At 34.5% G+C, this 72,089-nt stretch overlaps 1 protein-coding gene and 1 pseudogene across 3 annotated transcripts; one reads left to right on the plus strand and one right to left on the minus strand.

Annotated features, from left to right (window-relative positions):
* Positions 1-666: 666 nt before the first annotated feature.
* Positions 667-15,442, minus strand: LOC126720504 (putative disease resistance protein At3g14460). Of its 3 annotated transcripts, none has more exons than XM_050423012.1 (7): positions 11,648-15,442; positions 10,034-10,243; positions 9,581-9,927; positions 8,778-8,876; positions 7,175-7,261; positions 1,949-2,031; positions 667-1,672 (listed from the first exon to the last, which is right to left on the minus strand). In XM_050423012.1, the coding sequence occupies exon 1, from the start codon at positions 15,357-15,359 to the stop codon at positions 11,670-11,672; it is 3,690 nt and encodes a 1,229-aa protein (XP_050278969.1). In that variant the 5' UTR covers positions 15,360-15,442; the 3' UTR covers positions 667-1,672; positions 1,949-2,031; positions 7,175-7,261; positions 8,778-8,876; positions 9,581-9,927; positions 10,034-10,243; positions 11,648-11,669. The 3 variants fall into 3 exon arrangements, with proteins under 3 accessions (XP_050278969.1, XP_050278970.1, XP_050278971.1); XM_050423013.1 differs by having other exon boundaries at positions 9,535-9,927; XM_050423014.1 differs by lacking the exon at positions 7,175-7,261.
* Positions 15,443-53,676: 38,234 nt separating this feature from the next.
* On the plus strand, positions 53,677-63,978 carry LOC126721299 (proteasome subunit beta type-7-B-like; annotated as a pseudogene).
* The last annotated feature ends 8,111 nt before the right edge of the window (positions 63,979-72,089 follow it).

Raw genomic sequence — 72,089 nt, forward strand, 5'->3', positions numbered from 1 at the left:
CAACTTTTAAATATATATAAATGAGGTACTCAAATGTATATAAAATTTAACTTGAGATATGAAATGGTATATTTTTATATTTCTTTTTTCAATTGTTGTTATATTTTTAAGTTTCTTGACTTGTATTTTTATTTTTACAAATTAAAAATTATAAACCTTAAATATTTAATTTTCACCCTTTAAAAGTTCACCTTATAAAAAAAAAAAAAAAAAAAAAATACTCCTTAAAAAAAGATAATGAAATAATTAGAACGTCAAATGTAAGAACAGAATATACATGTGCCTAATAAAATAAAATAAAGAGTGGTGACATTTTTAGGGCCTAATTAATTATGATTACTTATGGATATACTGGATTTTAATTTTTTCTTCATTATTTAAGTGACGTATAACACATAATCAAAATTAATTTTCCAAACATTATAACAAATAAGTATTATAAAATAACTAATAACGAACATGCGCATCATGCGGGGCATCCACTAGTACTAGTTAATAATCTAATAATTTAATTACTATAAATCTATAAGAATTAGTCTACTATGTTTAACATCAACTAATAAGTAATTAAATAATTAACACATATTATATCATACTTTTTTCCCCCATGAATGAGCTAAAAGAATATCAAGACATAACAATACGGTAATTGGGACCAAGCATATATTCAAAAGGGAAAAAAATAGAATAATGAAGTTTTTTTTTTTTTTTTTGAAAAATAATTACAACATGCTGCTAATCCTGCAGTTCGAACATTTTCTCCCTTAGACCCCCAAACACTTTGTGCATGGAGATATGCCAATTAAATGAGAAAAAATAAAAATAAAAATAGAGAAGAACTAGGAGGTTGTGGGTTTCAGAACAAGTTACACTCAAATATATTATTTTGATAAGTTACACTAAAAATATGTCATAAAATTAGTTTATATCAATTATGTCAACATTCTATAGTTTTAACTCAATTTTGTTTCTTCTTTTTTTAAATATAAGGTCTGTTTGGGTAGTGCAGCTGAGTCCGCGTTTTGGGCTTTTTTTTTTAAGTCCAGCGCGTTATGCACTGTTCATTGGCCATGAACAGTGATTTTAGGCCAATGAACAGTGCTGAACAGTAAAAAAAATTATTTTTTTATTGTTTTCATTTTTCAGATTTCAATTTTCAGCAAAATAAGCTGTATCCAAACGCACACATAATAAAAAAAAAATCCAAAAATACACACTGAACTTTTTGAAAAAGCGCAAAAAGAGCACGCTTCTTTGAGTGCCACCTGCTTTAGAGGCAAAAAGCGTTGGACTTTGCGCGACTTTGTGCTTAAGCACGCTTTTACCAACACTAATATTTCAATGAAGATCTAATGGAAATCTTGGGCCAATTTTCCACCTCTGCCTCTGAAACCATTATCTCACCATAGAAGGGAGTTTGACAACCCCAACTAGAGAGGAAAGCAGGAGCAGTCATGTGCTGAATCTTTTAAGCTCTCTCAAATTAGGAAGAGAAGAAAGAACCAAAAGCAGTAACTTATCTTCTGGAGTGGACTTCACATCTTTTCCCGCTAACCACCAATTCCTAAATCTCAAAGAGTGATCATCTGAACAAGTTCCTCTCTGCAGTGAGTTTCAGTTGCTCTTAGAAGGAATTGAAGCAACACTCGTTATCAATTGCCCCAACGTTTACCTGAGATTATATAGCACGCCATATTGTCCAAGTCAAATCCCAATGTTACTTAAAATACTCTTAACTTAAAAAACAAATGTGTTAGTCATCAAACACATTTGCTGGAAAAACTGTACTACCATCATTACCTCAAAAGTCTTTATCTTGAATTGAAATACAAGGCAAAAGAAGCTCCAACAAGAATAATAGTAAAGATTTTTTTTCCGAAGGTTTAAAAAAAAAAAAGGATAAGCTTAATGTGACTTGAAAACATATCAGACGTTTAGGAGTTCATACATGATGCAAAAGGATCAGCAGCTAGCAGCGACCGGAAATTGGTGGTGGGTTTGTGAGGCACTTGTTAACATCTGAAAGTGACACTGTAAAGGAAAAGGAAAAGAAAAGAGCATAAATTACTACATTGAAAATCTCCCAGTTCATTAAAATTTATATTAACCTTTGCATGATTTAGTGCTTCCTTTTTTTTTTTTTGAGATCCAAAGATTTTAGTTGAAAAGCATTTAACAGCATCTCTAGGTGTGTCAAAACTATTTTTACTACTAGAAAGCTTTACTTTGATATTTATAATTAAAAATAAAAATAAAAATTTAAACCTCAATTTCGATGTTTTGGACTTTTCTTATGTTGGAGAGAGAACACCTTGGGGTGACCACATTTGAGAGATTAATATAACATATACAGATTACACTTAACCATAAAGCTTAAGCCAATGTGTTTGTGACCAATTATGTTATATTAATCGTTTATTCTTGTCATTCGTATCAAATTTAAGACTTTACTACTTAACTAACCACACTATTCATATGTAAATATTTCAACATTCTACTCGTATAATTTAAATTAAAAACAAACACTAGTATCATGAGACATGGTACGTAGAGGTAATAATTAAGCCAAAGCCATGTTGTACTGTTATTAACATAAAGGATGTACCAATTATTATAAAACCAAATTTAAATTGTTTTTACAACTAAATATTATTTTGAAACCTATAATATACAAAGGCTAAATTGCAAACCACACCCATAAAGTTTGGTGTCAGGAGGTATTTTCATTTTACTTTGAAGTTTCAAAATTTGGAATTTCACTCCCTAAAGTTACATACCATTTTGACAATTAGCCCCTCCGTTAGTGCTGTACTGATGTGTCTGTTAAGTGACAGATCTACTTGCCATGTGTGTATTGTTGATCCAATAAAATAATGTCAAGTGGATTTATTAAGCCACATCATTAAATAATGTAAAAAAATATTCTAAGAATTACAATAATTACTAAAATTTAATTAAAAAATTATTAATTTGATTTAAACTTTTCTTCCGCACTTTATTTCCTAAATGAAGAACAGGACCCAGGTATAAACCCTTGATTTTTTTTCTCAAATGAAAGAGTCTTTATTTAGATAGAATTATTATTATTTTTGAAAGAGACTTTGCAAATTCTCTCTCTTCTCCCAAAACAGATCCTACGATGGCCAATTCTCACTGATCAACCCACCCATCAACACTTACCACTCTTCACCACCGCCTCTTCGTGGCGAGTCTCTCATCAACCATCTCAAAGCGAATCGATCAGCTCTTTGATTTGTTCTCTCTCTAAACCCACAGTAGAACTCCAAATCACAACTCCGCCTCTCACATCTCTTCGCCACTGCCACCACCAACAGTGACTCATTTCTCACCGCAAATCCTTCCCTTTCTCACTCTCCTAACCAAACCCTAACCTCAAAGCCTTTCACTCTAACCAATTCTCTCTAAAATGCCAAACCCTAAGCTCTCACTTTCTCTTTAATATGAGCTTAACGAGACTCTAAAGGGCAAGTGGAATCAGGATTTATGAAGTGGAGGTCCTAATGATCATAGATCGGGGATGAGTCAAATTGGTATTGTGGCGTATGAAAGAGATGGTGGCTGGATTTGTTTGAAGTTTAGGTTTGATGGTTGTAACAATGGTTCATGTGGTTGGCTAGGTTTGTTGTGAACTTGTGCTATTCTTGTGACACAAATTGGATGTTTGATGATTATTCAAAGAAAATTTATGCGTTTGTTTAAAGGAAATTTTTGTGGTTGGTAGGGTTTGTTGTTTTGAGTAGAATTGGTTGGGTTTTTTTTTTTTTTGTGTGCTTGTTTCCAAAAAGATTTTTTGGGTTTGTTAGGTCTTAGGCATCCATTTGGGTGTGAAGAAAATTGGACAAGAAAGTGTGGAAGCAAAGTTTAAATTAAATTAATTTTTTTGACTAGGAAATTAAATTTTAGTATTTATTTTAATTTTTAGAATATTGTTTGGGGAAATTACATTTTACCACCCTAAACTATATTCCTGATTACACTTTACACCTTAAACCTTTTGAATGCACGTTTTGCACCCTAAACTATGATCTTTGTTATACTTTGCACCTCGACATCAAGTTTGTTGTTAATTTGAATGGAAAAATATGGTACCATGTGAAAAGACCTAATTACTTCTCTTCTCAATCCTTTAAAAACAAAAAATAAATTATACTCTATCATCTTAAATTATACTCATAATTACATTTTGCACCCTAAACTTTAAATTTTTGCCCAAGTTAACGGCAAACTTAACGTCGAAGTGCAAAGTGTAACAAGAAGTCATAGTTTAGGATGTAAAACGTACATTCAAAAAGTTTTTGGTGCAAAGTGTAATATAGGGTATAATTTATGGTGGTAAAGTGTAATTTTTCCATAATATTTAAGTTATTAAATGATGACATAATAAATCCATGTGGCATTATTTCATTGTACCAACAATACACGTCACAAGCTAATGAGCCACTTAATGGACACTTTAGCACAGCACTAAGTCACTAACTGATGGACTATAGATTAGAATGGTATGTAACTTTGGAAAACGTTTCTCTCCAAACTAATGATTACAACGATATGTAACTTTGGAAAAGGTTTCTCTCCAAACTCCTTTAAACTCCTCCTATGTCTTTTTATTGAATGTGAAATTTGAAAATTTAGTCGTTGGATTACATATTCTTTATTCTTTATGTTCTTAACACACATGTAAAGTTTCGTTCAAATCAGATGTTATTTACTATTCAATCAATAACTTATTTTTAATACATAATTTTATACCACAAAAATTGAAATTTAAATAATTAATTGATAATATAACTATTAATCTTTGATCTTTTTAAAATTTTGCAAGCATAGATAAATATATATATATATATATATATTTATTTATTTATAAAGCAAAGATCTCATGTGGAAGTGCAAAGATCTCATTAAGTTGTTTTTATTATTACCCAAAAAATCACATTGACTTCTTTTTACTAATATCTAAAAGATGGGCTATTGTTGAAAATTAAACCAAACCTTATGAAAAAGTCCAAGCTCACTTATTCCCTTACATAGTATGACCTAAACATGATCCTTTCCCATGTGTAGATGAAAGTTCAGATCCTAACCCACTTACAAACTCTTTTTCTACCACCCCATGCGTAGATGAAATTTGAAAGCCAAGACCCTAACTCACTTAGAAGCTCTCTTCCTCCATACAAGCTTCCCTTCATACTACACACACTCTTCAACTTCTTTACAAACAACAGTTTTTAGTTCGGATTCACTGATCCTATCTAACCAAACCAACATTCCTACTCATTTTTCAAGTCTTAATTCAGTCCTTCTGTGTAAACAAATGAAGATGTATAGTCAAGGAAGATATACAATCACCCTAAAAAATAAAAATAGAAAGGAAATGTATAGTCTAACCTCAACAGTCCCACCACTCTATTCTCTCTCTCTCTCTCTCTCTCTCTCTCTCTCTCTCTCTCATATTGAGAGCTATATTAGGATTTCCCAAATATAAGATAATATTCAATCTTACCAATGGGCTACACATTGGAAGGATTGTCTACTAAGATAACGAGTGCTTCTCTTGCTATGTTACATGAGTAATTCTTAGGTACTCCCGAAGCAAGGTGAATAATGCTCTCTTATCTCACATTTATGGTAGAGTCTACTCATTAAATTCATTGTGGGGTCTATCATAAATGTAAGAGGAAGAAGCATCATTTTACTATACTTCAAGAGTACCTAAAAATTTTCCGTATTAAAGAAAAAGTCAAGTGCTATGTGATATGGCATAGTCACCAATAGTCATATTGCATTCAACTATATTCATATTAAATTGAGTCGTCTGTGATATTATAACACTAGGTATGAAAACCAATTTGCTAACGACTTTTGATATGCTCCTACAAATGATTAAGAAATTCACAAAAAGTTGGATCAAACTGTTTGTGTGCCTTCGAATTATAGAATTTTTTTTTTTTTTTTTTTTACACAAATGCATGAAAGTGATAGGTCCATCATAAGCATAAAGATGATCATAAGTTCAGATAATGACAAATAATTGAGATACTGCGGTAATAGATTCTAATAGCATTTGTCCTTTTTGAAAATCTAAACAATTTATAGGATTTTAGCCACCAATATTTGGCATAAAATCGATGATGCAAAAATAATTTTGGTATCCCATAATAGAAACTAGAGAGGACTACAAAAACTTTTAGTTAGATGCACACCAAAATTCTTTTTTAAAAGTCTTTCCTGTAGTATTTATTGTTTCAGTTTGAGACCAATATAATTTAATTATACTTTTTATGCAAAGCTTGAGACCAACATACTTTTAAGCAAAGTTTTCCCGTGCATCGCTCAGATTTCCGACTACTTCAATAAAAAGATATAGAGGGAGTTTGAAGGGTTTCTCTCCAAACTACCTTGTCCTGTAAGTTTCAGAAAGTAAAATCAAAATACCCCAAATTTCAAGGGTGTGGTTTGCACTTTAGCCAATATACAAATGTATAGCTAATAGCCATTCATAATTCATCATTTTATCCTCCAAACCTTCTGTTAAATAAATAGAAAATTTTAAATTAAAAAAAAACCCTTTTTTTTCTCTATTGTTAAACAGTTTGATTGCTAGTTTGGGTTTTGTTCGTATGCCATTCTTTTTTCTTTTCTTTTCTTTTTCTTTCTTTTGATAGGTATGTTTGTTATGGGAAAATGAATTTTTCCCGGGTGGAGTCCAAATATTTTTACTTATACTTTTTGTAGCTATATACTTGTATTATCATATTTTTCAAGCTTCTCATAAAAAAATAAGATGATACAAAATGATTTTGGAAAAAGGATTTTAAATCATTGATGAAGCTGTTCTTATAGTATAGGAGATATCAAGCTTGAAGAATAGACAACTAATCTTTGGAAAAAATATTCAGTATTAGTTCATTAATGAAATTTCTTGTATCATGTTTAAATTTATGCTGCCCAAATCAAATAGAAGATTGATATTGATAGAGGGCGGAAATCTCCATAAAAAAAATAAAATAAAAATAAATAAAAAAACAATTTCTTTGAATAGGAATTCTTGGTAATAGCAAACAAAATTCCAATACTGGTTGTGATGGTGCATGTGAATAAACAAAATTGAGCAATAAATAGAAGAAAGTTAAAATTAGTTCAAATCAAGAACCTGAAAAAAAGTGCTTCTGGACTCATGGCCTAGGTAAAACCTCTATGTGGGGATGTGCGCAATTTTGGACCAATCATCATGATCTCTCTGCACACATTGGGTAATAATCAATATATATATATATATATCATATACTATATATATAGTGTTGGTTCTAGTTAACTCAACTAATAAAAATTCTTACCATTGAATAAGAGATCTGGATTCAATCCATAAAATTTATCGTGCTCTTTTTTCAGTTCTAATTTTTGTATATCATTGTTTTTTTAACGTGCAAATGTTAATGTTTTATTATTCATTGGCATTGTTTGAGGGACCCATGAAGTATCTTCAGCCTACAATTCAAATGCTATCAGTCAAGTACTAGATCTCTTTGAGATAGCAAAAGATATCACTTTCTTACCCTTTTGCATAACCATCACAACTCCAAAACCAAAACAGAGCAACATTTTCGCCAATTTTTAGTTTCAATCAGTGTAGGTACAAAATAAGAATTGGCTTTAAGGGATCTCTTTTTTTTTTTCTCCCCTTGCCTCAAGATATATTTTTTGTTCGACTTTGTATTCTTGGAATTAATTGTCCTCTTTGCAGTGTAAGTTGGGGAGTTACAGTAAGAATCCTATATATAATGGTGATGAGGGGTTTTGTATTTTCCTCATTATGTTTTCATTTGAATATATTTCATACATAAACACATATTAAGAGGGATTTTATAATAAAAAAATAACAGGGAAGTTTGTTTTCTTTTTGTCTTTTTCTTTTTTGACAAAAGTATTTAGTTTTCTATTAATCATCTATAGAGTTATCATAAGATTTTTATAATATCATATTTATGATTAGCTGGCTTATGGAGCTATCATGGAGTTTTTATGATATCATGTTTACATTATTAGAGAATGATATTGGTAGATTTAAACACTTAGTGAAAATAGCAATTTCCTAACAATAGAATTTTATTTGGTTATGTTTTTTAAATAAGAAAGTGAAAATCTCATGTGGGAGATCGTGAGATTCTGCCATGTAGCACAATTACACCATATAATAGACATCAATAATATGGAATGGAATAAAATGTTTTTATTATTATTTAAATTACAATATTCCTACGTTGTTCTTAATCCTTTAATTGCTCTTTACTTTAAGTGAAAGTTTTTAATGAACATGTGTGTGCAATTTTAAATTTTCACTTTTCATGATGAACTCATTACTTCAACTAATTTCTATGACATACTCTATTTCTTTATCTTCTTGGGATTTTTTTTTTTTTTTAAAAATATATATATATATATATATACACTATTTATCCCCTTCATTTCATATTACTTTAATTCAATAAAAACCTATTCATGTTTTCGTGACATTACTTCATGCTATTTCTTTAACATATTTTGAACATTTTATATAATCTTTCACATGGCAATTTAAAGCATTATCTGCGCATCACGCGGGCCCTATGCTAGTATATAGAAATGAAAGAAAGGCAGCGGAAAGCCCTCTTCTGGTAAGCATTGTTTAATCTTTTTAAGAAAAAAAGATTCAAAGGATTTGAAACTTGGAAGTGCATAAATGCAGGGGTAGCCTAGCGGAAACTAGGACGGAGTACCTGGTGAACTTTGGAATGCTGCCACCGCTAATACTCTTTTAACAATACTCTTTCTCCTGAATTACCCCCTCACTTGTGTCCTCGAGCAAATGACAAGTCCTACAATGTATAATTTGAGTTAAATAACGAAGTGTAATAGGAACAGAGCTATAATTCTTTAACATTACGCTGACAATCACATAATAATCAAGTATAGAAATTTCAAGATTATTGAGTAAATTCAGATGTAGAAAGTTCGGGATGGGGAATCTGATAAGAGTAGGGGGCAACAATGCCTCTTCTGAAAAGGAATCAACTTCTTTATTTTTGTAGGCAATATGGAATTCCCAAAGAAGGTGAAGACCCCACTCCATGCAACAGAGATCATTGAAGCACACACCAACCAAAAAAAAACCTGAAGAATTGCAGACCACCCTCTGATTTTGTATGGGCTTGTTCTAGTTTGAGGTGGTGACATGAGAGATAGATACTCAACAGTGATATCGATCATGACATCCAAGGAGATAAAGGAAACAAGCAGGAAAGCCTTATGATTCATTATAATTAACATCAATTTAATTTTATTATCTAATAAAATAAGGTATTAAATCAATTTTACGACTAGCTGGATTTTATAGAACACGTACATGACCATAACATTAAAATGCTGCCATGTGAGTAAAGAAAACAGCAGATGAGGACAATTCAACTGAACAAACCAAACAAACATAGAGCATATCTGGCTTTAAAATACTTATTAGTAAATGCTAGTAATTACATGAAAGTGCCTCCAGATTGACCTTGATCTGTCAGGCAAGAAGTACCTGAGCAATCATGGGCCAGTTTTCCCCCTCTGGCTCTGACACCATTATCCCACCATAGGACAAATTAAAATTTTTGTAGTAAGAAAGGAGTTTGACAGCCCCAACCAGTGAGGATAGCAGGAGCAGTCATGAGCTGAATCTTTTGAGCTCTCTCAAGTTAGGAAGGGAAGAAAGAACCAAAAGCAGTAACTTTTCCTCTGGAGAGGATTTCACATCTTCCCATTCACCACCAATTCCTAAATCTCAAAAAGAGATCATCTGAACAAGCGCCTCTCCCCACAAGAGCAGTGAGTTTCAGTTGCTCTTAGAAAGCACTGCGCAACACTAACAACTGCCCCAATATTTACCTGAGATTCATAATTGCCCAAGTCAAATCCCAATATTACTTAAAATACCCTAACTTCTAAACCAAAAGTGTTAATAAAAAAACACATGCTTGAAAAACTGTATTACCTTAGGTTCATCATTCACTCAAAAGTGATTGTCTTGAAGTAAAATGTAGTGAATGTATATATAGGCAAAAGCAGCTCCAACATGAATGAGAGTGAAGTGGTTTGTTTTTTCAACATTTAGGTGTTTGTACACAATGCAAAAGGATCAGCAGCTAGCAGTAGCATGAAATTGATGGCGTGTGTAAGGCACCTGTTATTTACAGCTAAAACACTGCAAAAGAAAAGGCAATCAAATGAGCACATATGGCCACCTTAAAAATCACCTAGTTCATAAATATTTATATTAAAGCATAGCATGATCTAGTGCTTCCTTTTTTCTTCTCTCTCTCTTTTTTTTTTTTTTTTGGATTTCTTGAGATCCAAAAACTCTGGTTGAGAAACATTTAACTGCATCTCTTACATATATGTAAAAGGACAAAGTTTAACTACAAAATTGGTTTAGTCTAAGGCTACATCCTTACTCAATAAAATAAACATTACTACATATTTTGAAAATCTAACAGTTGAATTGCATGTTTTTTACACTCTTAACAGACATGTCAAATTTTATGTCAATCGGATATATATATTATATGATCTATAAGCTTATATTTTAGGCATAATTTTAATCTACAAAAACTAGCAATTTAAACAATTTATTAATGGCATAACTATTGATCTTTAATTTTCTAGAAATTTTGCAAGCATGGAGAATATAAGAAGAAGATGTAATCCAATTGTGGAATTCTCAAAATTCACCTCCAATAAAAAGATATTGAGTAAGGTTGTAGCCTTAGGCTACAACTAATTTTGTAACTAAACTTTGTCCATAATATTTTTACTACTGGAAAGCTATACTTTGATATTTATACTAGTAAAAAAAAATCTAAACCTCATCCTGGATGTTTTGAAGTTATCCTATCATTTAAATTAAAAACTGAAAATTTGGCATCATGAGACATGGTGTGTATTGGTAATCATTAAGCCATATTGTGCCGTTATTAACATAAAGGATGCACCATAAATAAATTATTATAAAACAAATTTTCTATTTATTTTTACAATTACACATTTTCGTGAAATCTATAATATACTAATGTATAGGTAATAGCCATTGATTATTTTTCCTTTAAAACTTCAGTAAATAATTTGTTAATAGGAGTATTCTTTTTCTTTTATGAAAAGCATGTTTGTTATGGGAAAATGAATTTGCCCAAGTGCAGTCCAAACATTTTTATTTATGCTTTTTTTTTTTTTTTTGCTATATACTTGTATGATCATATTTTTCAAGCTTCTCATAACAAATTAAGATGAAACAAGAATATTTTGGACAAAAGATTTTAAAATATTAATAAAGCTGTTCTTATAGGAGATATCAAGGTTGAAGAATAGACAACTAATGTTTACAATATGAGTTCATTTAAGAAATTTCTGGTATGAGATTTAAATTTATGCTATCCAAATTAAAGAGGATTTTGATTTCGATAGAGGGCTCATTCTCCATCAAAAAACGATTTCTTTGAATAGGAAATCTTGGTAATAACAAACAAATTCAAACTCCGGTTGTGATGGTGCATGGGAAAAATAAAATTGAACAATAAATAGAAGAAATTTAAAATTAGTGCAGATTAAGAACCTGTACAAAAGCGCTTATGAACTCATGGCATAGGTGAAATCAATTTCTTTTCAATCTCTATGTGGGGGATGCGGGCAATTTTGGACCAGTCTTCATCATCTCTCTGACACCGCTGATTCAGCATTGGGCAATCCTCAATATATAGAAAAGAAAGGGAGGCAGGCAAGCCCTCTGGTAAGCACTGGAGCTTATCACACCACCTCATTGACAACTCTTCGAGCGAGTTCAGGTGTTGAAACCCCTTACCATTGAGTGATTTCAGATGTCGAAAAGTTATGATGGAGAAGCTGATAAGAGAATCGGGCAACAAAACCTCATCTGGAAAGGAATCCACTTTTGTGCCTTCATATCCAATTTTGAATTCTTTGAGAGAGTGAAGACCCCGTAAACCCCACTTCATGTAACTGGGAAAGAGTTCGTCGCAGTAGGAAATCTCAAGTCTTTGTAAATTGGAAGGAAAACCGCCATCAGCAATCGATTTGAGTTCTGGACACCTAAGCAATGTCAAAACCATAAGAGAGGGGAGGAGGGTGTGCATCCCTTCGGGCAGTGACGTTAATTTATTGCAATCAATGACTTCAATATTTGTTAAATTTAGGGCACAAAGTCCTCTGTTGGGAAAGGACACAAAATTGGGACAACCCCTGATTTCCAAACGAGTGAGAGAAGTGAGATTTTGATGACGTCCCTCTAATGCTGACAGAGATTCAAGATTTTTACAATTGCACAATTTGACAAATTTGAGCTTTGGCAGTAACTCTAATGGTAAAGACCAGAGTGAATTGGGACCCTTTTGTACCTTCAAGCTTTCAAGTGATGGATAGTAATGACCCCTTGGCAATGGCAATATCCCACAGATTTCAAGTGACTTTAATGAAGTGGGTAGACCACCTCCAGGGAGAGAGGTATGGCATCCTCCAATTGTGAGACTTCGGAGACTAGGTGGTAATTTGTTCAATTGCACCTCATCACAACCTTTCAAGTGCAGTTCATGAAGATCCAGAGACTTAGGAAGTGAAGCAACAAGCTGGTCACACTCTCTAATTTCAAGTACATTTAAACAGGGTAGTTTACTAGGCAGACTTCTGATTAGCTCGGGACATCTAATAATGCGAAGCTCTCGGAGAGTAGAGAATACTCTGCCTTCATATTTGCCTTCAAATGTATCCCATTCCTTCCACAGTGGCATCCCTGTAAATGTTAATGTTTCAAGGGATTTGAATGGCTTAGTTGCAAAAGAGCCATTCCCATAGAATTCACTGTCCACACTTAATATTCTTTCAAAGCCTTCAATTGAGAGTTCCTTAAGGGCAGGTAGCTTCCCAAGTGGAGGCAAGGAGAAACAATTCTTGCAATCATAAAGCTTTATGGACACAATATTAGAAAATGAACTATCTCCTAACCAATTTGGAAATCTTGTACCATAATAACATCGGATGGTTAGAGACTTTAAGTTTGTATGATGACGCAACTTCTCAAGCACATTTCTTTCTTTTTCTGAATTATCGCTGAAATGACCCAATCCCCATTGCAACTCCAACTCTGACAAGTACTTCTTTTCCTTCAAATTAACCTCCATGACATCTTTAGTGCAATGGACGTTTTCCAAGTTTGATATAGACAATGTTCCAGAAAGATGCCGAAGCTCCCCCAGCTCTCTAATGCTAGACTTTCTATGTTTTCCCACAAAAAAAGTACTTAGATTTTGGAGACTTCTCAATTTACCCATTTCTAATGGCATCTCTTTCAAATTGGTGCCTCTTATATCCAGGAAGCGTAGGTTTACTAGTCTTCCCATGTTGGTTGGCAACTCTTTAAGGGAATAACAATCCCGCAACAACAAGGTTTGCAAATTATACAAATTACACACAGAATCAGGTAAGCTTTCAATGCTAGTGCTACTAAGATTCAAATAACGTAAATGTTTCAAATTACCAATAGACTTAGGTACCCTTATGTTTTTATAGTTGGACAATGCTAACACTCGTAAACACTTAAAATTGTCCAGCAAATCAACTATCACCTTCATTGTTATCTTTTCAATTGTTGAAGACCATTCAAATGACGATTTTAATCCCAAGAAGGTTCGTAAACCCTTGGCTTTATAAGACATCCCAAATTTCCTAGAGGCATCAAATCCAGTTGTAAAAAATGAAAAATGGCGTGTCTTTATTGTGATTTCAGATGGATCGTCAATGTCGAGCCTAAAAGAAAATTCTCCTGATATAGATTTTGCCAAGTCATTAAAAAGGTCATGCATTATGAAAAACAACTTATTATTACTTGATTGTTGAAAAAATGACCTTGATACAAGATCATCAAAGTATTGTTCACCTATTTTTTTGACGTTTCCTTTGGATTGTTGCAATAAATCTTCTGCCATCCACAACAAGACTAATTGCTCCTTTGAAAATTCATAATCCTTTGGAAATATTGAACAATAAGTAAAACATCGCTTCAAACATGATGGAAGGTAATGGTAGCTCAATCTTAGAGCTGGAAAGATACCACTTTCACCTTCTGGTAGATCCCATATATCACTCTCCAAAATCCTCGTCCACTCACTTGGGTCTTGTTTTGAGCGTAACAAACCACCAAGTGTTTTTATGGCTAAAGGCAAGCCTTTACACTTATGGGAAATTTCTCTACCAATTACTTCTAGACCTAGATGTTCACTAGAATTTCCATTTTCAAATGCATGTTTTTCAAATAAAAACCAGCATTCTTCAAGTGACAATGGCTTTAGATGATGAGGTGGAAAAGGGCACACAATTGATGCAACTTTTTCACTACGAGTTGTAGCGATGATCTTAATCTTTTGTGCCCCACATCTAAAAACTCGAAGTAACTCATCCCAAGCAATATAGTTCTCATTCCAAACATCATCTAAAACGAGAAGAAATCTCTTCCCCGTTAATTTCTCTCTTATTCTAATTTGCAACAAATTCAAGTTTTGAATGTCACAATTAGAGAAAGTGATATCCTCAAGAACAGTTTTTGCTATTCTGAAACAATCAATATTTTCTGAAACACACACCCATGCTTTGAGATCAAAATTATCTTTTACTCGGTTGTCATTGTATACAAACCGAGCAAGGGTTGTTTTACCAACCCCACCCATGCCCACTATAGGAACAACACAGATCTCATTACCACTTGCACCATTTGATTGCAACTTCTTAAATATTTCCTCCCTATCAATATCCCTACCATACACACCATATTCTTCAGGGCAAGAAGTTGTAAATTGTCGTGGTGGTAGTGGTACTTCACCAGCAAAGGCTTTCAGACCAAGGACATCCTTTTGTTTCATTATATATTCCAATCTAGTCAGGATCTCTTCCAGCTCTGATGTTATCCTTTTGTCAAATGTATTTGAATAAGAAGAGAAGAGGTCACGTACCGAATTAGTGCCAGTTTGAAACTCAGATTCTGTGGCGATCTCATCAAGGAGGTCATCCGCAACATAAACAGCATCTTTGAGATCATCCAGCCACTTTTTCACGGCTGGGTTTGTGATTTGCTTCTCCTCTGCATCAATGAGCACGGCATCAGCAGAGTTCAGCACCACGATCAAATTCTTTCGCAGCCCATCATTGCTCCCGATGAAGTAGTTGACTACCGCAGGAGAAGCCAATCTGTCGAACGCCACCTGAAGGAATGCAGAGGCCACTGCAGGGACCATTGAATTAACAATGTAAGCGCCAGCCATGGTTTCTTCTTTGGAAGGAAGAAGGTTGATTGAGAAGTCAACGGAAGTAGTGAGCCAAAAACCTAGAAGAGATTGGTGGTTGTGTAAGCGTTTTTAAAAACTTAGATTAGGTTAGATTGTAAGGATCCGGTCGGTGGAGTTAAAAAAAAAAAAAAAGGTAGAGGGTAGAAAATTGTGGAAGATAGAAAAGTAAGTTTATATAAATTTAATTATAATAAAAAAGTGACAAATAATTATAAAAAGCAATTACTTAATTTATTAAAAAAAAAATTATGTTCCAAAAAAAAAAACCGTGTCTAGTTAAACCCAAAAAAAAAAAGAAAAAAAAAAAAAGCAATGTCCAGTTGTCCAGGAAATAAAAGAAAAATAAATAAATAAAAGAGGCAACTTGCCTTGCACAAAATTAAGTAAATAAATAAACAAGGAAAAAAATAAAAGAAGAGATGAACTGGGCATTTTTGTTCATTAAATAACCCTATTTTCTTTCTTCAGTTTTCTCTTCATTTTGGGAGGAAAACCTTTTGGTGAGCTTAGGAAGAAAACACCTAGGCTTCACCATTTATTTTCTTTCCTTCCCACCCAACTAAACACACTCAAAAAAGTTTTCCTTCACATTTTCTCTCTAAAGTTTTCCATCCACCCTATTTCATCTCCAAACAAACACACCCTTAGTGATTGAAGGGGTATGAGAAGGGTCTAATTTCAAGTATTCAGGAAGGAGTTTTACACATATACACTTAGGATATGTTTGTTTGGAGGTGAAATACGGTGGATGGAAAACTTTGGAGAGAAAATAGAAAGATATGCTTTTTGGAGTGTGTTTGGTTGAGTGAGGAGGAAGGGAAATAAATGGTGAGGCCTAGCTGTTTTCTTCTCGAACTCACAAAAAAGTTTTCTCTCCAAAATTGGAAGAAAATTGGGTGGAAGAAGCTTCTCAAATGAGCTTCCAACAATACCCCTCATGTTGGAATTCGCGTCCAAGTCTCCAACATGTTGGCCTCTTTTTTCTTTTTTTCCTCTCATTTTTTCTTTCTCTAATACGTGTTGGTTTCCTTCCTTTTTTTTTTTTTTTTCTTTCTCCTTTGATTTTTTTTCTCTGTTACTAACTAGATTAGAATTTCTATATTGTTAAAAAAAATAAATAATAAATAAAAAAACTTATAAAGTACTACACCAACAATGAGAAGATAGATTGTGGATCTCATATGCTATTTTGTAGCAAAATTTTGTCCTTAAATAAATAAATCATCTTGTATGTCCTTTGGAGCATTATTTTTTTATTTTTTTTTTATTTTTGAGAGGGATCCTTTGGAGCATTAGTAGTATTCGATACACCATACATTTCATATATTATTTTAGAACATAACTCATTAAAATAATTCCAACCATTGAGAGTGGTTTCTCGTTTTCTAGTCTAATTGAGATCAAACCAATGATATCATCAATAATTTAATTAATAATTTTAAATTTATAAAATAAGTAATAACTAATCTCTTTTTTTCTTACAAAATATGTTCAAAAAATATAAACAATTTCAAATAAATTTTCATACTTTATATTAAATGTATTAAATGGGGTAGGGAAAAAAAAGTATAACAATCAATCAAACCTTACAAAAATAATAATAATGCTATAAAAAATTTATTTATCAATTCTTTACATGAATAATGATTTAATTGTACTTCCCTCAACTTAAGTTGAGGATTGATAAGGTTTTTTTCTTTTTCTCTTTTTCTTTTAAGAGATCTATTCTAAAACAAAAAGGTTTTAAATTAGATGATAGCGACTTAAAGATTAAAATACAAACCATTATTTTACTTTTTACAATTATGTTATATATTTGTACTATTTGCCAATCGATATTAAAAAAAAAAAAAAAAAAAAAAAAAAAAAAGACACATGGCTGCCATGCGTGGGGTGCATCATCCAATGTCCCCAATTCCCATAGCGCCTTTCAAACTAATATATTATTATTATTAGATAGGGATAGGTTCAAGTTACACATGGTGTAATTCTAAGCAATTATTACACCACCCAATAACTTATTATAAAATTCATATTTTGAAAATCCCACCGTTGAATTCCATGATTTATATGTTTTTAACATTAATGCCAATTTTTATGTCAATTGGATGTTATTTACCGTTTGATCTATAAACTCTTTTTTATATTTTTTTATATTATTTTAAACTACAAAAACTTGAATTTAAATAATTGATTGATGACATGATTATTAGTCTTTGATTACCTCGAAATTTTGCAAGTTTGGAGAATATACGAAAAAGATGAACTAAGGCAGCTTCTTGAAGAAAACCCTACGGTGTATAAACGCAGTAGCTTCTTGAAGAAAAAGATGAACTAGGGTAGATTATCTCTGGTCACAATATGCTTGTGAAAAACCTTTTCATTGAGTTGCATCAACTGTGATGGCCCTTAAAACGATCCTTATATATGTTTAGGGTTATAAGAAAAGAAAGTCCAAACATGTATATACGGATTGGATGAAATTCAGAACTGAAAATCTAATTTCCATAAATCTCGATAGATAGGTTATCTGTCAAGAGCTATCGAGTATCGGACTGAAACAACTTTTTAAACCTTGATAGATACTAGCTGTCAAGCTTTAAAAACCAACACTTCTTCACTTGAATCTTAGACAGATTTGCATGACTTTAACACTTGAACTTGAAACCTTATTCCTTGAAGTATTAAACACATCCTAGATCTACCCAATTACAAGTAAAGTGCGTTTTGTCAAATGATTAGCCAATTCTACATTGACATATGTTCCTAAAAATATCAGTAACTTTTGTGAGGTTCCCAAGAGATATTAGTATCGATCCTGTCAAATTAAAATTAGTTGGTTATAAAATAAATAAACTTTGGTAAGTTTTGTGAGGGTGGTAAAAAAATCAAGAGTTCTACCTTGAAATCTGTTGTAGCTGAGGTCAATAAGATTGAGATCCTTTAGATGTGAAAGTGATGAAGGAATATGGTAGGTGAAGTAGTTATGGTCTAGGAAAATTTGAGTAACTTTGGTGAGGTTCCCAAACAACGCAGGTATTGGTCCTAAAAAATTGCAATTTGTGAGATTCAAAATATTTTTCAAGAATTGTGTATTCCTAATTGAAACTGAGGTTCGAAAGTGACAATGGGATCTTACTACTGAGATTGTTCCATTGCAGATCCAAGTAAGAGAGTTCCTTGAGGTTTGAAAGTGACAATGGGATCGTATCGTTGATATAGTTATATCCTAGACTTGGGGAAGAGACTGCCTTGAGGTTTGAAAATGACGATGGTATCTCACCATTCAAACTATTTTCTAATAGATACAAATAAACGAGTTGTATAAGATATTTAACAATTATAGAAATTATGCAATCTTGAATGATTTATTTGAAACTAGGTATTTAAAGAAAATTATTTGAATTTTAATTTTGAATTAGCCTATAACACCATGCGTAGGCATGAATGAATTTAGAACTTATCAATAATTAGATACAAATTAATATTCCTACCTAAGTTGAATACCACTAATAGTCATTTTTTATATTTTTGTCAACTCTTTAAGAAAAAAAAATCCCCTAGGGATTATTTGGTAGAGTACGTCGATTATTTATTATTTTATTTTAGAAAATAATAAAATATATTTTGTCACTTCTTAACATCATTTTTGTTATTGTGATACAATAAATTTATTTCATGTATACATTTTTCAAATAAGATATGAAAAACTAATATTTTAGAGCATGGTCAATTTTTTAACTGAAATTTGTATTTGAACTAATAATAATTTTTTATATGAAAATCTTGTTTAGTTTTAAGTAGATTGCAAGTAGTTTCAATTTTCAATTAGGTATGAAAATAGTTTTTAATATCTTAGAAAGAAGTATTACAAAATTGAAACTCATTTAAAATCTAGAGACATATGCTATCAAATTAGAAGACAATTGTAGAAAATTGGAATGCAATTAGAATCAAATTTGGATTCTTAATTGAATTTTCTCTCAACTTTTATTTTAATATAATATATATGATATATGATTTGAAATGAAATATGGTGTAAAATGTCATTTTTAACTCTTGTTTAAGAAAAATCTTTAAAACTCAAACCCACATGAATTGTTTAAATTAATATCAAAATGTCATCAGCATATATTTGGTGATGGAACTCCTTAATATTTTTCAATGAAAGTTTATTGTGGATTTAAAAAGAATTTTTTTTTTTCTCTAGTATGTGCTAGAAACTAAAAAATAAAAAGGTGCGAATTCTTACTTACATCGTAAATTGAGTTCGCGTAAGTTTTGTAAGCCGAAAATGTCATCTGGCAGACTTCCACTCAAATCAGAGTGATCGAGAATAAGGGATACCAAAGAAGAGAAATTCATGAAAGAAGTAAGTGAAATAGAGGACATGTTAACATAATCAAGATGAAGTTCCCTTAGCTTGGTCAGATTTTGAACAAGCCTCTTCACAACAAATGTTTCGAGATTAATGACATTGTAAGAGAGATCTAGTGAGGACAACTGGGAGAGGTGGGATAATTCAAGTGAGACTTCGCCACCAAACCCTGATAGACAAAGGTTAAGATATCTCGACTTGGCAAAATGACCAGACCCAGATGAAATTTGCAAGGATAAAATTCATTGAAAGCGAGGTTGAGGCATTGCAAGTGAGGGAGAAGAAAGAGGCTAGTTGTTAGGACATATGTGAATCATGTTAGGAACATATGTCATTTAGAATTGGCTAATCTTTTGACAAAACGTACTTTACTTGTAATTTGATAGATCTAGGATGTGTTTAATTCTTCAAGGAACAAGAGTTCAAGTCCAAGTGTTAAAGCCATACAAGTCTGTCCAAGAAACAAGTGAAGATGTGTTGGATTTTAAAACTCGACAGCTACCTCGACAGATGGCATATATCAAGATTTAAAAGACCGCTTTTGCCCGATGCTCAACAATTGCTCGATAGATAACCTATCTATCAAGATTTACGAAAATTAATTTTTCTGATCTGATTTCACGCGAATCCTTGTATACATGTTTAGGATTTCTTTTCTCACAACCCTAAACATATATAAGGATTATTTTAAGGGCCGTTACAGCTAATGCAACTTAATGCAAAAGTTTTTTACGAGCATATTGTGATTGGAGACATATGTCTTAATTCATCTTTCTCTTGAAAAAGTTGTTGCGTTTGTACACCATAGGGTTTTGTAACCAAGGAGTGGTGGTGCATGCTAGAGAAGGCCATTTTCTCTTGAGGTTCATTATTTACCACGCTGTAGTTTTTCTTTTGAGGTTCGTTATTTACCACTAGAGAAGGCCATTTTGGTAGTGGTGCATGCTACGTATAAGCTTCCTCACTACTTCTAATCCCACACAGTTGTTGTCTTAACCTAACTTCTGCTCAGATCTCTACTTCGAAGTACTAATTATACTGGAAGGATTGCCAAGTGGGGTGCGATCTTAGGGGCTTTTGATATCAAGTACATGCCTCGCACCTCTGTCAAGGGTCAGGTTTTCGTAGACTTGGTGGTCGAGTTTGCTGAATCCCTATTAGAAGAAAAAGTTGAAAAGCAGAACATGGATGAAAAATCAATTGGCATGGTCTCCATGCAAGAACCTTTATCCTGGAGGGCATACGTTGATGGTGCAGCAAATCAAAGAGGATCTGGAGTGGGGCTAGTTATAATTTCTCCTGAGAAGATTATTATTGAAAAATCCTTAAAGTTGGGCTTCTTGGCCACCAACAACGAGGCCGAGTATGAGACTCTATTGGTAGGGATGACTATGGTTCAAAAAATGGGAGGAAAGGCAGTAGAGATGTTTTCAAACTCGAGATTGGTTGTAGACTAGGTAAGGGGAAAGTTAGAGGCTAGGGATGTGAGAATGCAATAATATTTAAATTAGGTTAGGCACTTACAATCAGGGTTTAAGTCCTTTAGCTTTCTGCATGTCCCTAGGAGTGGAAACACACATGCTGACTTTCTTGCCATGCTCGCAACCTCCTCGGCAAAAAGCTTACCTCGGGTGATCCTTGTGGAAGACTTGTGTAAACCTACTGAAGTAGAGAGAAACGTGGTTCATATTCATCAAATTAGGGTGGGTCCTAGCTGGATGGACTCCATTGTGCTATTCCTTAAGGAAGACATCTTGCTCGAGGGTAAGTCCGAGGCTTACAAGATACAGAGAAAGGCTCTTCGGTTTTGGTTGTCTGAGGATTAAAAGTTGTACAAACGCTCTTTTTCTAGACCATATTTGCTATGCATACACCTTAAGGCAGTGGAGCTACTCTTAGAAGAGCTACATGAAGGGATTTGTGGAAACCATACTGGAGGCAGATCCTTATCTCACAGAGCCCTCACCCAGGGATATTGGTGGCAAAATATGCAGAGGGAAGCACAAGAGTATGTGAAGAAATGCAACCAATGCCAAAAATTTGCCCCAAACATTCACCAACCAGGAGGTGTCCTTAACTCTCTGTCCAGCCCTTGGCCTTTTGCTTAATGGGGCTTGGATATTGTAGGGCCCTTCCCTAAGGCAGCAGGGAATAAGAGATGGTTGCTGGTCGGCACAAATTACTTCACCAAATGGGTTGAAGTTGAACTACTAGCAAATATCAGGAATATGGATGCCAAGAGATTTATCTGAAAAAATATTGTCGCTCGGTTTGGAATCCCTTGTACACTCATCTTGGACAATGGTCTTCAGTTTGATAGCAAAGTTTTCAGGAGGTATTGCTGTGACCTGGGCATAACAAATAGATATTCCACCTCCGCATATCCACAAGGAAATGGATAGGCTGAGGCTGTCAATAAGGTCATAGTGAGTGGGCTTAAAAAGAGGTTGGATGACACAAAGGGAAAATGGATGGAAGAGTTGCGACACGTCCTTTGGACATATCAGACTACACCTCATAGGTCCACTAGGGAGACACCCTTTTTAATGACTTATGGGGCCGAGGCTATGATTCCTCTAGAGATAGGATTTTCGATGCTGAGGACAAGCTTTTTTACTCCGAGCAGCAATGATGGGCTATTGGAGAAGAGTTTAGATTTAATTGAAGAACAAAGAGAAAATGCTATGGTTCAGCTGGCGTACTATCAACATAAGCTCAAGCAGGGGTACAACTCAAATATAAGGTCAAGGCCACTAGCGCCTGGAGACCTTGTATTAAGAAAAGTTTTGGGTACTGCCAAGAACCCAGCCTGGGGAAAGTTAGGGCCTAATTGGGAAAGACCATATCGCATCACATCAGTGGCTGGAATAAGTGCATATTATTTTGAAAATCTAGATGAAAATGTTATATCACATCCCTAGAATATAAACAACCTAAGAAGGTATTATTATTAATGAAAGCTTTTTTTACCATATTTTGGTTTATTACATTATGCGTCATGCATCCTACTATTTGTTTGAATATCAAGCAAAACCTTGGTTATGCTTGGTTCCTCGAACCACATACCATGGGTAAATTGATATTTTAAGTTATCTATCTAGGTATTAAACAAAACCTTAACTATGCCTGGTTCCTCAGACCACATGTTTAGGTAAATTAATACTTTATGACATCTTTCTAAGTGTTAAACAAAACCTTAGCTATGCCTGGTTCCTCAGACCACATGTTTTGGGTAAATTAATACTTTATGACATCTTTCTAAGTGTTAAATAGAATCTTAGCTATGCCTGGTTCCTCAGACCACATGTTTTGGGTAAATTAATATTTTATGACATCTTTCTAAGTGTTAAACAGAACCTTAACTATGCCTGGTTCCTCGGATCATATGCTTTGGGTAAATTAATACTTTATGACATCTTCCTAAGTGTTAAACAGAACCTTAGCTATGCCTGGTTCCTCGGACCACATGCTTTGGGTAAATTAATACTTTATGACATCTTTCTAAGTATCAAATAAAACCTTGGTCATGTCTGGTTCCTCGGACCACATACCTTAGGTAAATTGATATCTTTTAATCATTTTTCTAAGTGTTAAACAAAACCTTAGTTATGTCTGGTTCCTCGAACCATCTACTTTAGGTAAATTAATACTTCATGACAGTTTTCTAAGTATCAAACAGAACCTTGGTCATGCCTGGTTCCTCGGGCCACATGCCTTGGGTAACTTAATATTGTAAGACATTTTTCTAAGTATCAAATGGACCCTTGATCATATCTGGTCCTCGGACCACATGCCTTGGGCAAATTCATACTTTTTGTTATTTCTTTGAGTATCAAGTAGAACCAGCAATGCTAGATAGCAGAGATCTTCATGGTGGTAACTTGAGCAAATGGACATTCATGAGCATCACTTAAAGCATTTAACACTATATCTATGATTAGTTTAAGAGCTGATTATCATCTCCAGTTCCTTAAACTTACTGATAGGTGGAGAATTGGGTAGAGCTTGACATGACTGAGTGCTCTACCATTATGTATGTTTTAAAGGTTAAGGTTACATTTTGTTGAAATCGTGGACTTAATAAGTTTAACCTGCTCTGTTGCTGTTCATGTGGGGGTGGTAAGTATGCTACCACTTATGCAGGTTAATAAGTAGAATTATACCTCATTATCACATTTATTAAGTGTTAAATGAAACAGAGATTATGTTTGGATCAATATAAATATCACAAGTATAAAAGAAAGACTTGCAATTTTCATTAACATTAAGCCTTTGAAAAAGGCCATCAAATTACAAAAGGTTGAATATATTACAGAGCTTAAAAAAAAAAACAACCTAAGGCTTCATTTTTATTACAAGCTTATCCTTTTGAGTTTTGGGAGGTTGGGCGGAGGCCGCCGTGGTGGATGTAGGTCCCTTGCCTTTGAGGTCTTCCTTGGAAGGTATGGGGAGAGTTGCCAGCATGATCTCCATGCTTTGGGAAGCCTCTTTCTTCTTGGGGGGCTCTTTAGGGGCGTCTTGAGGGAAGGGGGCATCCTGGGCCACTTCCTTGGTGAGGTTTGCTACCTTCTTAGCATCCTCGGATTGCTCTGCCACCTTGGAGGAGATGTTGGCTGTGGGAAGAGCTTTAGTTGGGCTTTCCTTGCCTTCATCTGCCTTATTGGAGACCGAGTCAGCCTTGGGGCCCGAGGAGCCGGGGGCGTGGATGGTTGGAGGGTAGAACACATTCTCTGCTCTCTTAAGGGTAGAGGTCGCCTCAACCCCAGCTTGGTTGAGGGCCTTGTTCCATACTTGGAGGCAGTAGAATCTACACACCTTTGAGACCTTAGCCCTGAGGGCTTCCTCAGTCTCTGCCATGCCCACGTCGTAGCCATCCTACACGGCCTGCTCCTTGGCCTTCTCGGCTTGCTCCTTGGGCTTCTCGGCCTCCTCTAGATTTTTTGTTAGGTCTTTGATCTAGCTTCTAGCGGCAGAAAGATCATCCTCAGCCTGGCAAAGCTGCTTATGCTGAGCCTCAGTCTGCCTTTCCACTACGTCCAGAGTGGCGTCAACGCTTTTCTTGTTCTGATCGGCTTCAACTAGCTTGGCATTAAGGTCTTCAGACTTCTTCTCTGCTAGCTCGAAAGCTTTCACAGCGGCAACACGCCTGCCCTCCTTTTCCTTCATCGCCCTATGAAAGTTGATGACTATTTCCTCAGCTTTGTGAGTAGCCTGGACAGCCTTTAAAAAAAAAAAAAAGTCAGCAAAGTGTAAGTACAAGTAAAAAAGAAAAAAGGAAGGTAGATAGTAGACTTACCAGAGTGAGGTCTCTCTTTAAACTGAGGAAGACCTTGTGCTTCCTCATTGACTGCCAATTGGCCATATCATCAGGCAGGAGTAAAGCCTGCTCTACGGCATCGGCCACGTAGCTGGCCTTCCCTTCTTGGAAGTTTCTAATTGAAGCATCAGCAAGTAAAGGCGCCCCATCCAATACTATGGCAATGGCCAGGCAGGGGTCCTAACTTGGGAATCACCCCTCCTACCAGCCAAGGTCTATGTTACCCTGGCCTATTTGGCTCCCTTCTAGGGCTCGGTCTCCTTGGCCAAAGGGCCTCTCCCTCCTTCTGCCACATCCTGGCTTTTCTAATCCCTCTTCCTTTTATGATCAACAGGATTAGCCCGAAGTAGTTGGGTGGGCAGAGGAGGGGGAAGCTTGGTTTGAGTGGCCTTCTCAAGCGCTTTATCCCCAGCTTGGGACTCTATTACTGCAAGAATACCCACCCCGAGCTTGCGCTATATCCCCATATCATATGGTATGGAAGTAACTTCTTGGTGGTGACTGGATTGGGCTGGAAGAGGTTGGCCGAGGTCACCAATAGGGGTCCTTGGGGACTGAGGCTGGTTGAAAACCTCGTAATCATCCTCTAAGTTCGAGACGTTTACTATCTCTTCTTCTTTTTCTTCTTCTTTCTCTTTGATGGCAGGATGAGAAGAAGTGGCCTCTTCGATTTTGTATTGAGGTGGCAAGGGTACTTTTGGTATGCCTTCTAGGATAGGATCGGTGGAGAGAATGCCCTCTGGGATAGGACCGGTGGTTAGAAAACCCGGAGCGGCAACACTTATCTGATGTAGGTGAAGGTCTTTTGCTTTAATCACGCACTTCGGCACCTGGTAGCTCTTGGAGATGGGGGTGTAGCCAAGAATGAGGTGTGCTGCTGTGAGCTGACCATCACTGTGGACGAATACCCCGGCCTTCAATATCTTGTCTAGGCTCGGCTGGTTGACAAGGCCAAAGTTGGGTATAGCAGCGTTCTTATCTGCAAAACCATTAGGGAAAAAAAAAAAACACTGTCAACAAAAAACAGGGCCAGTCAAAGAAAAATTCATATATAAATGCAAACAAGAGAAACAGGGAAGGGGATGACTTTGAAGTAATCAACCTAGACCTAAAGCCCCACCTGGTGTCCCCTCTCTCGTTGGGCAGGGGAGGCCATTGTGCTACTCCCCTAAAACGATCAAGAAATCCTTATTTAGGTCTTTGTTGGAATCAGGGAGGCATTGGATGAGCCTAACTTTAGGGTACCTAGACTTTAGGTAATACCCCTACTCCTTTATGTGGTGGAGGTTGTAAACCCAGTTGACGTCATGATGGGTAAGCCCTAAGCCCATTTTCTCGTTAAGGGCATTGATGCTACCTAAAATCCTAAACATATATGGGGCACACTGGGTGAGAGCTAATCTATGAGCCCTAAGGTAACCCCTAATGACGATGCCCATGGGGATTCTCATCCCTCCCTCTATAAAGGCAATCATTGGGATTACCACTTCTCCCTCTTGCCTTTTTTCGTGCCATTCCCCTTCCTTATAGTACCTTATGGCGACTCCTAGCAGAATCCCATACTGAGCTTTAAAGCTTTCTAAACCCTCCTCGGAGTCTACCAAACAGGCGAATCTACCCATTCCTAAGAAAGATTTGGAGGTACTAAGAAGACTGAGAAAAGTAAGAGGAGCTAAGGAGAAAGGCACAAAGAAAAGAAAAGAAAAGTAGATGGAAAAAATAATTGAAAAGATTTATGAAGACTTACACAAAGAAGAAAACTCTCCTCGGATTGGCTCTTGGTAGGTGTAAGGGCACGAGTAAATTGGGTAAGTTTGCAGGTTCAATGTATGAGTGCTAAAGTGAGATGAATGATTGAATTGGGCAGTATTTATATCAAAAAGAGAGTTACAAGCGGGAAAATTCCCGCCCGGGTTCTAGCAAAATCCTTAGCCGTTGGATCCGCATCGCGCCGTAGAACGTGGGGAACATGGAGCCGTAAAAATTTAATGAAGGTGCGCCTTGTATGCCGAAGCGTCAAGAGCATGCCTTGGGCAGTCAAAAAGGCATCTGTGCTTAGCCTCTGAATATGCGCCCATACACGTGCTTAGAGACTCTTTTATGTTTTGAGTAAGGATTAATTTAGAGCATTTGTTATAATTTGAGATTACTACATTTTTCAATCACAAAAAAACCTACGGGGTGTGATGAGTATTATGTGTGATGAAATAATTTTTCATCACACCTCTAGATTTTTTTGTGATTGGAAAATATAGTAATCCCAAATTATAATAAATGCTCTAAATTAACTTTTATCCAAAAAATAGAAGAGCCTATAAGCATGTGCGCGCGTGCTCAGAGGCTAGATAGAGATAACCCATTCGATTATTTATGGAATAAAAGCCTCCAAAACAATTGTAAGCATAAGACCAATGTATTTATAAGTATTCGATATCAAAAGCCAACAATACATAATCCATAAGATCATATAAAATTAATATGTGACAGATTAAGAACCAAGGTTCTCTAAAAAAAAAAAAAAAAAAAAGATTAAGAACCAAGGAAAACCAAAAAAGAGGACTACCAAAAAAAAAAAAAATCGTAGTATAAATCCAAGTTATTAAATAAATACATGCATAAAATATTAGGATTTAAAGCATAATTTGTGAATATGGTATTCTTCAATGATCTCAATAGAATTTAGAAATTTAAAATTGATCCTAAATGAAACCTTGGAAATAATTTGGAGTAGAAGTTTCATGCTTTCAGCTACTTAATGAATATTTTGTATGAGGCTAGCACTAATATGTGATTGTATGTATGGCAGATTGGCCGTATAGTAGTGAAGCTGCAATCACATTTATAATTAGCTTGCACAGTTGCACCTATTAGAAGAGGTTCATGGTTTTTGAGGTTGGACCGAGATCGAACCGTGATGACGTCATAATTAATTTAATAATTATTTAAAAAATAAACAAATATATTAAATGAGTAAAAATGAAATTTTAACTAAAATAAAGATAAATAATTATATATATATAAAAATATATATATATATAAATATAAATATATATATATATTTATATATATGTATGTATGTAGGTATATACACACACTTAACATTTTTGTTGGAGCTCTTAAGTCATGACAAATCTCATTTGAGTACCCAATAATTTTTATTTTTAATTTTGAGACCCAGAAAATGGTTAAGAGAGAAATTGGTCTGTCTACCCATGGCCAAGCCTATTTGTCAAACCAATCAAAAAAAAAATTTATGCCCAAGCCCATTTGAATAGTCCACCATTTATGAATTAAAAAGAAAAAAAAAAAAACTATAGGAATCCTGTAGGATGCCCGCCTATTTAAAAATGGGTTAAATACAAAAAGCTAGAGGTGCTTGACAGTAAAGCATTGGTGGTTGACAGTAAAGCAAATATTAGTGGCTGAGTTGAAGCAGCAAAGGACACTCCATTTACCAAAAAAGAAGAAGACTCAAGCAGGAAAAATGCAGAAACAGTATCATAAAAAACACAGAGGGAGAGAGCAAAAAGAGTGCAAGCGAGACAGAGAAGAAGAACAGGAAGATGGAGGTGTGATCTCAAGTCCGATAGTGTCTCACAATGGTTGAAGTTTCAACCTTCAACAATGGCGGTAAGCTTGTAAGTACCAACAAATTTTTAGAAAAAAAAAAAAAAAAAAAAAAAACCTTGAACAGTCTGACCTGTACGAACTGTTTACGGTTTTTAAATGTCGAAGGTTCAACCGCAGTTGGCACGGTTCACTGACATTTTTGCATAGGCTGGTTCTTGGAGTTTAAAGAACCCTTTTGATGAATGGTTCCTGGTTAACCTGCTCGGACCGCACAGTTTGGTTTGGGTTTAACAACGTTGAGTGTATGGTGTCCAAAAAAACACAAATTATCTTGATCACTTCACTACAACATTTAATAGCATTTAATTAGAGATATAAAATTTTATTATCCAAAAAAATACCGTTACAAAAAAAAGGGATAAAGTTTTGCTTTTCTAGTTATCTAAATTTGAGATTAAGAATAGAATTCAAATATTGGTAGAACCTTAGATAGAGACAATTCCAAATCAATTCCTAACCGAACACTTTATTTATCAAGCAATGAGTACCCTTCCCCACTGGACAACCAATAGCCAGTTTGAGTGCTAGACTCTCAATTTCATGTGAAACACTCACATATTTCTTAAAAGAAAAGGCAAAAGTGGAAGGAAGATGAAGAAGATTTAAAATTTTAAGAGAGGGAAATTTTAGATCTATTGATCTTGTTTTTAAAAAAGTGGGGAAAAGTATATATATTATTAAAATTATAAATGTAAAAGAATCATAAAAGAGATGAGTAACAAATTGCAAACATAGTTCATCAAACAAAAATTATCAATGGGTAAGAAATTTCTTCTATCTTATCCAATGGACTCTCTCTCTCTCTCAATGCTCCTTATAGCCTTGTGAATCCTAGTAATGCCTTTGGAATGAAAGGATTTGATGTCCAGGAGTATTCATCAATATGAAGAAAACAAAATTATATTTGAATCAACATCATAAAGCTTCATTGATTCAATGACATTGAACTCCACAATTGCTTCCTTTACATAAGCCCGGATGATGTTGCAAAAAGATATTAAAATAATTGGACAAAATTTTATTTGACATGAGGGAGAGAGAAAAAAAATCCTTAAAAAGAGTGTATAAAAAAATGGAATAGAAAATTTTACTACTTATTATTAAAAAAAAAAAAAAAAAAGTTCATTGTATTTGTGCTAGTCCTTCAACACAAACATTGTGCTACCTTTACGCCCAAAATTTGCAAACGTATTATCAAAAATAAGATTCAAGTGTTTAAAAAAAAGATTCATAAAAGGGGGAAAAAAACATAACCAATTATCAACCAAAGTTTAATAGAAAAAAAATAAAATAAAAACTCACATGGATTGAAATTGAAGTTGGAGAATGCATGTGAGGGTGCAAAAACAAATGAGTATGGAATAAGCAGAAAAGGGAGAGAGATATGAGAGTGATGGATGTGGGAGTTTTCATTTAGAAAAATGATCCAACCAAATTGAAGTGATACGGTTAGCAATTTGAAAACCAATAAGAGAGTAGTAGTGTCTAATTTTAAGGGATATGGATGAAAAGTTATAGTGATAGTTTTATAGTATGAGTGTTTTTTTTCCCTCTCTTCAATTTCAAAATAAGAAGAATTGTTATAAAAAAAATTAAATACAAAAGAATTGAATTGGAAAAAAAAAAGCGTAAGATCTCATATTAGGGAGTAGGAGTAAGGGAAATGTCAATTCAAAATAGAAAAAGAAAAAAGAGAACCTAATATCAAAAAGGAATAATAAAAAAAAAAACGAAGAGGTAAATATGAAAAAAAAAAAAGAGTGAAAAAAAGAAAAAGAAAACAACCAACTTAGGGGCAGTTACACTACAACAAAATGTATTTTTAGCGACGAAAATTAATGAGGAAATATTTTTCGTCACTAAAAATACAGATTTAGTGACGAAATATGAATTTCATCACTAATAATGAAAAAAAATTATAACATTTAGCGACGAAATATAATTTTCGTTGCTATTGTGATCTGAAAAATGGGTGCCAGCAGGAGAAAGTTTGGCGCGAATTTATTTAATCTATAGTGATGAAGTATTTCATCGCTAAAAGTTGAAATTTTTAGTCATGAAATATTTCGTCACTGTAGTTATTAATGTGGATAGTATTAGTGACGAAAATCATTTCGTCGCTAAAATAATCTTATTTCATTGTTGTAGCGACGAAAGCAGAATTCCTGACTAAAAATATGCTTTAGCGACGAAATATGAATTTCGACGCTAAAAATCCTAACAAAGCCTAGGTTCTTTAGTGACAAAATGGACCTTCGTCGCTAAAAACATAAAAACCATACCTTTTGCGATGACAAAGTGGGCATTGGCGACGGAAAAGAATTCGTCACTAAAGAGGTGACTATAAACCCCTTTTGTTTCACTTTTCCCCTTTTATTTCTTCACTTCCCTCTTTTATTTCAGCTCCCAAAATTTCGAGCCCTCTCAAAATTTCACCACTATCGATACTTCACCACCGCCGCCGTCGATACTGGCCTCCGACCGTTCGCCGACCCTCTCGCTGTCGATACTTCGCCTCTTCGACTCTTCATCTCCCACCTCCAACCACCCTTCGCCTCCCACCGATCCTTCACATTCCAACCGATCCTTCACATTCCCACCGCCAACCGTTCGCCAACCCTTCACATTCCCTATCGACAACCACTCCCTACCGGCGACCCTTCGCATTCCCACTCCTCTTCACTGATTCATAAACCGCTGTTGCCTGAGCTCAACGAGACAACTGCCGTCGCCATCGCGTCGTCGAGGTCATCGATCTCTCTCCCAAAAGGCCTCCTCCCTTTAACTGACGTCGTGGAGGTCGGCTACAACCGCACCACCAATTCATGTGGCTTAAGCAAAAGTGCGAGAAGGAGCACTGGTTTCGCTCCATCGGCCGAAACGTCTCCATCGGTAAGGTGAAAAATTTATTTAAATTTCTTTTTATATATTATCTTTTTTATTTAATAGGTAAGGTGAAAAATTTATTAAATTTGTATGTAGATTTTTTTTTTATAAGAAATAGTTTGTGTAATATTCCTAAAAAAAATATGTAATCCCCTTTGCCTCTGTTGCTTATTTTTCTCATTTTTCTTTTGGTTTTTTTTTTTTTTTTTTTTTTTTTTTTTTTTTTTTTTTATATTTTTTCTCTATTGTTCTATGATAAAAGGAATTTGAAAAGTGAATTAAGTTTGTAATTTTTATATATATTTTTTCTCCATTGTTCTACTGGTAGGCATGTGATTCTAATGTGTTGTGTAGTTGTAGAAAAACTATGCACTTGTCATGGTAGGTGCTGAATTGTACTTACTTTTGGTTTGGTTCTTTTGAGTCTTATTTCCATTTGGGCTACTAGTTTGGAGCTTTGCTGTGTAGTTTGTGAAATTGGGGAGGTGGGTTTGGTTTGAAATCTGGGTTGGACGTGGCTATAGGGGTTGGATGTTGATATTTTAGTTGAAGAAGTTGAATGGTAATAAATTTGGTTTATCTAAGTTTAGTTGAACTGAGCATGTTGATGTCATATTCTTGTAGGATGAGGAATTTGGATGACTGCTAGATTGTGGAGAGGCAAGGCAGAAGAAATTTATGTTAGATATCCTTAAGTTTCTTTACATCTTGTTAAAGATAACTTTCCCCTCATCACTTTTTTGATTGTAGTAAGCACTACCTGTATTACATGTGTAAGCTATGAGTTTGTGTAGTAATTTATGAGAGGATCATTTTCAAGATTGAAGTACTTCTAAATTTAACTTTTCTTTTGTAGGCTAAATACATATTGTTTGCAATAACTTTGGATTTTTTCTGAAAATTGTAAGCTTAGCTTGAGCAAAGTAAGTAAATTATAGTAAAAAACTTATAAAACTCTATAATTGTGATGTTGGAAATTGGATTTGTGGTGAGTTGTTGTGTTGGAGCAAGCGAGTGGCTTGCATGGTGTTATAAGATTATTTAAACTAATATTGAGAGTGTTTTTCATTTCTGGCAAATGTGAATGAGTATTGTTGATTAAATGTCATGAATAGTATTTTATTTGATTTAAATACTTGTAAAACACTAAACCTGTGATGTTGGAAATTGGAATTATGGTGGTATGTTATGTTGGAGCAAGCGGGTGACTTGCATAGTGTTATAAGGTGGTTTCAACTAATATTGGGAGTGTTTTTCATTTTTGCAAATGTTAATGAGTATTGTTGATTAGATGTGATGAATAGTATTTTATTTGATTTCAATACTTGTAAAACTCTATACTTGTGATGTTGGTGATTGATTTTATGGTGAGTTGTTGTGTTGGAGCAAGCGGGTGGCTTGCATGGTGTTATAAGGTGGTTTAAACTAATATTGGGAGTGTTTTTCATTTCTTGCAAATGTTAATGAGTATTGTTGATTAGATATGATGAATAGTATTTTATTTGATTTAAATACTTGTAAAACTCTATATGTGATGTTGGAAATTGGATTTGTGGTGGTATATTGTGTTGGAACGAGCGGGTGATTTGCATGGTGTTATAAGGTGGTTTAAAATTGGGAATGTTTTTCATTTCTTGCAAATGTTAATGAGTATTGTTGATTAGATGTGATGAATAGTATTTCACTTGATTTAAATACTTGTAAAACTCTATACTTGTGATGTTGGTGATTGATTTTGTGGTGGGTTGTTGTGTTGGAGCAAGCGGGTGGCTTGCATGGAGTTATAAGGTGGTTTAAACTAATATTGAGAGTGTTTTTCATTTCTTGCAAATGTTAATGAGTATTGTCAGTTAGATGTGATAAAGATTAAATACTTGTAAAACTCTATACTTGTGATGTTGCAAATTGGATTTGTGGTGGTATATTGTGTTGGAGCAAGCGAGTGGTTTTTCATTCTTTTGAATTGTGATTGGGTATTGTTGATTTACATGCGATGGAAATATTTTAAGTGTTTTCAATATTTGTAAGCATTATATATTGTATGTTGGTGATTGGTTTTGTGGTGGGTTGTTGTGTTGGAGCAAGCGGGTGGCTTGTATGATGTTATAAGTTGGTTTAAATACATATTGGGAGTGTTTTTCATTTCTTGCAAATGTGAATGAGTATTGTTGATTAGATGTAATGAATAGTATTTTATTTGATTTCAATACTTGTAAGCATTATAGTTATGATATTTGTGATTGGTTTTGTAGTAGGTTGTTATGTTAGAGCAAGCGGGTGGCTTGCATTATGTTATAAGATGGTTTAAAATTGGGAGTGTTTTTCATTTGTTACAAATGTTTATGAGTATTATTGATTAGATATGATGAATAGTATTTTATTTGATTTCAATACTTATAAAACTCTATACTTGTGATGTTGGTGATTGGTTTTGTGGTGGGTTGTTATGTTGGGGCAAGCGGGTGGCATGCATGGTGTTATAAGGTGGTTTAAACTAGGTGAAAACCACATTTTCGTCCCTACATTTTCACGCGATTCCCACTTTGGTCCCTAACTTCTTTTTCTACCGCTTTTAGTCCTTATCCTAGAAAATGCATCTCGTTTTTGTCCCAGCTGTTACATCAGAGACAGAAATTGCACAGGTGGGCAAACGGCATAACTTAAAAATATTAAAATAATGTCCACATAAGCCACGTGGAATCAAATTTAATTTAAAAAAAAATTACTTATCATTATTAATTTTCATAAGATTGTTCTTTTTGTTCTTCCTAAAACGAAGAACTCAAACCTAGATTACAAGAACACAGACCCAGCAACCAATAACTCAAACCTAGATTACAACAACACAAACGAAAAAAGAAAGAAAGAAAAAAAAAAAGAGATCAAACACAACCACAGACTCAGATCACAATAAACAAAAATGAAAAAAAAAATGTATATACTTTTTTTTTTTTTTTTAAGTGTTAGTCAAAAGTGTATATACTTTGAAAATCATTAAACCATTTTTTTTTATTATCATTAGAACATTTTAAACCTTGATCAGAGAGAGAGAGAGAGAGATGAGGCCGACGGTGCTTGGTGGGTTAGATCGGCCTCAACCACTATCTTGGCCACAATGAAGCTCGATCTTAGTGACTTTGGGTTAGATCGGCGGTGTGTGGTGTGTTAGATCGACCTCTCTCTCCTCTGCCGATCCCAGCGAGTCCACCTCCACCACCGAAGCAGCGGTGCTCTTTTTCAGATCGGTTATTCTGTTTGGGTCTTGTTGGGTTTTGCTGGGGTTTATCTTGTGGGTCATGCTATTTAGGTGAGGGATGATAATTTGTTTTTTCTTTTCTTTGGTTTTCTTGTGATGGGTTTGAGTTCTTGGATGCTGGATTTGATTTTCTTGTGATGGGTTTGAGTTCTTGGATGCTGGGTTTGATTTGGGGAGAACAAGTTGTAAAATGAAGAACAAGTTGAAGAACATGCAGAAATTTTATTATCTCTGTTTCTTTTTTTTTTTTTTTCATTTTTGTTGTTATGATCTGGGTCTGTGTTTGTTTTTGATCTCTGTCTTCTTTTCTTTTTTTGTTTGTGTTGTTGTAATCTGGCTTTGAGTTATCGGTTGCTGGGTTTGTTTTCACGTAATCTGGGATTGAGTTCTTTGTTTTAGGAAGAACAAGAAGAACATTCTTATGAAAATTAATAATGATAAGTAATTTAAAAAAAAAATTAAATTAGATTCCACGTGGCTTATATGGACATTATTTTAATATTTTTAAGTTATGCCGTTTGCCACCTGTGCAATTTCCGTCTCTAATGTAACGGCAAAGACAAAAACGAGACACATTTTCCAAGATAGGGACTAAAAATGGTGGAAAAAAAGTTAGGGACCAAAGTGGAATCGAGTGAAAATGTAGGGATGAAAATGTAATTTTCACCTTTAAACAAATATTGGGAGTGTTTTTCATTTCTTGCAAATGCTAATGAGTATTGTTGATTAGATGTGATGAATAGTATTTTATTTGATTTAAATACTTGTAAAACTCTATACTTGTAATGTTGGAAATTGGATTTGTGGTGGTATCTTGTGTTGGAGCAAGCGGGTGGTTTTTCATTCTTTTGAATTGTGATAGGGTATTGTTGATTTACATGTGATGGAAATATTTTAAGTGTTTTCAATATTTGTAAGCATTATATATTGTATGTTGGTGATTGGTTTTGTGGTGGGTTGTTGTGTTGGAGCAAGTGGGTGGCTTGTATGATGTTATAAGTTGGTTTAAATACATATTGGGAGTGTTTTTCATTTCTTGCAAATGTGAATGAGTATTGTTGATTAGATGTAATGAATAGTATTTTATTTGATTTCAATACTTGTAAGCATTATAGTTATGATATTTGTGATTGGTTTTGTAGTAGGTTGTTATGTTAGAGCAAGCGGGTGGCTTGCATGGTGTTATAAGATGGTTTAAAATTGGGAGTGTTTTTCATTTATTACAAATCTTTATGAGTATTATTGATTAGATATGATGAATAGTATTTTATTTGATTTCAATACTTATAAAACTCTATACTTGTGATGTTGGTGATTGGTTTTGTGGTGGGTTGTTATGTTGGGGCAAGCGGGTGACATGCATGGTGTTATAAGGTGGTTTAAACTAGGTGAAAACCACATTTTCGTCCCTACATTTTCACGTGATTCCCACTTTGGTCCCTAACTTTTTTTCTTCCGGTTTTAGTCCCTATCCTAGAAAATGCATCTCGTTTTTGTCCTAGCTGTTACATCAGAGACGGAAATTGCACAGGTGGGCAAACAGCATAACTTAAAAATATTAAAATAATGTCCACATAAGCCACGTGGAATCAAATTTAATTTAAAAAAAAATTACTTATCATTATTAATTTTCATAAGATTGTTCTTTTTGTTCTTCCTAAAACGAAGAACTCAAACCTAGATTACAAGAACACAGACCCAGCAACCAATAACTCAAACCTAGATTACAACAACACAAACGAAAAAAGAAAAAAAAAAAAAAGAGATCAAACACAACCACAGACTCAGATCACAATAAACAAAAATGAAAAAAAAAATGTATATACTATATTTTTTTTTTTTTTTTAAAGTGTTAGTCAAAAGTGTATATACTTTGAAAATCATTAAACCATTTTTTTTTATTATCATTAGAACATTTTAAACCTTGATCAGAGAGAGAGAGAGAGAGATGAGGCCGACGGTGCGTGGTGGGTTAGATCGGCCTCAACCACTATCTTGGCCACAATGAAGCTCGATCTTAGTGACTTTGGGTTAGATCGGCGGTGTGTGGTGTGTTAGATCGACCTCTCTCTCCTCTGCCGATCCCAGCGAGTCCACCTCCACCACCGAAGAAGCGGTGCTCTTTTTCAGATCGGTTATTCTGTTTGGGTCTTGTTGGGTTTTGCTGGGGTTTATCTTGTGGGTCATGCTATTTAGGTGAGGGATGATAATTTGTTTTTTCTTTTCTTTGGTTTTCTTGTGATGGGTTTGAGTTCTTGGATGCTGGATTTGATTTTCTTGTGATGGGTTTGAGTTCTTGGATGCTGGGTTTGATTTGGGGAGAACAAGTTGTAAAATGAAGAACAAGTTGAAGAACATGCAGAAATTTTATTATCTCTGTTTCTTTTTTTCTTTTTTTTCATTTTTGTTGTTATGATCTGGGTCTGTGTTTGTTTATGATCTCTGTCTTCTTTTCTTTTTTTGTTTGTGTTGTTGTAATCTGGCTTTGAGTTATTGGTTGCTGGGTTTGTTTTCACGTAATCTGGGATTGAGTTCTTTGTTTTAGGAAGAACAAGAAGAACATTCTTATGAAAATTAATAATGATAAGTAATTTAAAAAAAAAAATTAAATTAGATTCCACGTGGCTTATATGGACATTATTTTAATATTTTTAAGTTATGCCGTTTGCCACCTGTGCAATTTCCGTCTCTAATGTAACGGCAAGGACAAAAACGAGACACATTTTCCAAGATAGGGACTAAAAATGGTGGAAAAAAAGTTAGGGACCAAAGTGGAATCGAGTGAAAATGTAGGGATGAAAATGTAATTTTCGCCTTTAAACAAATATTGGGAGTGTTTTTCATTTCTTGCAAATGCTAATGAGTATTGTTAATTAGATGTGATGAATAGTATTTTATTTGATTTAAATACTTGTAAAACTCTATACTTGTAATGTTGGAAATTGGATTTGTGGTGGTATCTTGTGTTGGAGCAAGCGGGTGGTTTTTCATTCTTTTGAATTGTGATAGGGTATTGTTGATTTACATGTGATGGAAATATTTTAAGTGTTTTCAATATTTGTAAGCATTATATATTGTATGTTGGTGATTGGTTTTGTGGTGGGTTGTTGTGTTGGAGCAAGTGGGTGGCTTGTATGATGTTATAAGTTGGTTTAAATACATATTGGGAGTGTTTTTCATTTCTTGCAAATGTGAATGAGTATTGTTGATTAGATGTAATGAATAGTATTTTATTTGATTTCAATACTTGTAAGCATTATAGTTATGATATTTGTGATTGGTTTTGTAGTAGGTTGTTATGTTAGAGCAAGCGGGTGGCTTGCATGGTGTTATAAGATGGTTTAAAATTGGAAGTGTTTTTCATTTGTTACAAATGTTTATGAGTATTATTGATTAGATATGATGAATAATATTTTATTTGATTTCAATACTTATAAACTCTATACTTGTGATGTTGGTGATTGGTTTTGTGGTGGGTTGTTATGTTGGGGCAAGCGGGTGGCATGCATGGTGTTATAAGGTGGTTTAAACTAGGTGAAAACCACATTTTCGTCCCTACATTTTCACGCGATTCCCACTTTGGTCCCTAACTTTTTTTCTACCGCTTTTAGTCCCTATCCTAGAAAATGCATCTCGTTTTTGTCCCAGCTGTTACATCAGAGACGGAAATTGCACAGGTGGGCAAACGGCATTACTTAAAAATATTAAAATAATGTCCACATAAGCCACGTGGAATCAAATTTAATTTAAAAAAAAATTACTTATCATTATTAATTTTCATAAGATTGTTCTTTTTGTTCTTCCTAAAACGAAGAACTCAAACCTAGATTACAAGAACACAGACCCAGCAACCAATAACTCAAACCTAGATTACAACAACACAAACGAAAAAAGAAAAAAAAAAAAGAGATCAAACACAACCACAGACTCAGATCACAATAAACAAAAATGAAAAAAAAAATGTATATACTTTTTTTTTTTTTTTAAGTGTTAGTCAAAAGTGTATATACTTTGAAAATCATTAAACCATTTTTTTTATTATCATTAGAACATTTTAAACCTTGATCAGAGAGAGAGAGAGGGAGATGAGGCCGACGGTGCGTGGTGGGTTAGATCGGCCTCAACCACTATCTTGGCCACAATGAAGCTCGATCTTAGTGACTTTGGGTTAGATCGGCGGTGTGTGGTGTGTTAGATCGACCTCTCTCTCCTCTGCCGATCCCAGCGAGTCCACCTCCACCACCGAAGCAGCGGTGCTCTTTTTCAGATCGGTTATTCTGTTTGGGTCTTGTTGGGTTTTGCTGGGGTTTGTCTTGTGGGTCATGATATTTAGGTGAGGGATGATAATTTGTTTTTTCTTTTCTTTGGTTTTCTTGTGATGGGTTTGAGTTCTTGGATGCTGGATTTGATTTTCTTGTGATGGGTTTGAGTTCTTGGATGCTGGGTTTGATTTGGGGAGAACAAGCTGTAAAATGAAGAACAAGTTGAAGAACATGAAGAAATTTTATTATCTCTGTTTCTTTTTTTTTTTCATTTTTGTTGTTATGATCTGGGTCTGTGTTTGTGTTTGATCTCTGTTTTCTTTTCTTTTTTCGTTTGTGTTGTTGTAATCTGGCTTTGAGTTATCGGTTGCTGGGTTTGTTTTCATGTAATCTGGGATTGAGTTCTTTGTTTTAGGAAGAACAAGAAGAACATTCTTATGAAAATTAATAATGATAAGTAATTTTTTTAAAAAATTAAATTAGATTCCACGTGGCTTATATGGACATTATTTTAATATTTTTAAGTTATGCCGTTTGCCACCTGTGCAATTTCCGTCTCTAATGTAACGGCAAGGACAAAAACGAGATACGTTTTCCAAGATAGGGACTAAAAATGGTGGAAAAAAAGTTAGGGACCAAAGTGGAATCGAGTGAAAATGTAGGGATGAAAATGTAATTTTCGCCTTTAAACAAATATTGGGAGTGTTTTTCATTTCTTGCAAATGCTAATGAGTATTGTTGATTAGATGTGATGAATAGTATTTTATTTGATTTAAATACTTGTAAAACTCTATACTTGTAATGTTGGAAATTGGATTTGTGGTGGTATCTTGTGTTGGAGCAAGCGGGTGGTTTTTCATTCTTTTGAATTGTGATAGGGTATTGTTGATTTACATGTGATGGAAATATTTTAAGTGTTTTCAATATTTGTTTGCATTATATATTGTATGTTGGTGATTGGTTTTGTGGTGGGTTGTTGACTTGGAGCAAGTGGGTGGCTTGCATGGTGTTATAAGGTAGTTTAAATACACATTGAGAGTGTTTTTCATTTCTTGCAAATGTGAATGAATATTGTTGATTAAATGTAATAAATAGTATTTTATTTGATTTCAATACTTGTAAGTATTATAGTTGTGACATTTGTGATTGGTTTTATCGTAGGTTGTGTTGGAGCAAGCAAGGGGTTTGCATGGTGTTATAAGGTGGTTTAAATTCGTATTGGGAGTGTTTGATTGTGCAATGTATATTTGTTTAAGTATTAATATAGACTTGTGCATTTATGAATGAGATAAAACTTTATCTAAGTAACTTATAGACTTAGATGTTAGAATACATTATGCATGAGTTGTCATTATTTTACTAAAATAGGATTCACCTTACAATTGTAGTCAAACATGGATAAAAATTGAATGACAATGGGTAAGATACCTGATGGCAGATTAAGTCGTCCATATATTGAATGGGTCAATGCATTTATTAATTTTGCAAGGGCGGTTGTGGACTTGAGTGGTAATATTCTGTGCCCGTGTATTCATGTGTAAATTGCTATTGACAATCTCTTCATACTGTGCGTATCCATTTGCTTCATCGAGGAATTATAAGATCATACATTAATTGGTATAATCATGGAGAATCTCGTGTATTGAATGAGAACATTTATGATAATGAAATGTTAAATGATGATCATATGGATGATATTGATGCCTTGGTAGGTGACTGAATTAGAGAGGAACCAAGAAATGTGACCGAAGATGAGGAAGTGCGTAATTTTGACAAATTTGAGGAAGATGCAAAGCGTGAGTTATATCCAGGTTGCACTGATAATAGTATCTTGAAGTTTGTTATTGAGATGTTGAATGTAAAGGTAATGACCAACTTGAGCAATAAGAGATTTGATATGATGCTAGAATTGTTAACAAAGGTTTTATCGAAAGGTAACTTTGTTCCAAGGTCAACTTATGAAGTAAATAAGATATTACGTGACTTGGGCATGTCATACGAGCGTATAGTTGCATGCAAAAATGATTGTGCACTATTTTGGAAGGAAAATGAAAATCTTGATAAATGTCCGGTGTGTGAGGCACCTAGGTACAAAGATGCACATGCCTAAGGTAAGAAGATTCCTCATAAGGTATTGCATTACTTCCCATTGACACCGAGACTGAGAAGATTGTACATGTCTGGCCAAAGAGCTAAGGACATGAGATGGTATATAGACAAACGTGTGGATGATAGGATAATGAGGCATCCAACTGATAGTGAGGAGTGGAAGGAGTTTGATTTGCAACATCCTGATTTTGCCCTCGAACGTCGCAATGTAAGGTTGGGGTTGGCTACAAATGGATTTAACCCTTTTGGGAATATAAACAATAACTATAGTATGTGGCCTGTCATACTTATCCCTTATAACCTACTGCCTTGGCTGGTTATGAAAGAGCCATATTTTATGTTGTTCTTACTTATTTCTGGTCCCAATTAACCGGGAAATTAGATTGATATTTACTTGAAGCCACTGGTTGACGAGTTAAAGGAGTTGTGGGAAGAAGGTGTAGAAACTTATGATGCTTATAGTAAAGAGCATTTTCAGATGTGTGAAATTTTGTTGTGGACAATACATGACTATCTTGGATTTGGTAACGTGTCTGGGTGGAGGACAAAGGGTTATCATTCTTGTTACACTTGTAATGATGAACCATATTTAGAAGTTTTGGAAAATAAAATTGGATTCATTAACCATTGAGCTTATTTGCCTATGGAACATTGTTGGAGACATAGTTGGTTGCATAATGGTTTATCGAAAAAACATAAGAGATCTTTAGAGTTACCAGTGGGAAAGACACAAGAGCAGCTAGATAGAATGTCAAATATAATTTTAGGAAAGCATCTACGTAATAAAAAGAGACAACTCATTTGGGGAGCCAAATTGGTCAAAGGTTAGTATTTTATACAAGCTTCCATATTGGAAAAATAAAAAACTTAAGCACAATATTGATGTCATGCATGTGGAGAAGAACATTAGTGAGAGTACTTACGGTACTTTATTGGGAATTGAGGGGAAAAGCAAGGACACTAACAACGCACAGATAGACTTGCAAAATATGAACTTCAGGCACACGTTGCATTTGAAACAACGTCCTGATGGATCATATGACAAGCCTCGGGCTTTCTTTTCATTAAGCCCCAATGAAAGGGATGATTTTTATGACTTTTTGAAATCAGTCAAATATTCGAATGGCTATGCAGCCAACATATCAAGGTCAGTGAATGCAAAAAATGGTAGATTATCTGGTTTGAAAAGCCACGACTGTCATGTGTTACTACAATGAATTCTTCCAATTGGGTTGCGAGGGTTTGCAGATAATGACATTAGTATTGTATTATTTAAGTTGAACAACTTCTTTAAAGACTTATGCTTAAGGACCCTAAAGTGGAGTGAATTGGAGAAACTAGAAGAACGTATAGTTCTTATACTATGCAAGTTTGAAAGGTTTTTTCCTCTAGCATTCTTTAATGTTATGGTTCACCTTGCTGTTCACTTGCCTTGAGAAGCAATTCTAGAAGGCCCGGTACAATATCGGTGGATGTACCAAATTGAAAGGTAATTAGAGCGTTTGATGCATCCATCAATTGCATCTTTCCCATGTGGTATAAAATCACATACTGTGCGTATTTTTTCCTTGTAGGTACCTTTGAAAATTGAAAAGATACGTTTCCAACCGAGCTTGACCAGAAAATTCGATTGTAGAGGCTTACATTCTTAAAGAATGTATTAACAACTGGTCTTTGTATATTGATGGGATCGAACTGTGCATAATCGAAGAGAAAGAAATGAAGATTTTGGTGAATCTAGCGAAGGATTGATAGTTTTTTTACAAACTGCCCGACCTACAGGTGGTAGACGAAATGATGGCAACTTGTCTCATGCATTGCTTTATACTGCTCATTGGTACTTGTTGTACAATAGTCCTGAGCTAGAGCCTTATTTGAAGTATGTGATTTCATATGCATATATTATTTGATCAAGTTTTGAATATTATCTACAATGCTTAACTGAAAATAAATCACCTTATTTTTAACAGTGAACACAAAAGCACATTACATAATCCTACTAGAGAAGCCATAACTCAAATCCAACGACAAGAGTTTTCCAAGTGGCTTAGAGAATGTGTAAGACATTTGAAATTTAATTACACACTAATAAATTTAAACATTTAAATAGTTTCGTGATTGCTTATTACTAATTAATATCACTTGTTGTATGTCATTATAGATGAATAGATTGAAAGTTAATGAGTCATTAGAAACTACTAAACAGTTATGGTCATTAGCAAATGGTCCTAAGCCGCACGTAAAGGAGTACACAGTTTGTATGGTCAATAGTGTAAAGTTCCATACAAGGGATCTAGACAATTGTCATGTAACCCAAAACAGTGGTATATGTACCGAAGGGGACCATGAGGGAGAAATGCATGACTTTTATGGTCATGTGTGCAAAATTTGGGAATTAGAGTATATGTTTCGCCATAAAGTTATTTTGTTCTAGTGTGAATGGTACAATACTGGTACCAATGGTCGAAGGAGAACGACAAAGCTGATGCACACTGCACAAACATTGATGTTACAAGTCAGTGGTATCAAAATGACTCTTTTATACTTCCTAGTCAAGCGAAACAAGTTTTCTACTTTCAAGATACCAAATTGCGTGACCCTTGGAAAATTGTACAGTGCATTCAACATAGGGGAGTGTTTGATGTCTTGGAAGTCAGGGGTGGAGAATCCAATGATAATACAGATGATAGTGATGCATTCTAACAAGAAGCAATTGTTGATATTGTCCCTATCGATGTTGAAGACAATATTATTGAGTATTGTATGGGTGATGTTGAAACTGAGGTTGTTCCTGAAGGTGGAACTTCAAGAGATGCAAATCAAAATAAAGAGCATGACATTCCTGATGTTGATCTTGATATGGATTATAATATGTAGAGTTCATAACAATTGTCTTAAATGTTGTGTGCTTGTCTTAAAGTTTTATACTTGTCTAAGTAGCAATTGTTTTAAAGTTTTGTGCTTATCTTAAACTTGATATGGATATTGATGTGGTCATTTGTTATGTTGAGTTAGTAATAATTGTGTTCAAATTTAGCACTTGTAAATTGCTTGATATAAATAATGGTGTGGACTATGATATATAAAGTTAGTAGTAATTGTTATTGAGATGTTTTGTACTTATCTTGAACTTGATATGGATATTGATGTGGTCATTTGTTGTGTTGAGTTAGTAGCAATTGTGTTCAAATTTTGCACTTGTGAATTGCTTGATATGGATAATGGTATGGACTATGATGTTAAGTTAGTTGCAATTGTACTTATCTTTCATGTCAATACATAGTTTCAAAAAATGCCCAAAAAGGCCAAATACACTCATAATATACCGAGGTATAAGATGACAAGATTGGATAGAATAAGGCAAAACCAAGAAAAATTTGATATTTTGGGATTGAAGCATATCTCAACTTCTCTAAAGGATTTTGCTCAGTCCAATTGTGTAAAAGGGAAAAGAAGTATAGCTAGTGTTGTGGTCGATGATGATTATGTACCACCTATTAATGACGATGACAATGATGATGAGTCATCTAATTCTTTAATCCATAAGGTACAATAGATATTCCATAGGGTACAATAGATGATAATAACTTTGTTGTTCCATAATTTGCAATGACTTTGTTGTTCCATTATATGTATGTTTGTTAGTTATAGATGGCACCAGGACGACTTACACGCATGCGAGGTGAGGCATCTATCTTGGTGGTCCAATCTACAGTCCAATCTACAGAAACACTTCTTGAAGCAAATCCTCCCGCCCAAAATTCTTCTAGGGTGGAGGCTACCGATGCATTAACTAGCACGACTGGTAATTACATAGAACATATTAAATTACAACTACACCCTGTCTTTACTATTGAGATTATACTTCACTTAATATACATGGAATGTATAATTTTTTAACATTGATAATTTTTAAATAGGATCTAGCAGAAATACCCGTGGAACAACATGTGGTATAGCAGTATGGGCACGTGTTGAAAAAAGTGGTAAGCTGCCAGTACGTATAGATGCAGAGTATGATGCTCGTGTTGGGAAGAATGCATGCAAGCTTTTCAATCATATTGGCGTACAAGTGCAAAGTAATTTTTCCAGTTACAACGAGAAAAATTGGAAAAGTGTTGACTCTGCTACTAGAGATGTGGTGCTTCAAAATATCGCGGTAAATTTACATTTATAACGTCTAGCTCGTCTTTGTTGTCACTAAGCATATTAAATTCATATAATAATATTTTTATAATACATATACACTTCATTTTACAAGATCAGTTTAAGCTACATGGAGATTCGAACTTGGTAACGAAAACATTAAATACAAAATGTGGAAGATTATTGAGTTGCAGCTCCAACAAGTTGCATTAGGCTTATAAAAAGCTCGTACAATCTCATGGTGTTGACTATGCAAGAAGCCACCTGCAAAAGAATGCCACACTTGAGTAATGGACTGGACTCATTGATGGGAGATGGACTAATGAGGAATGGCTGGTAAATTATTTATGCGTATATTATTATTATCCAATGTTTACTATATTATGTTGTCAAATTATTAGATCAATACTTAGATGAAGTAAATGTATACTATTTTATTCATGATCTAATAAATATCTTGAATGTTCTTTATTAGAAAAAATCAAGAAAGAACTCTGAAAATAGGAAAAAAACTTCAGGCAAACATAAATGCGGGACAAAGACACTTGCTATTAGGGTTGATGAGGAGGTGCGTGTTTTTTCATTTTCTTAAACCTTAATATATTACATTTTGTGATTAATTAACTATATCTAGCTAACACTCAAATGTTAATTAATCAGACAAATAATAATAGTGGTCAAGTTCTTGAATTGGCAAAAATCTTCAAAGATGTTCATTTCAATCAAAATACAAATATGTGGATACACCATGCGGATGAAGCGACATATGTATGTGTATCATTCCATCCCTATCATGTTTGTAAAGTCATAACATATGTAGAATTAATGTTGTGATTGTTTGTTTCTTTCTCTCTTTTAAATGATAGGAAAATATTCACAAAGTGCAAGACGATCATTGTCAAGATCCTAATGCAATTCCCCTTACACAAGAGGAGATCTCAAACTTGGTTTTTAAGAAGAAGTCCGGTATTGTAAAAGGACTTGGCATGAGACCTTCCTCTTCTCTAGTAACCACCGCCTCATCGAGTTCCTCGGTGAAGTATATCCAACGACTAGAAAATGAGATAATTGAGCTTGAAGAGGCAAGAGCTAGGGACCAAGAGGACGGAGTTAGGTACTGCGAGCTAGGGACCAAGAGGCACGAGCTAAGCAAGAAGAGGTCCAAAAGAATATTCTTAACTTTTTGAGGAGTAAGGGTTATGATGACGCTCTTACCTATAGGAGTGGTTCATCTTCAAGTTAAAACACTTATTGGTTAGTACTTTATTTTAGCAATTGACCCGCACTACATGGTGTGACTACTTTTTTTGATGCATTATTTGAAACTAATTGTATTATATTACACTTGAAAATTTATATTTGCTTTCTATAACTTATACATTAGGAGTTGTGATTTTAATTCATTGGTGTGGCTACTCTTAATGCATTGTTAGAAATGTTTCTTATAACATAGTTAATATTTTTACTTTACGATTTTCATGTAGTATTATTTTTATATTTGTGCAGATTTTTTATTGGTGACTTTTAGGGGACTTACTTTTAGCATTACTTGAAGACATATGAGGACATCTTTCGTTAGTTCTAATTATATTATGCTATACGTTTTGTATTGTTATAAAACATCTTGAGTTATTATATGTGTTGTAAACAATTATTGTATGGAAGGAGTTTGAATTGAATACTTGTTTTATTTTTTACTTGTGGAATGTATGGATCTTTTTTATAAATGTGTTTTTGAAATAAATGTGTTATTCAAATGTGAGGTTGTAATAATGTAATGACAGGTTACAGGTTAATGTCAAAGTCATGAAAAAAATAAAAACAAAAAATAAATTTTAGCGACGAATTTTTCTGTCACAAATATAGCAACAAAAAAATTGTTTTGGTGATGAAATATTTTGTCACTAAATGTAGCAGAATTTTGTAAGAAATGGTTTTAGTAACGAAAATTTGCGTCACTATATGTGCCTGGATTTTCTTAAAAATAGTTTTAGTGACGAACTTTTTTGTCACTATATGTACCCGAAAATAGTTTTAGTGACGAAATTGTTCGTCACTAGATATGATTTAGTAAACTAAAGTGTTTTTAGTGACGAAATATTTTCATCACTGAATAGTGTTTTTTAGCAAGGAAAACATTTAGTGACAAAACGTTTTCGTCGCTAAAAGTTTTTTTTTTTTTTTTTTTTTAAAACAAATCGAGGCGAAATTTTTCATCGCCAGGACTCTTAGCGATGAGGTTTTAGCGACGAAATGAGTTTCATCGCTAATTAGTAGATTTCATTGCTAAAGATCCTTAGCGACGAAAAACTAGACTTTTAGTGACAAATTTTTTTGTCACTGAAAATACATTTTGTTGTAGTGGATGTGGGTTTAAAAAAAAAAAAGAAATAGATAACAAAAAAAATATTGCGGTGAATCAAAAAGAAAAAGATCACATAAAAACGAAGAAGAGAAAAGTGTAAATGTGGAGTTATGGAGGAAATTCAAATCTCTTAATACTTTCTTCTAAAAAAAACACTTTTAAATTTATCCTATTTTATAGGCAATGTTATGAAATTGTTGTAGATATAGTATTTTTCAAAAAAAAAAAAAAAGAAGAAGAAGTGGATGGCAAGGGAATGAATGTAGGGTTTTAACTTTTTAACGTGGGTTTTCAAAATTAAAAAAAAAAAAAACTCTTTAATGTGGGTTTATAAAAAAAGAAAGAAATATTTTCTGCTAATTAATTAAAAAAATAAGGAAAGAGAAAAGTTTAAAAGTGAAGTTTGCTTCTGAATAAGTGGCTTAGTGGGAGAGTGATTCTATTTTATAGACAATGTTTTAGTGGGAGTTAAATATGTATTTTTACTTTGTTATCCTTTAGTTTTGTCTCTACTTAAACTTAGGAAAATAGGGTATTTTGGAACCAAAAAAAAAATCTGGTCCAAATAAGGGAAGCCCCTTAAATAGTGTATATATATATATATATATATATTATAAAAAATGCTAGGTAAATATGGGAAGGGGTTGTTAGTGGGGGGTTTAAATCCTAGTACTCAGGCTCCACAAAAGGTGTTAAATCCATTAGGCTATCCCTTGAACTTAAAAATATTGTATTTTAAATGACATTGTTAGGTTCTAAAGATTTAGGTTTAAATGTTTGGAATCATATTTTTGTTATGTTGGCAAACCGAGAACAAAACATGTCTAGTCTAAGTGTAAGACTTGTGTGTTACTCTTTGTGAGATTTAAGAGGTTTTGTACCTTTTAACTACAATCAAGCGTTAGTAGAACATAGTTGCTACATTAAGATCATTACTGATGGTGATCTGAAACCTTTGAGTGGGATCTCAAAGTCACAAGCAAGGTAAAGGAGAGGGTATAGGTGTTGTAAAAATGTCAATAAATTGTTAAGGGAAAAAGGGAGAGTGTAGAAAAATTTATTAAGTTTCAGTATCCTCTCTGTCCAAATTTATTTAATTTGAAGGAATTGAAAAAAGGACATTTTTTGAGGATGGTATGAATCCTTTTTTTAATAAGTAATAAACTTCATTGAAAATAAGAAAATACAATGAAAACAAGGCACACAGGCAGTGTTCCATACAGACAACAGAATATATAAACTAAATAACAATGAAATTACAAAAATCAAACAAATCAGGCAGTGTGTTTTCACTTTCATCTTAACTATGTATTAATTATTGGGGTGGCTTTTTAGAATTATGTGATTAATGTGAATTATGTGATTAACTATAAGAAGTCACTTTCTCTTACTTCTCTTACGCACTTCTGCTGGGCACAAGACTTAAATAACCTTTGAAAAAAATCAACTCATACAGCTCTAAACAACTTGACAGTGTAAAATCTAATTAATTTTATTTTTATCTAGTCTATCTAAAATTATATTGTGTCACCTTTTTATATTTATAAGGGATCATTAATAGTGTAACTAAAGTTGGTACCACGTTTGCGTTCAGCTGGGCTTCAGGCCCTTTCATCAATGGTAATTCATCCACATGCCCGTATAATTATTTCTATGCACTGAATGATACTTGTTTTCCACATTAACATATTTAGTGACATAGTTATTATGCATAACATTGTTTTAATTGGTAGATTTCACATGCACCCAATAGGTCTTGAATACATGATATTTCATTCACGCATTATGGGCAATGTGCTATTCGTGGTGAAAACTTTGCTATTCCAGATACTGCCCCTAATTCAGAACAATTGCAACAAGAACCAAATGGATTTGAGGAGAGCACTGACCTAGCATTTGATGATGCTGTCTGATGGGATTGACGAGATTATACCACATAGACGAAGATAACATTAATGACGAAGGAGGCACCCTCGACGAGGCCATCCGGAACAACAAGGAAAGCAGTCATCAATGACGAAGGCAGGGGAGTCATTCAATGCAGTCAGTCAATGACCAGGGCAGTTACAAAATCCACCAGGCAGACCGTTGGGAACCTCTTAAAAGCCCCATTATTGGACTAGAGGCGTTACTTGAGAAAGCATTAACAATCACAACGGCTAGCCACCAAGGCCGCAGGTATAAAGCCCTCATATAGCCAATAGAAGGTACACAGACACATACTAACATTTTGAGAGCATATTCTGATTCTTGGTTTTTTGTTCATTATTCTAACTTAGGCATCGGAGACGTTGTGGCAGGCACCACACCGGTGACCATCATTAGGCATACTCTCTCGCGCTACGAAGGGTTCCATCTGCCCACTCTTGCTGACGATCTTGTGTTTCATCACTGTCCAAAGTGCTTAATTGTTGGAGATAACAAGGGGGCAATTGCACAGTGCATGTCTGCAAATAAAATGGTTGATGCTTTGGTTATTGCTCATGTTGGCGGTGCATCCTTTTGGGAGAGCACACGGGATCAATACTTTAAGATTAGTCGATCACCTTACCTAAAGGTAGTTTATTTATCTTGAATAGCCTCATTTTACTTTGATGAACATATGAAGCTATGTAAAACGATTGGAGATAAATATTTTTTATCTTATCAATCGATTATTAACAATGTATTTATAATGTCTCTTTCATACATGGGGGTTTCATTTTTAGGTTGTTTCTGCAATGGTTAACAATGATCTCTTGAGCCTTGTAAATACAAGGCCCCTGAAATTCTGGAAAGAAACACTTGCTCTTCTCTGTAGTGTAAGTTTTATTACTCCGGGCAAAGATAGAGTTTTTTTTTTTTTTTGTGACATTCCAGTGCATTGTTTATGATTTGGTCAAAGAAATCAAGGGTAGGTGGTGATTTGAAGTATATGGTAGCAACTTGTTTCATGAATCACTAATGCATGTGACACACTAAAGGTTTTGTGAATCACTAAGTGCATGTGACACACAGATCATATCTGATAAGCATCTTCATTCTTGACATTCCGATTAAACAAGCATCTATAGTTTTAGTAAAAAGAAAACAAGAAAAAGCAATAAAGGAAAGAGAAAGAAATATTATCTTCATCTTATAGCCATACAAGTCTTCATTTGTTTTCTTCAACTTTAATTATTTAACTTGTGTTCATTTCTAACTAATCATTATGGTTCACCTACAAGGTATGGGATGCCAAACAAAAGGCCGTTGTAGCTATATATGGGGATTTTAAGGAGTCGTATGCAAAGTTGCTGTGTTTTTTGGTAGGATTAAGGATGCAAGTACGAGTACAAAGTATAAGTTACTAGTGGACAATAATTACGAATGGGGAACCTGTACATTCAAGTCCGTATTTTGGGCATTTTGTTCGTCTATTGTTGGGTTCAAGCATTGTAGGTGTCATGCCCCCAACCCAACTATAAAGATAGGCACGTGACAACTACCGCATGCTTATAAAGTAAGCATCCTACAAGTGTGTAAGGCCTTCTTAGCAACTAAAATTTATCTTCAAAAATTAAGACAAATAAATCCAAAATACCTCTACAATTTCTTTATGAATAGATCTCCAATAATTTAATAGGAACAAAATCCAAACCTCATGTACATAATGCCAATTGGCCAATAAATATAAAACTATCAAAAAACCATCCAATCCCAAAATCATTAAGCTTCTTTTTTATGCTCACAACACAACATCAAAACTCCCAAAAACTTGCTATTCTTCACAATCTGAAACTGGAGGGGAAAAAGGGGTGAGCTGACAACTCAATAAGTAACCAAATCCTAATAAGTTCTATCAAGCAATAGATTTGTAAAGTATAAGATGTAATATGTGTTTTCAAAGTTATAATATACTATGTGTTTTCAAAGTACCGAAGAAGTTTCGTAGTCTTAAAATAATAAGTTGCACATAGATCACATACTATAATCTTACAAATATATCATGGATGGTTTAGAAAAGGGTCAGTTTCCATATATCAAAAGCTATAACTTACAATAGGTTCCAAAAACACAAGCAGTTTTAGTGACTTAAAATAGTTCAAATACTCAAACATTTCTAAAATCACATATGTAGTTTTAAAGACTCAAAATAGTTCAAATATTCAAACATAATTCATATTCTTAACAATCTTATAACTATGGTCACACTATATCCCCATGACTGGAGATAGCAATAGATCTGTAAAGTAATAAGATATAATATGAGTCTTCAAAAGTTATGATATACTATGGGTTTTCAAAAATAACTAAAGAAGTTTCATAGTCTTAAAATAATAAGTTGCAAATAAGTCACATACTTTAATCTTACAAATATATCATAGATGGTTTAGAAAGTAGTCAGTTTTCCATATATCAAAGCTATAACTTACAATAGGTTCCAAAAATACATAAGCAGTTTTAATGACTCAAAATAGTTTAAATATTCAAATGTAATTCATATTCTTAACAATCTTATGAATATGGTCACGCGATATCTTCGTGACTGGGCATTAGAGTACCAATGAATGACTCCCATTGGCTGGGTATCAGAGTACCAATGAATAACCTCCATTGGTTTGAGTATCAAAATACCAATGAATATCCCCCATTGGCTGGGTATCAGAGCACCAATGAATAACCCACATTGGTTTTGGTATCAGAGTACCAATGAATAACCCCTATTGGCTGGGTATCAAAATAAATTCACAGTTAGATTGTTCATAATCATATATATGAAATTATATTTTCTAACAAAAATATATCTTATTCAAGCATGTATATAAAAATCATATACTTAGTATTAAAATATATTTGTAATAATCGTTTACTTGAAATTAGTAATACAATAGAAATAAAAATTCTCACAATTATAAACAATGTTCAGTAGTTAAAAATACATTAATATAAGCAAAATAAAACCTAATTAGGATAAGGTTACTTACCTCCAAAAGCCATACCAAAAGGAACTTCTCCCTAACACTTCTTCTAAAATTCTTAGATATCACTTAAAACAATTTTCAAATAATTTTACTGAATAATCAAATAATTTAAAAAGGACTTATAATGGTATCCGGCCAGAAGAGAGACTACTAAACATATCCAATATCTATCCACTTATCTTACACCAAAATTCCACCTAATCGTAATATTTTTCTATATATATATATATATATATTTATTTATTCTTCCACCATTAATGCCTTGAAAGGTAAGGCTATAGCACCTAGTATTATGTCACACTAGGAAAGACAAGGACGTGGGCCATCCTTCAAGTGCTGCACTTACATTACAGCTTCCTTTTTTTTTTTTTTTTTTTTTCATGATGGCATGTCAGAACTTAAAGCTAGGTGCAAGCCGTGCAACAGGTTTTTCTTTTTCATCAAATCCCCTAGTTTGGTACTGTTATTCAAAGAAAGTCTGTGCAAAACATCTAACCCCTTAAAAGAAAATTTGTGGCTTAACAGCGTAAATTTTCTGTAGTAGTAGCGTCTAGTATATTGAAAATAAATTCAAAGTTTTCTTCGTTTGCATCAAACTCTTGAATAATTAAATAGTTTTACTACTCGCCAAAATACCCACATAAAAAAAAAATGCTCTAATTACAAATAAAGCTTAGATTTGACGAGAAAGAGATTCTTAGGCTCTTACCTCAAGTGTGCCGTCAATCTTTCTCTACTTGAACAAAATCAGAAGTCCTCCTTCAAAAAAATCTATCATTATACATTAACTTAATTAGCTTATATATAGCTAGGGTTTCAACCTAGTTTTCTAAAATCTTCCTTAGTAATATTAATTATAAAATTGACCCCACAAAAGATTTACTTAAATACCCCTCCTTTTTATTTATTTATTTATTTTTTTTGGGTATTACAGTAGGCTTGTGATCAACATTGATGAAACTCACCTCTATGGAAAATATAAAGGGAAATTGATGATTGCAATGGCGACATATCCTAATAATAAGATTTATCCACTAACCTTCGCCGTTGTCGAGAGCGAGAGCACAGAGACTAGGGGTTGGTTCTTGGCTTGTATAAGAAGGTATGTTACCAACCGGAGTGATCTGTGCATCATATCTGACAGACACCCTAGGATACAAGCAATCTTTAGAGACACTAGTCGAGACTATTTGCAGCTTCCCATGACAAAACATCATTACTACCTTCGTCATCTATGTAGTAACGTAAACATTAGATGAAACAATGAAACTTTGAAGAATCTAGTATAGAGGGCAACAAGTGCTACCCAAGAGCGAAAATTCATTGCCACTTTTGAATTAATTGAAAATGTCAACCAAGATGCACACCAATATCTTAAGGATGTGCCTAAAGACAAATGGGCACTAGCTTTCGATCAAGGGTTACCGTTGGGCGATGACTACAAACGTCTCCGAGTGCTTCAATGGTGTTCTAAAGGGTGCTCGCAGCCTGCCCATTACGACAATGGTGAAATACACGTGGTTCAAACTGAATGCTTACTTCGATGATCGTCGCAATAAGAGCATAGTGCAGTTGAATTCGAGGAAAAAATGGTGTAAATATGCCCTGGATATCTTTATGAGAAATAAGGAGAAGGCAGAGCATCACAGGGTGATGAGATTGAGCACGCAACAGCAATCATATCAAGTAGATACACTGCATAATCTAGCGTCTGCTGGTGGGGGGGATCACACACATGGAGTTAATCTGCTATAGAGAACTTGCATATGTCAGAAATGGAAACTGTACAAAATACCACGTTCACATGTCATTGTAGTTTGTATTAGGTATCGACATGATGCAGAGTAGTACCTTAACCCATACTATAGTGTGAACGCACTGTTCCGTAGCTATGCTCACGTTTTCCTTGCATTGAAAGATAGATTATCATGGCCAGATCCTAAAGAAACTCGAAAGGTCGTCCCTAACCCCCAATTGATCCTAGAGAAATGTCACCCTGTCTCAACACGAATCAGGAATGAGATGGACGAGGGTAGGAAACAATCGAGAACCATACCATGGAAGGAGGGGGGGAGGAAGGTGCAATGCGGGTTTTGTAACCAAGAGGGGCATAATTGAAGAACATTCCCTAAGCGGAACGAGGTACCGATGAGTGGTGGTCTCGTGGACTAGGTACACTAAGTTTGAACCATGGCATCCTTCTAAATGCAACTTTAAACAAAATGCATGATATATGCCATTAGATTAAAATGCATGCTATATGCCAGTCAATTTTTATTTTTGAAACATTAGAAAAATTAGATAAAATTTTAAGGACCAAATATGGCTGACTGGGGAAAAAATTTTGGGTTTTGATATGGAAAGCTTGAAAATTTGTGGGCTTGAGCTATTTGGGTGTGAGAAAGTTGTTCAAGGTCAGACATTTGACATAGTTACTTGGATTCTATTTCTTCTAGGTGATTATTTTGTAATTAAATGCTAATTACTTAGTTTGCACTTGAACTTATAGCTGCTTGTTTTTTATCTGGAAAGATTGTAAATTTATGGGCTTGAGTCATTTGGGTGTGTGAGAAAGTTGTACAACATTAGATATTAAACATAATTATAAAAATTAAATTAAAAAAAAAAAAACAAAGCTTTAACCCCAAATATTTTGGGGTTATCTATGGATACTGTTTCCTCGAGGTGATTAATTTAAAGTTAAATGCTAATTAATTAGTTTGCACTTTGCACTTGAACTTATAGCTGATAAGGGGGAATAAAAACTTAGGTTTAGATCTGGAAAGCTTGAAAATTGTGATCTTCATAAAAACTAAGAACTAAGAAACCCCAATACTGCCCTAACTTGTTTTCTTACCACCAGAGTTAAGGGCCCAGAGGTCTTAAACTTGGTAGGGTAGCTGTTGATATAGACTTGTTGAAGCATAGGGTTTCTAAATCAGGGTCTGATATAACATGTTTGATTGCTTATTAGATTTATTATGAGAGCAAAAAAGGAACTAAAATTTCAGATTTTAGGGTCACAGCTACAACTGCATCGCTACCATACTGGTTGAGAATCAAGGGTTATTACAACATTGACCCTTCATGAGAAATAAGTTTACGTTAGGACATATATGGAACTAGTTAGAACATATGTCATGTTGAATTGGTTAATCCTTTGACAAAACGCATTTTACTTGTAATTGGGTAGATCTAGGATGGGTTAAGTACTTCAAGAAACATGTTGTTCAAGCCAAGTATTAAAGCCATGAAGATTGGACCAAGAAACAAGTTAAAAAAAACTGTTCATTATAGTTGGACAGATTCTCGACAGATAGCTCGACAGATAATATCTATCAAGGTTTAATGAAGAAAGCTCGACAGAAGCTCCGCAGAAATATCTATCGAGATCTAGGAAATCAGAATTTTCAGATCTGATTTTCGGCCCATGTTGACATGTACGTGTAGGGTTTCTTTTTTCACAACCCTAGACATATATAAAACTTATTTTAAAGGCCGTCACATAAGAGAATACAAGGAGAACACATGCAAAAGGTGACTGAATGCCTTATTCTCCCTGAAAGAAGTTACTGCATCTTTGCGCCTTAGGGTTTTGTAACCAAGTGCTTCTTGAACTTCACTGTTGATGACGTGAAGAACTTTGTAGCCAACAATCTTCTTTAAGTTGGTGAGTTAGTCATGTACTGGGAGCCATGCATTATTGGTTAGTTACGTACTGGGATATGTGCAAAAGGATGGCGTTTATATATTGAAGAGTTCAGAGATTCTAAAATGGTAGAAGGTTTCTATTATAAGTTCATTTACGGGGATTGTAGAGTCTAGGGATAATGGTTTTGTACTAGGTCTAAAACTTCTCTTTACTATAGTGAATTGCTTTTCGGGAAGGTTTCCCTTAGGTTTTTTACTGTGAAACTAGTTTGTTTCATTGGTTTTCCTGGGTCATCATATCTTGCCTTATTCACTTTTCCGTTGTGCATGATATTGATGTTAGTTTGTTTTAACAAGTTTATTCATAATAAATCTAATTAATAACTTGGGTTTAAAACTTGTTAATTCTATCAACCGAAGTCTAAATTTCCCAACAAGTGGTATCAGAACGGGAACACTCTGATTGGATTAATTTTCTGAGTGTGATCCTTGACCCCCTGTTGTCATGGATCGTATACAATCTCTATTGATTCCTCCTTTATTTAATGGCACTAATTATGCATACTGGAAAGTTCGTATGAAAGTTTTTTTGCAGGCTCTAGGTGAAAAAGTATGGCAAGTTGTTGAAGTTGGCTGGATTAAGCCAAAGGAAGCATCGGTGGATTGGGATGAAGCAATAATCAAAATGGCAAATTTCAACATTAGGGCCTTGAATGCTTTGTTTAGTGGGGTGACCAATGAGGAATTCAAGAAAATATCATCCATTGAAGTTGCCAAGGAAGCATGGACCATTCTTGAGACTACCTATGAAGGTACCAAGGCAGTAAAGACTACCTATGGAGGAGGATGAAACCTTTGATGAGTTCTATGCTAAACACAATGATATTGTGAATTCTGCCTTTAACCTTGGAGAATCTATAGCAAAATCCAAAATTGTTAGGAAAATCCTTAGGTCCTTACCTGAAAGATTCCATGCCAAGATCACTGCCATTGAAGAAATGAAGGACATTGATCAAATTCCTTTGACTAAGCTTGTAGGGAACCTTCAAACCTATGAGATGGGATTAGGTTTAATGGGAAAATATGGAAAGAATAGAAACTTGGCTCTTAAGGATATAGAGGAAGAGATTGATGACTCTAAAAATGAAGATAAAAGCAAAGATGAAGATAAAGATGATGATGAGGATGAGGATCTAACCTTCATAGCTAATGAGATTATCAAGCTTCTTCAATATAGGAAAAAGGATAAGGACAAACCGCCTAGGAAATCTAAATCCTCTAGGAAGGGTAAGATTGAGAAACCCTTTATCCAATGCCATGAGTGCAAAGGTATTGGTCATATGAGGATAGAGTACCCAAACTACCTTATGAAGGAAAAGACCAAGAAGTTAAAAGATAAAAGGGTTAGTTGCTACTTGGAGTGATACTAAGAATGACTCTTCTGATGAGTATGTGGATGAATGTGGTCACTTTATGGCTTTTGCTGCCACAACTGATAAGGTGATTGTAGAGAGTGCTAGTGACAGTGAGGATTCTTTTGATGATGAAGTACCCAAGAAGTTGACCCTTCAGGAAGCCTATGATAAGCTATGCACTAAATTTAAAAAATCTGAAAAGACTTCTCATCCTTGTAGAAAAGAGCTTAATGAGGTAAAAATTGAAAAATTTAATCTGTTAGTCAAACTAGATGAGATTACAAGGTTAGTTGAGACTTTTGTTGTGGAGAACACCTCATTGGAAAAGAAGTTTAAGAATCTCGAGGTTGAGCTTAGTCAAGCTAGAACTCAAATGGAGAGGATGTTTAGTGTAAAACTTGATGAGGTTTTGAATGCTCAAAAACCTAGTTCTGATAAGACTGGCTTAGGATATGCTGTTTCCTCTAGCCCCTCCTCTTCCACAGCTTCTGGATCAAGGACTGTCTTTGTGCCTCAATCTAAGAAAGGTGATAAAGGTATGAAATCCATAACTGATTTGTCTAATTCTAAATCCTTTGTTAGACCTTATGTTTGTCACCATTGTGGTGTTTCTGGATACATTCGTCCTAATTGCTTTAAGTTGTATCCTCAAAAGCAAGTGTCTAAACGGTCACAGGTTTCCTCTCAAGGACTTATACCTTTGTTTGGAGAGTTTTAAAAGCTTTGAGCTTTTTAACTCAATTTCAAGAGAATTCTAATTCTTTTATGTCCCTTAGTAGACATACTAGGACACGTGCTTTTTCATCTTCACGGCCAAAGACTCGTGCTGTGTGGGTGAGAAAGGAGCCTAAGACTTAATTGTCTTTACTATTTATCCTCTACTTTAATTTTTTTCTATCTAAAGTAGGACTCTCTTTGCTTGATTTCTTATCTGCTTTTGGAATCATGCTTTCATGCATCCACATCTTTCTTTCATGCATTCATGTTGTTTGTCTGTTTTTGTTTGGTTTTTTAGTTTTTATTTTATTTTGTTTTCAAATAAAAAAGGGGAAAAAAAATACAAAAATGGTGTGTTTTTGTATATTGGTACTTGTGTACCTTGGATGGCCATTGAAATAAAGTTTTCTAAAATCAAAAAAGAAAAAAAATATAAAAATAGTGTGTTTGTGTACATTGGTACTTGTGTACTTTGGATGGCCATTGAAACAAAATTTTCTAAACTTTGTATCTTTTGTAGCTTAGACGAGCATCTCTATGCACAACTAAGCAAGTGAGCTTTGTGGCTCGTGTTTGTGATGAGTAAGATTAAGTAATCTCTTGTACTTAACACTCGTATCACTCTTTTTGACGGGAAGAACTAAAAAAATCCTAAGAAAAAGGCATAAATAACTATCTTACCACTATTATCCACCAATCATGAAATAACATCTGTATGCTTCGACATGGTAAAAGTGCAATGTTAAAGCTTAACATAATTGAGTATTTCTTTTCTCTCTTATATGCCCATGCATGATATACTCAAAAGAAAAAAATATGTACAGAAAAAAAAAAAAAGCAAAAAGAATCAAAATGCTTTTAAATATGGTTGCAAGCGTGTTTCTAGGAGTTGAACATGTGTTAATGTATGCTCATTAAACTGTCTTGACTTTTTTGAAAATATAAAATTGGTTAGACTTGTTTAGTGTGTGTGTGTGTTTTGGATCTATGTATGCTTTGCATTTTTCTTGTTGAGAGATGTTTTTGAAAGCTTAACATGATGATTGGATCTTTGGCTGAGTAGCTTGCTTGATACATTCATCTTTATATGTTTTTCCTTTCTTTGAAAAACTTGTTTTTATCAAGCTCGATAGCTTCTCAACAGATCCTCGACAGATTCGCATCTACTGAGCCCCTTTTTCTCCTTCTCTCGACAGAAGTTAACGCAATTTCGATCCATCGAGATATCTAGAGTTCTTCTCGATAGCTTTTCGATCCATCGAGAAACTTTCTGTCTGGCTGATAAATTCTCGACAGATTCTCGATCCATCGAGGTTAGCTTCTGCTCAATAGCAGCTCGATAGCTTCTCGATCTGTCGAGACCCACTTGCATGCATTGTTTTTCACATGTTTTTGCATCTTTCTTTTATTTTGTTGATAGGCCAAAAACGTATTGACCTCTTGTGATGAATTAATTGATTAATTAGCCAAGTTTATTAATTAATCAAATTAACATGCAATTGTATGTAGCAGCCTAAATAAATCACCAATTAACTAAAGTATGTAGTGAAAAATAAATTGACACGGTGATTTGTTTACGAATGGGGAAAGCCTATACGGCAAAAACCCCATCGGGTGATTTTAAGGTTACTACTCCTGAGAATCCACTACTATCAAAACAAGCGATTACAAGTAAAGGAATCCCAGTACCTTATACCAACCTACAGTTGAACATTTACCCCAATACTCAATTGGACTTGTTCTGTAGTGACAATCTTTCATTTTCAATGCATGGCTCCTAGTACGTGACTAACCAATTGTGCGGATCCCAGTACGTGACTTGATCACCAACTTAAGAAGGATGTTAGTTGCAAAGTTCTTCAGTTCATCCAGACAATGAAGATCATGAAGTTGCTTGGTCACAAAACCCTACGGTGTACAAACACAGCAGCTTCTTTAAGAACTAAGGCAAACTAGGTTTCCGGTCACACTCTTCTTCACACTTGTGGAATTGTGCTCTTGTGCAACTTGTGTCACCTGTTTCATCCCTTAAAATAATCCTTATATATATTTAGGATTGTGAGAAAAGAAAACTCAAACATACACTCATGGATTGGATGAAAATCAACTTGAAAAACTGAACTTCATAAACCTCGACAGATACCCTATCTTTTGAGCTAGCTATCGAGCCACGGGCTTCAGCAGCTTGTAAACCTCGATAGATGCTAGTTGTCGAGCTAGCTGTCAAGTTTTAAAATCCTGCACTTTCTTCCTTGATTCTTGGACAGACTTGCATGACTTTAACACTTGAACTTGAAACCTTATTTCTTGAAGCATTAAACTCATCCTAGATCTACCAAACTACAAGTAAAGTACGTTTTGTCAAAGGATTAGCCAACTACATAAAATATTGACATATGTTCCTAACATTGAATCACATATGTCCTAACACTTGTCATCCATAGCATCTTGTTTCATTACATTCATGCATTTATATGGATTCCTTTTGCTCCCTTGATCATCTTTGTTTCTCGGGTGAAGTTTTATAGCTTCTAGTACCCTTTGTCAACCATGATAAAAAGAGGGAGAAAATGTGATTTCTTTTAAAGTCTCTACATGTTAGGGGGAGAAATACATTCCCTTGTAAGGGGAAGTTGTGTTTCATCTTGTTAGAGGGAGTGTTTACCTCCTTGTTGTTGTAGGAGCTTCTTTTAGCTTTTTGTACACCGGTCTTGTGACCATTTTTACATACATTTTGCTTATCTTTGATATATATATATATATATATATATATCTATGATGATGATGATGATGATGTATGTCTTCTTCACCTACCTCTACATGTTTTGTTTCTTTTCTCTCCTTGTATACATGTTTCTTTATATATGCAATCTTTCATTTTTGTTTCACACTAAGATACCTTGATAAGTTTTTTTTAAAGTGTTTCCGAAAGACAGGTTGTCAAAATCTATCATGCCATGAACTCTCTTCTTGCAAAATTTTTCAAGAGTTGTGTTAGGATTAGATTTTATTGTATTCAACAAGTGATTATGAGTTGAGTGATTTGTGACTTCTCTCATACTTCATTTGTTTGTTGTGGTTTTGTCTCGGATTGCCAAATGGTGAGATTGTTAAGACATTTGTGGAACTTGTTAGAACATATGTCATGTTGAATTGGCTAATCCTTTAACAAAATGTACTTTACTTGTAATTGGGTAGATCTAGGATGGGTTTAGTACTTCAAGAAACATGTCATTCAAGCCAAGTATTAAAGCCATAAAGATTGGGCCAAGAAACAAGTGAAGAAAAACTGTTCATTAAAACTGGATAGATTCTTGACAGATAGCTAGACAGATAATATCTATCGAGGTTTAATGACAAAAGCTCGACAGAAATATTTATTGAGATCTACGAAATCAGAATTTCCAAATCTGATTTTTGGCCCATGTTGACATGTACATGTAGGGTTTCTTTTCTCACAATCCTAGACATATATAAGGCTTATTTTAAAGGCCATCACATAAGAGAATACGAGAAGAACACATGCAAAAGGTGACCGAGTGCCTTATTCTCTCTAAAAGAAGCTATAGCTTCTTTACACCTTAAGGTCTTGTAATCAAGTGCTTCTTGATCTTTATTGTTGATAAAGTGAAGAACTTTGCAATTAACAATCTTCTTCAAGTTGGTGAGTTAGTTATGTACTGGTGTCGTGCATCATTGGTTAGTCACGTATTGGGATCCGTGCAAAAGGGTGGCGTTCACATATTGAAGAGTTCAGAGGTTCTGAAGTAGTAAAAGGCTTCTACTGTAAGTTCATCTACGAGGATTGTAAAATTTAGGGACAAAGGTTTTATAATAGATCTGAAATTTCTCTTTATTATAGTGAATCGTTTTTCGAGAAGGTTTCCCCCTAGGTTTTTTACTATGAAACTAGTTTGTTTTATTGGTTTTTTTGGGTCATCATATCTTGTCTTATTTACTTTTCTGTTGTGCATGATATTGACATGATATTGATGTTAGTTTGTTTTAACAAGTTCATTTATAATAAATCTAATTAACAATTTCGGTTTAAAACTTGTTAGTTCTATCAACCGGGGTCTAAATTTCCCAACAGTTTATTTGTTTCAGACACTTCTTGAATTATATCTAGTTATATGGCATAAAATTCTAACGGCTGAATATGGTTTCAGCTACAAAGGCTATGTTTCAGCTGCTCTGGTTCGTGGTGGGGTTGATGTTACTCGACCTCATCTACATACTGTGAGTTTAGTTTCAAGCGTTTAATTTGGCAATAACCTTTTATATTAGCTTTCATAATTAGTTGATTTCTTAAGGTTGAATGTTGAAACCTATATTTTGGTAGATATATCCCCATTGATCAACTGACACGCTACCGTTTGCAACAATGGGATCTGGTTCCCTTGTTGCCATGGCCATGTTCGAGTCCAAGTACAAAGAAGGCCTGACTGTAAGTCAAAATGTTATGGTTGTAAAGTTTTTTAAATGTGTGATGAGCTCACAATGATGTAGTAGTAGTTAAGATACTAGACAACTTCAATACAACTGTCACTTCAATGTTCATCTATTATGATGATGAGTAATTATCTCTCTATCTTCAAATATGATTTACATATGGTTGTGTCCATTACAACTATCAGGAGGCTAAATTTTAGTATCTCAAGAAACTAGTGACTTGTAGGAGACAAACATGGCTGCTTTAGCATGACCTGCTTTCTCCTTTAACGGTATTGATTGTATCTGAAATGCTTATTTAGTTTTCTCACTTGACCTTTTTTCTCGGCCTCATATACTGCAGAGGGACGAAGGAATCAAACTTCTTGTTGAAGCTATATGCTCTGGTATATTTAATGATTTGGGAAGTGGAAGCAATGTTGATTGATAACCAAGGTTTGTTGTTCCTTGCAAGTTTTCACCGCTTAAATGTTGGGGCAAAAGTAATTCCTAATCTAATTCTGATGCAAGTCTCTTCTCCTCTTATACTGCTGCCACAGGGGCACAAGAAGTACCTTAGAAACCATCTGTTGCCTAATCCCCGTACCTATGTCAATCCAAAAGGCTTTTCTTAATTTAAGAAGACTGGTTAGTGCCATACTCCCTCGCTTTATTTATTATACATACATTTACTATATCCCTAGCGTATTTGCTCAATTTTATGGCTGGCTGATTTTGGTCGGCACAGTTAAATTAATGCGCAATTTAGCTTGTTCGTGGCATATAAGTATTGCTTTTCTAGATGGTTCATCTTTAATGCTTGCTAGGAAGCTTGCATTATTAGTATATTTTATTTGCATTCCTTCAATTTAGCAAAGACTGAGATTGACATATTCAGCTCCTTACCTCTTGCCTCGTTTCAGAAATATGATGCTTACTCTTGTAAAATTCATTACTGACTATTTGATTATATTCCTTTTACTATGTTTACAGAAGTTTTCTTAACCAAGATTACTCCATTGAAGGAGAAGGTGGGAGTGATTGAGGGAGGAAATGCAATGGAAGAGTGAAATCCATCACACAGGAGCAGTAAAATGAGTAAGTTGTGAGCAGTACAAAAAACTGAAAGCTCAAAATTATGTGAACACACAAGAGCTTGTTTAGACTCTCAATTAAAAGTTACGGCTTGGTTGTTTTTACTCAAACTTAAACTAAATACGGAATAAGAGTAAATGCGAGCGAACAAACAATAAAGTTACTCTAAGCCATATTTATGAAATATCAACAATAAAATGAAAGCTGAAAGAGTAGGGGAGAAGGATGCAAACACAAGATAACATCGAGACGTGTTATCGAAGAGGAAACCAAAGAACTCGGTGAAAAAACTCTCTGCTGCCCTCCAAGCGGTAAATCGATCCACTAGAGAATAAGTTGGAGTACACGAATAACAAAAGACCCTCCAAGCTTAGTCTACTCCATGTACTTGAGCTTTCCAAGCTCCTGCTACCAACTGACTTGACGAAGTCTCTCTAGCTCTCCGGATCATGCAATTTAGCCCGATTTCTGCCAACGATTGGCTTCTTCCAATGCTTCCCAGTAGCACCAAAACCTTACTTTACACTCAGATTAGATGTGGTAAGTGTTTGAGTTATTAACCTCTTAAGGATATGGATATGGAGAGGTAAGAGTAGAAAAACCACAAAGGATTGTATAGATGATTGTGGGTATGACAATCTCTAACTTTCAAAGATAATTTCTAGGGGTTTCTCTTTGAAAAGCACTTCTTACAATATGTGGATAATGAGAGTATAAATAGTGTGGGTGAAGACATGGTGGAGCAGATATGCCAAAATAACAAAACAGAATGTTTCGCGGGTATTTCGCAGGAAGGCCTTACCTATGAATTACTCGTAAAAACCAGTTGTCATGACTCTTCACATTCCAGTCATGTGCTTTACATGTGGCTCACTTCGTGGGATCGCTTCTCGCGAATCTTCCCGCGAAATCCACTTGGTCTTCAATAAAATCTTGAGTCTTCACACTCTCTCTCTCACACAACCCTTACAATAAAATCCCATATAAAATACAAGGTAAACGTGATTGACAATCAAATTTGGCATGGAATTGAAGCCAACACAAAACAGTCGTAAATAACAACTTTACAATCTCCCCCATTGGCTATTTCGTGATAAAACCCCTAAAACAGATTATAGACTTAAATGTGAGTTTGGGAACAATGGCAAAACTCATTCATACCTAATTCTAGAAGTTGTGAAGCACTTGCACTGTATTCACCTGTATCCTGAAACACTCGCACACAAACAAAACTTTCATTAAGTTTATGACAAGTTGAATACAAGGTACGTATAGGGACAAGTAAAATGCGATCAAGGTGTTTAACAAGGTATAAACTATGAAGCATAACTTGATCAAACAAGAACAGTCATTAAAGAGTGACTACAATGAACATTTAGCTAGTAAATGATCATCCGGACACGCAATGCAATTAAAAGCAACGCAAAAATCAATTGTGTGTCCAACACAAAACCAATGCAAAATACTAAGGTATTTGCATTAAGGATACAAGATTCAACAAGGGCACAAGTGTGGAGTACTAAAGATAATGCATAGATAATCTAAAAGTATTTTAAAAAGCTACAAAGTAAGGATACATAAACAAAGTACTAAAGATAAACTGAAGTTTTAAACTAAAGTACTTTAAAGCTTTAAAAGAAAGCAATGTAAATAAAAACATAAAACAAAATATCAAATGTAGGCTTTTCTTGCTCTTGATCTTCATCTCCAATGCTCCCCCTTTGATCTAGCTCTTTATCCCCCTATCATTATAGTCCCCCTATCATTAACCATCTCCCCCTTTTTGTCATAGAATAGCTAGTCTTCATCTTCCTTTAGCTTCCTTTGAATTTAGTCCAATCGAGTTTGGAGAGACATGAACTTTGTGTCAAAATGGGTGTGTTGGGTGTGCACGATAGATGCAAGTTCGGACAACTTGGTGCTGATTTCTTGGGCAGATAACATAATGTTGTCTAACTTCTCATCATAGGGATGTGAGCTAGAGCTTGAACTACCATAAGGAGTATGACTCTTTTGCTTGGCTACCTTTCAGGTGTGACTGATGCTAGCATTGAGAGTGCGGATGTTGATTGGACTTTGCTTAGGATATGGGTATTCATCTTCCAATGGACGAACGCCTTTAAGCTTCAAAATTTTTGAGATGAGGCAACAGAAAGGAAGGTATTTCCTTGAGGCAGTTCTCTCAGCAGTTTTGCTCAAGATGTGGAAGATATGAGAGCAAATATCGATCTCTTCATCAGTGATCAAGTCATGAAGGAATAACGCCTAACCAAGATTCATGTACTCGGTGCTTGAGAGAGGATAGAGGTTGTGGAACATAATTGTTGTGAGCAGCCTCAATTCGGGAGATAGTGATGCAACACTAACTGATTTCCCATTAGGAGAGAACTCCAAGTTTTCTCCTAAAGTTTCCCGAAGCACATTCGCCTTCGGGTTCAAGTCATTATACACCGGTGGCTTTGGAAACATTGGCTGGTTGATGTACAAAATGATGGCAAGATAGGAAGGTGTCACCGTGAAGCCCTTTCCTCTAACCCAACATCTCAGTTCATCCCCATCATAAATTGCATTCGCATAGAATTCCTTTACCATTTGTTCGTACGTTTCGTCAAGGCTAGTTAGAAGGTAGTTCCAATCGTTGGTAGCAAACCATTTTGGAATGTACGTATCAAGAAAAGACGCTTGCTCAACCATCCTTTCAACCAATAAGGGGACATCTTTGAAATAGCTCTCATAGGCTTGAAATGCGGCATATGATCTGAATTTGTCGGCATCATAGAACCCTGTCAATGATCAAGTCTACTTTGACTTTGGAGTGAAGTTATCAAGATCAATCACCGGTTCTTTTCCTTTGCTACTACCCCCTTTAACAATTGATTTCTTAAAGGGAGACATCTGCAAAACCAGTCACAAGACACAAAGAAATAGGTACAATACAGAAAACAAGAACACACACTTGATTAGTACCAAGTTAGTTCATAAATCAACTACAAAGTCCGAAAAAGAATATAAACAATATCACAAAATCATGTTATAAGTGCTAAATATGTACAAAACTATGAGGATTAGTACCCTTAAATCCTATTGAATGATGCTATGTATAATATTAAGTATGACATTATGTATGACTTAATATTGTGTTTAATAAAGTTGTTTTATTATTATGTGAAATAATGGTAACATGAATATTCAGACATTATCATATAGTCCATGAGATGCATTGTATGTGATTTATGTGAAAAGTCACAGAAGATATAAATCACAAGTTTTTTGTAAACTCAGAATTATAGTTCGTAGTTTGAAGAAATTGGTCATTTCATCTGCGAAGACTATAACATATCAACTAAGATGATTTGTCTTGATCATGGAAGTGGTGACTTCTAGTTGATGTTTTGATATGTTTTAAGAGTTAAAACATATTGAACTGAACCGTTGTGAGATTTATTATTCTCGTAACAACTGTCAATTGAATAATAAATCTCACGACTCATATTAACATGAACTCTTAATCCTGAGAGAATAATGGACTTGATCATGGAATATAGGTTGCTTTGATATATCAGGAGTAAGATCTAAAGTAACGGTCAAAATCTCAGTATGTTGGGCAGCCACATTTAGTGTTGATGGAACATATATTCTCAAGATGGAATTCATAGTCTCCTAACGGAGATATAATATATTCCCTTGAGATAAGTTTAATGGGTTTAGTTATTTAGAGAGTTAGGCCTAACCACTTTAGTAAGTAGTTACTAAAGTATATATTTATGAAATTAGATTTCATAAATATATGATGAATAACTTAAAAGGATTAAATCGGATACTCAAGGATTAAGATATAGTAATTTACAAAGTGGCAGTCTACTTTTATGACTTTGTATTACTACGAATATTTTATGAAGGGGTTGCATGTACAATAAAGTCTTGAGATATAATTTATAGATAAGACCTAGAGTGCAACTACATTTATATAGTGGTATTAAATATAGTTAATGGTAACTTTGGACTTGTCAAGAGTTGACAGAAAAGCCCAAGGCCCATTGGAGCTAGTGTTTTATTGGTCCCTTTTGGTCCCACTCCAAGCCACCTACTAGAGCCCAATTGGAAAGGCCCAAAAGGCTAGCCCAATTAGATCATCAGTTATAAAGAAAGAAACATATAGAATTTAGTAACGTACATTTTGCATGAAATGGTGTATGTGAGTGTTGGACACTCTCGAATTCTCTCTTGAACATTTCATATAATTGATTGAGAGACCACAAATCTTGGGCGTTAATGGAATTGGAGTGAAGATTAAAAGTGTTCCCAAGTGCTTACAATCTTTGTTTTGAAATTCACCACACCAAGGTACACTCTCTTATTCTTAAATTTTGAAATTTACATAGAGCATATTATCAATTACGAATGAAGTAGATCCGTTATTTTTCCACTGCGCACATGCATTTTTCCATCAAAAACTTATCTAGCATAAGTGATATGCAAAACATGACAAGTGAACAAGAGTGTGCATCAAATATGCATGTGGTGTGCATATGTGATGCATGATCAAGGCATGACTAAGCACATTTGGGTCAAAGTGTGTAAAACACACAACCAATGATCAAAACATTATAAACATGCACAATCATGGTAATCCCCAAAGTTTGGTACTCATCGGAGTCCAAACCAACATTAAAATGCCATTTGGGCATTTTATCAAATACTTGGTATGCACCAACACAACTAACATGTAAGCAATGCATGAACATGTGTAAATCTTGCCTAAATACATGTTAAAATGCCATAAGGGCCTAATACAAACACAATCAAACCAAATGGGACAGATCCCAATCAAGAAAATTGAAAAAAATTTGCACAAAAATAAAGTTTCCCAACCCTTTCAAAAATATACCCAACATATGAGAAAAACGAGAATCTAAGGTTTAACCAAAGAAATTAAAGAGAAAAGAATGGTTAAACATACCTTAGAAAAGACTTTGAGTAGCTTTCACAGGTTTTTGAGAGAAAATATATTTAGGGTTGAGAGAGACTCGAGGGAGGCAAAGTGTGTATGTTTGAAAAACTGTCCATTCAGCCCTTTAAAAACTAAATACACGCGTTTTTTGTGGGTTAGCTTCTTGCGAAGTTACTCATGAAAAATGCCACTGAAGTACAAAACTTTTGCCAACCTCATTTTCGTGGGAAGAGCTTACTCGCGAAGCTTCTTGCGAAAATGCCTTTGAAGGATTTTGTTTTTGCTAAAATCGTGAAATATGCAATATGAACAAAAACTCTAAACACAAAAGCATAAAAAAACTTTCAAAAATATATAAATTCTCAAAAATCTTTTTGGGTTTGATCGACAAGCAATTGAGTATACACATCACATTTGAACACGTACACAAATGAAATAAGCATTCGTTGAACATTAGACTTGTGTGTTGTGTGTGTGGATCAAGTATGAACTAGTCTATAGTTTAGTATGAAACTTCAATGATTAATTCAATCAAGTCATACACGACTAGTATGAGGTCAAGTGACCTATCTCACTTGTAGAAATGAGCATAAGTGACCCCTCACCAATGTGATTACACTTGATTGAAACCTTTTTGTTTTGCTTCCATTTTACATACTTTTGATCAAAACAACTCAAATTTTTAAGAATCGATGCCATAAACATTTTGAATGAACTTTGACAATTTAGCCTTTGGCTTTGGCATCATACAATTTAGTACAAATTGCTTTCCCTTTTTCCTAGTCAAATACTAGTACGTGTGATGGCTTTTTGAGCTCAAAATTCTCTTTTTGAGATTGATATTTGTGGAGCTCTTGAAAAAAGAAAAAAAAATGTGAGGAGATATATAGGCACAAGTCTACACATGTATCAAGATCAAGCAAGTCTATTGACCAATCATTCATGACAAGTTTGAAGATCTATTTACAACAATCAAACGTAGATTTCTAGATGTCGTTCACACTTAGAAAATGTGCATACATAACAAGCTAAGCTTGTAAATGCACTACGCCATTAGTACGAAGCTATTAAGCCAAACTTATATGTGATATACACAACACAAGTGATCATACTTTTTGGAGATTTTTCAATTTTTATGGGTTTTTGAATTTTTTAACACACTAAAAAATGGAACATGAAAAGTAAGATTAACAAAAACAACAAGTACAAAACAAACTTGAAAAGAAACATGCTAAAACGAAAAACATAAGCGAACAATCAACCAAACAATGTCACAACATATCGAAAGAATTGATGTATGGACATGTTCTAATGCTCATGCATTTGTACCCTTCTTCACCCACACGGCACGTGCATTTGGGGTGATATCTCTAGAGGATTGGGTACTTGAGTTGTGATTATCAAACCATTAGGTGAAGCTTGCCAAACAGTTAGTGATGGTGTCTATTATTTTCATCACATCACTCAAATAGGGATCAACTTCTCGACCTTTTGATTGCTTGATGTTCCAATTCCCCTTTTCCTGTCCTCTTAGCCTTTGAGAATTTGCTTTCTTCAATGTGTGAAGTTTATAGCAATTAGGTCTTGTGTGTCCTCGGATTCCACAATGGTGGCAAAAGTGTTTGATAGGCCAAGAATGTATTGACTCCTTGTGATAAATTAACCAATTAATTAGCCAAGTTAATTAATTAATTCAATTTGCATGCAATAAGTATGGTAGCACAAACAAATCACTAACTAAGTTAAAGTGCAGCAGAAAATAAATTGACATGGTGATTTTTTTACAGATGGGGAAAACCTACATGGCAAAAACCTCACCTGGTGATTTTAAGCTCACCACTCTCGAGAATTCACTATTATCACAACAAGCGGTTACAAGTAAATGAATCCTAGTATCTTATACCAACCTATAGTTGAACTTTTACCCCAATACCCAATTGGACTTGTTCTATAGTGACAATCTCTCCTTTTCAATGCACGCTCCCAGTATGTGACTAACCAGTTCGATGCACGGATCCCAGTACGCAGCTTACTCACCAACTAGAGAAAGATGTTGGCTGCAAAGTTCTTCAGTTCATCCACACGATGAAGATCATGAAGCTCCTTGGTTACAAAACCCTATGGTATACAAACACAGCAGCTTTTTGAATAGAAAGATGAACTAGGACATATGTCTCTGGTTCACAATATGCTTGTGAAAAACTTTTGTATTTAGTTGCATTAGCTATAACGGCCCTTAAAACAATCCTTATATATGTTTAGGGTTGTGAGAAAAGAAAGTTTAAACATCTATTCACGGATTGGAGTGAAATCAGATCTGAAAAACTGATTTTCATAAACTTCGATAGATACCCTGTCTATCGAGCTGCTGTCGAGCATCGGGCTTAAACAGCCTTTTAAAACTCGATAGATACTAGCTGTCGAGCATTAAAACACAGCACTTCTTCACTTGATTCTTGGACAGATTCGCATTGCTTTAACACTTAAACTTGAAACCTTATTCCTTGAAGTATTAAACACATCCTAGATTTACCCAATTACAAGTAAAGTGCGTTTTGTCAAAGGATTAACTAATTCTATATTGACATATGTTCCTAACATGATTCACATATGTCCTAACAGTGTTGAACTTGAGGACCTCTTTAAGACTTCAGAAGTTTGGCCACAAATGGATTTTGAGGTTTTATCACAACCTTTTGAGCAGTTCCATTTGGCTTCTTCTCAACCTTCACATTCTCAACACTTGGAGTCGTTATCATTGGTTCCTTAGCTTTAACAAAATTCATCTCCTTAGACTCATTGGTGCTAGAACTAATTTCTCTGGTGTATCCTAAGCCACTTTTATCAGAAAAAGGCTTTTGATGTGCAAGCACTTCGTCAAGCTTCTTGGAGGCAACCCGCTTCACTTTAGCATTAGCTTGAATCACTTCAAGCTTAAGAAACTTGATCTTGAGTAGGCTTCGGTTAGTTCTTCATTTATCGCCTCAACTTCACACTTTGTTTCTTTGTACCTCATGAGTATGCTCTTGTAGTCTTGTTCAGCTTTCTTCATTTTTCTAATGGCTGCTCTAGCCACTCTAGCTTACTCTTTGGTCTTCTCGAGAAGAGAATTATAAGATTCTTATAATCCCTTTGTTCCTTCATCTTCATCAAA

This window comes from Quercus robur, chromosome 4 (assembly GCF_932294415.1).
Source record: "Quercus robur chromosome 4, dhQueRobu3.1, whole genome shotgun sequence".
NCBI lineage: Eukaryota > Viridiplantae > Streptophyta > Magnoliopsida > Fagales > Fagaceae > Quercus > Quercus robur.

What these genes read in the sequence shown, in the direction of transcription:
- LOC126720504 (XM_050423014.1), bottom strand. Translation starts at nt 15,359, where the DNA reads ATGGCTGGCGCTTACATTGTTAATTCAATGGTCCCTGCAGTGGCCTCT.